This window comes from Brassica napus, unplaced genomic scaffold, assembly GCF_020379485.1.
Source record: "Brassica napus cultivar Da-Ae unplaced genomic scaffold, Da-Ae ScsIHWf_1723;HRSCAF=2352, whole genome shotgun sequence".
Lineage (NCBI taxonomy): Eukaryota > Viridiplantae > Streptophyta > Magnoliopsida > Brassicales > Brassicaceae > Brassica > Brassica napus.
The window spans coordinates 32,046-96,395 of record NW_026015141.1 but is presented as its reverse complement, the minus strand read 5'-3'; the positions used below and the strand labels follow the sequence as shown (position 1 = coordinate 96,395).

Genomic DNA, 64,350 nt, shown 5'->3' with positions numbered 1-64,350 from the left:
GTGAGCTTTTTTTGCCTTCGATAACTGTGATGCAATATCCCATGCACGTAGGGAATTAGTTATCTGTCTCTCTCTGGAACGATTAAAGATAAATCACGATATTTGTTCACATCAAGCATTGGCAACAATGCTATTTCCTTGGTTCCTTTAAAACAACCTGATTGATTCAACAGTGTTGTTGTATCTATGTTGTACCTTTCTCCCGGAATTGACATCCTTGCCCATTTGGGCGCATGAACACTCTCATCTAATACTCAGGCGGCTTGAGGCAACGTTCTCCGAAATCATTGTAGCTTTTTCTGAACTCGACCTCTGTGTACATACACAATTTTTTTTCTAAACTTTCTTCTGTCACCCCTTTCTTGTTAACTTTGCTGCATGCTCCGGCAACATTATTAGACAAGTGAAAAATGCAATATCCATGGATCGCCCATTGGGTACACCTCGTGCACCTTCTTGATGATGCATTGGTTCTATCAGTACCAAAAACAAGCTGAGGATCATCTGGTATCAAAGTTTTCAGTATAGTCAAAAACCACTCCCAGCTCGCATTTTTCTCACCATCTACTACCTACGCAAAAAAGCGAGGGGATCATGATGATGATCTGGATCCTTAGCAGTGGCAATGAGAAGCACTCCTCCATACCACACCACCCTTCAGGTGAGTTCCATCCATTATTATCACTTTCCTCATTGCTTGAAACCTTCGATGCAAGCTTTAAGCGCAAAGAACATATACTTTAAACTGCTTCTTCTCATCCACTACTAATCTTGTGATGGTACCAGGATTCATTCTTTCTACATGTACAAGTAAGATGGAAGTCTAGCAAAACTCTCCTGAGGGTTACCACGCAAATCACTGACAGCTTTTGTTTCCCTCTCAAAGCTGTAGAATATGAAACCGTGACACCTAGTTTTTTCTTCACCAACTTTATGAGAGACTTTGGATCTGGAGTCTTGTATTGGCCTGGATAATCTTCATGCACCACTCCTGCGACCAAGCTTGGTGTTCCTCTTTTCCCCCTCTTGGTTACACTTCCCTCTCCCCGAGTACACGTATGCATCTTTCTATACGTTCTGACACTGAAAAAGGCTGAGTTTTTCAGCCTTGCAGCTCGTAAATACCATCTGCATCCAACCCCCGACATTTCAATACATAAACAGTACGATTCGTCTTGATATATCAACCACCTCAAAACAATTCGAATGCACTCCTCTCGCGTCCACTAAATTCCTCAGCTCTTCCTTAGTCGCAAATTCTTGATACAAACTCATATCAATACCATCATCCCACTCAGCATTGACAATTGTGTCTACAGATGGTGTAACAGCCGGCAACTCCTCCCTATCATTCATTCATCACCTCTCATTGCAATCCTCTCATGCTTGCTCATACCTATCTGATTGTCTTGGAGGAACAATTGCTAACTCCTCATGATTATACCCATCTGATTGGTTTTTGAGACACGAACTCCTCAATCCTCAACTCCAGCCATACCATCATTAGCTCTGGCATCAATCTGAATTTCCTCGTTCATAGAAAACTGCTCGTTACTCTGATTTTCTGAGATATTTTCGGAAAACTCCACATGCAAAACACTACGCCGGTTTTTCCTATCCACCTCCATTAAATATCCTAAACACATCTTCATCATCCAAATATAACAAGCCTCTTATTATCCACGACCAGGGGATAGTAGCTCAGTTGAAGCTTCGTCGCAGCTACATCGATATTCATTTTCTTGCCTATTCTATCAACCAAGCGAGAATAGGTTATCTCCTCATATTTTCCTCTCATTACTAATGTATAAATTTTTTGTCTCCACCATGATCAAATGTATCACCACAGCTCCAGTACCATCCATAGTTCCTGAAAAGAGTTAAAACCAACATTACAGCTTACAAGTTATATCAGTTATACGAGTTCTAAAGTCGCTAAAATACGGGTTATACTAGTATTACCAGTTATACTGGTTTACATGTAACAGTCGTTTATAAGTTATACTAGTTTATACTAGTATTTGACTTGTCAAAGGACTACTAAGAGTTATACAAGTTTTACCCATAGTCTTATTCAGTGTTACTTAGAGTTGTACCAGGTTTACTAGTTGTACTAGTGTTATTCTTAACGAGTTTTACCAGGTTTACCAGGTGTACTCAACGTCTGTTGTACCAGTGTAACCAATGTAAAAAATGATTTAATCTCAATATCATGATTCATACTATAAAGAACGTTATCTTAAACCATGGAACCTGACTCATAATGGTAACATAACATATTATGGGACTAAAACTAAACAGAAAACAAATAAAAAAGAAGAGAAGAGTGAGAGAAGGAGAGGGAGAGAGTATACACTTACCAAGCGATTTCAAGACCAAGGACGAGGCACATTTCTGTTTCAAGGACGAGAAAAGCTGTAGAAGAACCCTAAGAAACAAATTAAAGGTTTGTGGATAAAAACTTGAAGAGAGAACTTTGGTTGGTGATTGAAATGAATTTTCGTGGGTGGTTGAGTAATGAAGAGATGAAGATGTGAGGGAGTTAATATGGATTTTGGGTGGGACCCAGGCAGAGAAAGAGAAAGGAAGAAGAAAATTGGACGACCGAGATTAGAGTTTCCATTATTTGATCCAATGGTTCACATGCCACTTTCATTAATGGCAAATTGGTATTTACCAGCCCTTGGTCATGATAGATCACAATTGGCTATGTAGACTTCTTTTTGTCTTTTTGGTCTGTTAAGATCATTGTCCTTCTTTGTCTTCCCCTTCGTATGTAACCAACGAAACCTACGAACTAAAATCACGATCTCCCTCTATCTCCCATCACTAATCAAACTCGACAACAATCATCTTGAATCTCATATATTTCTTCTTAATTTCGTGTCACTCTTTGAGAAACTATGTCTCCAAAGAAGAAAACAAGGAAGAAACCCAACCCAGTTCTTCTTCTTCTCCATTTTTTTCACCATAACAAAATCAAAAAATTTCTTCAATCATCCACTAATTTTTTTTTTTCTTTTTTTTTTATCCAAATCGATCAATCCACAGTTTATTTAATCAATTTTATATCTATCTAGAATCAAATTTCATCTTTCCATATGATATTCAAGATAATGAAGAACGAAAAGTATTACTAGTACAACTAGTAACCTCAAACTAGTACAACTAGTATAACTCAACTAGTACAACTAGTACAACTCGAATTAATACAACTAGTACATATTGAGTATCTCCTATACATATTTGAGAAATGATTTTCTTATGTGTCATCACCATATTTATTCTCACTAAAAAAAGATGACATGACTTTGAGAAAATTATAAAATGGCATCGCTTAATTATGAGATGTATAATTTTCTTTATTGATTGTTTTCACATATGAAAATGCTAGAAAAGAGAATGATGTAGAACCAATAAGACATATTGGTCTAATCTCTTCTGCTTGCATGTCAAATATATGAATAGTATATTTTTAATAATATTTGATTTGAAATTGTTACGTTTATAAGTTATACTAGTTGTACGATTTTTGAAAAAAAATCATCTTCATCTTTTTAGTCTCGAGGCACAAAAGCTGGATGCGGAGCCAGAAAATTCTTCAACCATTGCTCTAAAGACGCGAATCACCGGAAAGAAGAAACAGATTGGGTTTGATGTATGATTTTTTTTTGCAAGTAATTGTTTTAGTGATGTATTAATACAATTGTTATCTACAATTGTAAAATTTTAGTTTGTTTATCAAGATAATAATAGCTATTAGAAGAAAACAAAATTGCAAAAAATAATACAAATAATCAGTAAAGGTATTAATTAAGAATTAACTACCAAAATAAATCATTTTAATCAATTTTTTTTTAAATTACATTTAATTAGAAAAGATATAAATCAGCAATTCTAAATGATACATATTTTTGAATAAATTCTTAAAATTGATACTAATTTTGTGTAAAATGAAATGATGCAAATAATTATATATTTACATCAATTATTAAATAAATTGATGTAAATTATTTGCATCACCAATTATTTTAGTAAAACCGATACAACTAAAGCAACATAATACATATAGTTCAACCACAGTGTTTTAAACATGATACATATTTAAAATTTGATGCACAATACAAGATGAAATAACATAGTTGTACTAGTATTTGCGTTGTACCGGTTTGTACAGAGTTGTACTAGTTTGTCAGTTGTACCGGTTTGTACATAGTTGTATTTTGGCATTGAAATCGAAAAAACTAGTTGTACCACATAAAATTTAAACTTACCTCAGTTGTACCACTTCTTTATGTGTACATGCCTTTGCCCCAATAAAATAAAATCATCAATTTTGTTAAAATACATTTCATGTATGTTTTTCCCAAAATTATGTGGACAAAGAAGTTAACAAACCTTAAAAGTCTAAGGTAGATCATGCAAACTTATGAGATAGTGTGAAAACTTCAAAAAAAAAAATATATCACAAATAAAAGGAACCTATCTAAATACTTACCAATTTAGCCAGCTAATTGTTTTTTTCTTATGGAATATCGGATGGAATATTTCAATTTTAGAATCTGAATAGTTGTACTAGTTATATCAGTATCACTACTCTGGTAAATAAGACATAGTTGGACTAGTTATACCAGTATCACTTGTATTGTTTGATACATATGCAAAAGTTGTATCAGTTGTACCATAAACAAAAACGATTTATTCTATAATATCATGTTTCATACTTTAACAACATTATATTAAATCTTAGAATCTTACTCAAACGTTAATATACATATTATGTGACTAAACTGAAACATAAAAATTAGAAAAATAAAAAAAGACAGAGAAGAGTGAGAGAAAAAGAGAGGGAGAGAGTATACACTTACCAAACGATTTTAGAACCAACGACGACGCACATGTGCTGTTTCAGGGCATCATAAGCTGTAGAAAGACCTTAAGAAACATATGTAAAGGTTTGTGGATGAAAAGTTGAAGAAGAGATCTTTGGTTGGTGAATGTAATGAATTTCGTGGTGGTTGAATATGGTTGAGGGTGAAATGAAGAAGAAGAAGAAGAAGAGTGATTAAAGTTTATGTGGGACCCAGCCGAGAGAGAAGAAGCTAGATGATGAAATCCAATGGCTAAGATTAAAACATACTCATATGATCTAATGGCTAAGGAATAAGATTCATTAATGGCATTGTTAAATATTTCATCTTTAAAAATCCGACGGTTCACATTATAACGTGAATGATTTTGATCTAATGGTTGATATTGAGCTTTCATTAAGGGTAAATCATAATTTACACTCACTTGTCCCATAAGAGATTAGTTTTGGTGGTTGTAGATTTTTTTTTGGTCCTTTGTCACATAAGAGATTAAAGTCCAGTAAAGAGGCAGTGGTGAAATATCTATTTTTTATGGTAAGTTTAAATTTCTCTTGCTGGTTAGCCAAAAGAGGTCAGTAGTGAATTATCTAGTAATGTTTTCAAAGGGGTTTTTGGATTTAAAATACACAAAAGAGACGAAAAGCAGAAAAATAAGATGAGAGCCCAACAAACTAATAAAAACTAAAAGCTCAATCAAACCCATGTGTCTATATTTTTATAAAAATGGCCCAATAAGCAGAATAATCAAAGAAGAAATGTCAAAAACCGGCAAATAAACCAGAAACCAGAACATTCTGAGTTCTTTGACGTCTTTGTTTGTACTTTTTTTTTTTCCATCTATTATTATTTTATTAATGGGTCAAGCCCAAACAACCCAAGAAACATTAAACATAAAACTAAAAGCCCAGAACAAAAGGCAAACTTAACATGGACCTTAAGCCCAAACCACAGACCATGCGGTGCCTCACAATCCCACCCACGCGTCCAGAAATTCGCGAGGCCACCCACGTGTCGAAACTCACCCATGAACGAGACACGCGTCATCCAAACACCACATCGTAACCCAATCTACGAGGCTCACATCGGAGGAGACAAAAAATGGACACGTGTTTCACCGGATAACACCGGAACCAGAACCACCGCGCCCACCTTCGTCGCCTACACTCTTTGTAATGGAGAGATCGATCGAGACTGTCCCGAGATCTCATCCAGAGCCAGTTAAACCACCACCGACGGCTTTAAAGCCACAACCATGTCTTTTTTCTTCACCGTTCTTTTTCCAAAAATATAAACGCCGGATGAAACCGGCACGGAGCCAGCCGTCGACACCAAAGGATAAGAGACGACGTCGGAGTCAGAAGCCGGCAAACGACACTGAAGGAGCCATCGTTTCCGGAAGGAAAAACCGATCACAGAACCAAACTCATCTCATCTCTAATCTTTGGATTTATGATTTGAAAGGAGATTGAGATCGAGAGAGTTTTCCTCTCTCTAACAGAAGAGAGAGAGTGTTTCGGTTCCCCGTTAATTTCAAATTCTTTGTTTGTACTCTTAAAGACTCAAACAGCTCTTTAACGTCGTAAATAAATCAAAAGTTTTTAAGAAAGGTGCAGATCGAAGACACGGCGATTTGACGGTAAAAAAGCGTTCAACGCGTTTAGACTGATCCCATCTCAGATCACTTCGTTTTTAATCTGTCTTTTAGTATATTTTTATGTAGTCTACGTTTTGATTGCATAAAACCAAACGGCTCTTTCACGTCATTTAAATAATAAAAAATGTTTTTTTACAGAAAAGTACAGATGAAGACACTGCAAATTGACGATTTAAAAACGTTCCACGCGGCAAGACTTATCCATCCCCGAGGTCACAATCAACTACGTCGGCGTCCACCCAAAATCTCCGTGGATAGCTGAATAAAAGCATATCTAACGTACGAGATCCTCTTTCAAATCGCATCGTAGCAGATCATTTACATCAAATTTATTACATTATATAATTCGAAACCATAAAAGATCTATTTATCCATCTTCATCTTGCTTTCTTTCCTTAAATCATCTAAATCTTCACGTTACTTCTTTATCTGCATTTCAACTTAACCATGGCTTCGATTGTCTGCAGTTCCGCTCCTTTCACGATCCGAGCATCTTCCGGATCCGGATCCATGAAAAACCCGGATCCAAACCGCAGAAACCTGTTTCTTGGTGGGCTCCTCTCTTCGGCATACCCTCCGAGCCGGATTACCTCAACATCGAAACCTCCTCCTCCGTGGCTCCGGAATCGAACGGGTCGGGTCAGGATCCGGGTCAAAAGCTTCGTCGTCGCGGGTGTCTCACGGAGGAGAAAGCTAAGGAGTTGAGGAAGAAAATCGCAGAAGCTTCCACGTTCCACGAAGTTATGTATCATTCAGCGATTGCGTCTCGGCTCGCTTCTGATATCTCGGGTCGGATCAAGGAGTAAAACGAATCCGGGTCGCTGTTTTTCGGATCTGGAGATCAATTTGTCGAATCCAAATGTGTTCCTCTTTTAGTTGTCGTGTTTTTTGTAGGTTTCTAGCGGACCATCTTCTGTCGGTGCTTGTTTTTCATTAGAACCGTTGGATTGGGTATTGTCTTTTGTGTTGTGTTGTATTGTCTTGTTCTTAAGAACCGTTGGATGTTTGGTTAATTAATTAGTTACCGTTAAACGGCGTTAACCTATGTTCAATTTTCTTTTAACTGTAACAAACCGTTTGATCTCTCTCACTTGTAATTAGCTCTTTCAAAAGCCATCACTAAAACTAAATCTAAGTGATGATCTTGAAGCAATAGTCTAAACTTCATTGCCAGAACACGGGAGTTAAACGGTAGGTCGATCGCACGTGCAAAAGTTCAAATTAAAGTATGATAAATGTAATGTATCTCTCGTTGCAATCACCAAGTTGATCACCATTAACAATGAACTTCATCATCTAGATATTGACACCCTTGGGTGTTCTTTTACCAGAGATTCCATGTCTTGGGCATTTATAAGAGCATGACATTAATGGTCTCTTTTTGGAGTTTCTTGTTTCTCCACCTTGTCTCAAGATTCTTTTATCTTGACGTCATGTAGAGTAATGAAGATCCTTTCAAGCGAAAGCGTAAGGAAGCGCAGAAACAATATTTTTTTAAATATTAGGAAACGGGTACGTGTTGGAAGCGTATATCCATATATAAATAAATAAAAATATATATATGTAAATTTTTTAGAAAATTAGGACTAAAAATTATATGATTTAAATTTGAAATAAAACATTTATTCATTTATAATAATTTTGAAATGATTTTATATTAAAACTGTAAAAATACACATAAATTATGTTTACAAAAAGTATTATATTAATTATTTTTAATCTTCATAAATAATTGACACAATATGTTTCAATATGTGCTGTATCTTTAATAAAAAAATCTCAATGCATAAAGATAATTTATAGTATTATTTTTGATATTTGTATATTTATAACTCAATATTCATTACTATTAATTTGTTTTATTTTATATAGATTAAAACTATGGTTTTATATTTTATTGATATACATTGTATTTGTTTTTTTAAACGGAAGCGTGATTCCAAAACGGAATCATAAGCTTCCAACAAGTTTTTAAAAAGAATATTTTAGATACGTTTTGGAAGCGAGATTCCGCAAGCTTCCACAAGGTTCCGATTCTGATTCCGATTCCGAAGCGGGAAGCGGACGTCCGATGAAGCTGTTGGAACTATTTTTTTGAACATTATGAATAATGTATTCATATGTCAAAAAAGAAGTTTTATTTGAATGAGAAATGGAGGTCTAATGTGTGTGATTTGAGAAACTTATATAAAGTAGCAATACACACATTGGATATTTGAACTTGGATTTGGGTTTTTTCATTTGTTAGTTGGACTTCATGTTCATTGACTTAATCTTATAAACCAAATATATGTTGATCTTTTATATTGATAAAATATAAAAAAGAAATCCATTTTAAAGTATATTATTTTGTTTGAATTGGTCAAAACAATAATAATTTTATTCTTTAATTTCTTGGTCAAAATGTGGAATAAATTCACATAATAATGACAAGAATTAAAAACTTCATTAGTGCACCATGGAGGTTTCATTTTTGTGTTGAAAAATGAAACTTGTGCTTCTCATTATTTTCTATATAAAGGCTTGTGAGCCATTTAGAAAATAAACACATTCATACAATCAAGAAACTTTTCTCCCACTCAGAATAGTTATGCTAGTATTTTTTTTTATTTTGAGTCTGAGAGTACATCACAGAAATAAGTTCGATAGATTCTGTTTTTCGGTGATGGTAAACAGAAACAATGCTGCAGTTGTATCTTGGGAATCTGAGCGCCATAAAACCGTCACACTACGGGGCGTTTAAAGATTTAAGGAAAGAGATTAACTATCTCGACTCTACAATTATTCTTTATTTTTATATTTTGGTATTGAAATTTTAGTTTATGTTCTTATTATTCTTTACAAATATCAGTTGTCCTATGATAGTAAAATAAGGTTCCTACACTCTTAAATCTTTAAATATTGTTTATGCTTTTGCACTAACAATACTGATATTTGTTGAAAGTTTTTTCTAAGAACAGGTTATATGAAATCATGAATTAAATCATTCTTGGAACCGGGAAATGCAAGATGATGGAAATCATTTTTTCATCAGAATTATCGTTTATTTATTATTATAGTTTTCAGTCAATTGTTTCTTTTGTTGAGCAGGTGTTAATCATTCTAACAATCAAACTGGAAAACAAATGCAGGATTTGTTGAGCTATTTTATTGCAGTTTTTAATAGAATAAAAAAAACTGTTGATTTAATTTTGATTTTGGTTTGACATGTTCAAAGCACTGATTTGGTTTCCATTGTTTTAACTCTTAAAACGTTTTCTGGAAGAAGAAAAATGCATACATTTTTTTAAAATTACTACCTCATAAAGGTGTTTAAATAAAACGTTACTAGTCACAGTGTGTGTAGCTTTGACTTCTTTGATTTAATTATCAAGATTAACGTTTTTTGTTTCATTGTTACAGTTTTTCTCCTTAAGGTGTAATTAATTATTAAATACATGTGTGACCAATGAGAAAATAAAAGAAATTCAAGTTTCAAGTATGGATGGAACAACATTTTGATCTTTAAGAGATCAAGTTGTATAGATGGAAATGGTTGTGAGTCGACGCCCCAAATTAAGTTTGGGAGAGGTCTGCCACATATAAATCATTTGCCATAGAAAATAAAAATGTTTGTTGATATTGATCAAAAACATTTATATTTCATCAATGCTTAAATGCAAGTTACAAGAAGATTGACCATGCAAAAACATGAGAATTTTTAGACCAATGTGACTGAAACTGACATGTGTATTGTCGTTTCTAAAGTCAATATGGTTGAGAATAATCATATAAAATTGTGTGGTTTGATGGCAAAAATAATATCTTGTAATGATATGTATATTTGCTAAAAAGGTGTTTGGAAAAGATCCAAAACATACAAGTTAGATTTATTAACTTGAGAGAACTATGAAAATAGTTCTATGTAAAATGTGAATTTCTAAGAATGAAACACATTTTTCAAGAAAATTGTAATAATTTTTGAAATTGTTTTTAATTCATTTAAATCTAAAGGAGTTGTAGATTAATTTTCTAAACTCTTAAGAGATGTTAAATGTAATTATGTATATTTTGACTTATCTCAAGAAATGTGGGGGAAGCTTTGCTTACCATATAAAGTTATTGGCAAGAGGCCAAATAAACTTAGTGATAGTTATCACAATATAATTTTTTTTAAAAGAAAAAAAAACTAGTGTCATTCACTGAGTTTTGTGTATAATGGTTAATTGTATCTTTAAAAAAGATGACGAAAAAAATCATTAGACAATTGATCTCGACTAATCTCAAGTGATTATGTTCATTATGATGACAACCTAGGATCCTTATACTAAAGGTGTGTCATGAGATCAAGTTGTTATATCATCTAAAGGAATGGGTAGCCTGTGAATTAAGATGAGGTTTGGCGGTAACTCTACCTAACTGACTGGAGATCCCAAGAAATAGGTTCAAGGAGACAACTAAGTCAAACTAAATCTGCCCAAAGCACTGTAAGACTTCGGTCTATACCCAGTTCCTATGATGATTAAACAGTGCTACATGTAAGGAATATAGGATAAGCATTAGCTTTTAATGATTTGTGTCCATTGTTTTGAGATATGAATGGAGTAGTACATGATACTCCTCTAAACAAAACTAATGGCAAATCACCTGGTGAGTGTGAAATGGGGCCGTTTCTAGGAGAATGAAGGAAAGGCTATATCTCCAAGTTCACTCATGATTAACCAAGACTGTTCACGGCCAAAATGAACACAATAGAGAACCTAGTTCTGTGAGAGAATGAAGCTGTGTTATGGCTATTGTCTAGGTTTACACCAAAGCCCGGGAGGTTCAAGACATCATGGCCACCTCCTGGCCGAGTAAATCCGATAGCTATTAACAATGACTGGTTCAAGGCTGAAAAATTGCTACCAACTCATCATGCAGTGGATTTTTCGTTTGTACTCTCAAAAGTCCTTAGTTAGGTCTTGTCGAGTCTTGTCTAGGAAGTTGAGTCTTGTCTAGTATCTAGAGTCATTTCTATTCATGTGGGGGATTGTTGGAACTATTTTTTGAACATTATGAATAATGTATTCATATGTTAAAAATAAAGTTTTATTTGAATGAGAAATGGAGGTCCAATGTGTGTGATTTGAGAAACTTATACAAAGTAGCAAATACACTCATTGAATATTTGAACTTGGATTTGAGTTTTGATATGTTAGTTGGACTTCATGTTCATTAACTTAAATCAAATATATGTTGATCTTTTATATTGATAAAATATAAAAAAGAAATCCATTTTAAAGTATATTATTTTGTTTGAATTGGTCAAACAATAATCATTTTACTCTTTAATTTCTTGGTCAAAATGTGAAATAAATTCACATAATAATGACAAGAATTAAAAACTTCATTAGTGCACCATGGAGGTTTCATTTTTGTGTTGAAAAATAAAACTTGTGCTTCTCATTATTTTCTATATAAAGGCTTGTGAGCCATTTAGAAAAACACACATTCATACAACCAAGAAACATTTTCTCCCACTCAGAATAGTTATGCTAGTTTTTTTTTTATATTTTGAGTCTGAGAGTACATCACAGAAATAGGTTCGATAGATTCTGTTTTTTCGGTGATGGTAAACAGAAGCAATTAAATAGGTTCGATAGATTCTGTTTTTTCGGTGATGGTAAACAGAAATAATGCTGCAGTTGTATCTTGGGAATCTGAGCGCCATAAAACCGTCACACTACGGGGCGTTTAAAGATTTAAGGAAAGAGATTAACTATCTCGACTCTGCAATTCTTCTTTATTTTTATATTTTGGTATTGAAATTTTAGTTTATGTTCTTATTATTCTTTACAAATATCAGTTGTCCTATGGTAGTAAAATAAGGTTTCTACAGAAGTTTCCGTGCAACGTAGTTTATAAGAGCATGACATTAATGGTCTCTTTTTGGAGTTTCTTGTTTATCCACCTTGTCTCAAGATTCTTTTATCTTGACGTCATGTAGAGTAATGAAGATCCTTTGATTACGGAGAAGCTCATCTCAGGTCAGGCTGTCCTGTTCTTGAAGATCTGACTGTGTATAGGGATTTTGATGATAATGCACCAGTATTTTGATGTTAATGCACCACTTCTACGTGTGAGATCTCAGATTCTTAAAATGATTTATATTGGTTTATAAGTCAGATTAATGTAAAGTTTGTTACTTTTAATCTCAGTCTCATCTGCCAAGTTAGTAGTAATGTCAGGAAGATATTTGGGCATTGGGATGTTTAATCTGTAGAAATTTTGTCAAAGGACTTTTCTTTCTTCTTCTCTTTAATCCAATGAGCTTATTTGAAGTATTCTATTAGCTACTTATGACTTTATTCATCCATGTAATGAACTCTTTTATGTTTTATGTACTAGTTTTTGATCACCCTTCTGTTTATGTTCTCTTCATAATCAAGTCTCACATTGAAATGCGTGGATTGCTCAAGGACATTAATGTTTTACATTTTTGAGAGTGTGTGTGTGGTTTATGTTGTGCACTGTTTCGTAAAGTCAATCGGATGTAAATTTTTTAAAGGTAAAACTCTTCTTAACTAAAGCCAGATAAAAATGAATTCTTTTTGAGAAGGGGATACATGTAAATCTAAAAAATATAGGGTGACTAATGTAAGACTTGCAAAAATATAGGTAGTAATTTAAAATAATCATGTGTACAAGTTCTTCTCTCCCCCAAATCCCTAAAAACAAGTAAAGCATCTCCCTACTACTTCTCTCTTCTTCTTCTTCTGTCTGTAAAATTGTCGGGAAGCAGCATTCAACTATAGCTGCAGATTTCTCTTTTTCAATTGCAAATTCGATCGAAGTCAATTAGATTCGGGATTTTTCTCCCAATATATTTGTAGAAAACTAGAAAAAAAGTTTGACCCTTTTGATTTTTCTTTTAAGCGTAGTTCGTGTTTGAATCGCTTGAATTAGAAAAACCCTATTCTTCAATCTGAAAGGATTTGAAAGTTCTTCTTAGGGCTTGGTTTGGTTTTGTTTCTTCCACTGTCGTGTGTTGGATTATATTATAAAATGGATAAGAAGAAGGTTGCCGTTCCACTTGTCTGCCATGGCCATTCAAGACCTGTTGTTGATTTGTTCTACAGTCCCATTACCCCTGATGGTTTCTTCCTCATCAGTGCCAGTAAAGGTAACTTCTTTAGATCTTGTTCATCACAGTTGGAATAGTTTATGAGATTCCGACTGAAACCTACAACTATAAAGTGTGTCTCTTTAATTACAAGAACTGGTTTAGATGCTCTGTTTGGTGGAGTTTAAGAATGGATTAGCTTTGTGGGTTCGATCTACTGAACAAATCCTATTCTATGCACTATCTGCCTACCTATTGTGATGTTAACATGATAATATACCGATTGAAACCGACAAGTATAAATTGCGACTCTTTTTTATTACAAGAACTGCTTCAGATGTTCTGTTTGGTGGGTTTTATAAATAGATTAGCAGCTTTAAATAACTCATATTAGTTTGCATTTTATGTATGAATATCTGAGAACAATCATGTCTTTATGTGCGCTTAGATTCACATCCAATGTTGAGAAACGGGGAGACTGGAGATTGGATTGGTACCTTTGAAGGTCATAAAGGTGCAGTGTGGAGTTCTTGCCTCGACAACAATGCTCTACGTGCTGCTTCTGCATCTGCTGATTTTTCAGCGTACGTTTTTTTGTATTTGTTTTGGGTTCCATTAATCATGTTGTTTTCTGATGTATGTACCAACTTGGCCTAGAGCTTAATTATCTGGTTGTGGTACTTATTCGTTCAGGAAACTTTGGGATGCGTTAACGGGTGATGTGCTTCATTCTTTTGAGCACAAGCATATCGTTCGAGCCTGTGCCTTCTCAGAGGTTCGTTTCAAGTACTATATGCAATTTTGAGTTTTTCTTAATAGACATAAGCTTTTGAATGACCTGTTGTTTGTAAATATGGTATGAAAACAGCTTTAATCTAGCATTTAATGTACGTAACTTCAAATTGAACGCTTTGAGGATTTGGTTACCTACTAGATTGGACTATGCCTAAACCTTGTTGTTTGTGGATTGGTTCTGTATTGTTCATAATAATTGAATGCTATGCGTCCACTACTAGGATACCAAATTGCTGATTACTGGAGGATTTGAGAAGATACTCCGTGTTTTTGACTTGAACCGGTTGGATGCAGCGCCTACCGAAGTCGATAAATCTCCTGGATCTATCAGAACTCTCACATGGCTTCACAGTGACCAAACAATATTGAGTTCTTGCACTGATATTGGTGGCGTGAGGTATGAAGTATATGGAAATAAGAAAGCCACAGCTAAATACACAAGGCATGATTTGATTAACTTTGGTGTTATGCAGGTTATGGGATGTTAGGAGTGGGAAGATTGTGCAGACACTGGAGACTAAGTCTCCTGTCACGAGTGCTGAAGTGAGCCAAGATGGACGGTACATTACTACTGCCGATGGGTCAAGTGTTAAATTCTGGGACGCTAACCAGTAAGCTTCTCATTCCATGAAGATAATTATGTATATACATATTTTTAATCACCTTTTGTAACAATCCCTCCATCTTTGTCTGTCTCTAGTTTTGGACTAGTGAAGAGTTATGACATGCCATGCAATGTCGAGTCTGCATCGCTGGAGCCTAAGTCTGGTGAGAAGTTTGTAGCTGGTGGTGAGGATATGTGGGTGCGAGTGTTTGATTTCTACTCCGGCGAGGAGATTGGTGAGTGACTCTCATAACATTTTACACGATCATATTAGAAAGCTAGTTATAGGATTGTCTTAAAGCATGGTTCTCTGCCATATTTGTTAATAAGTGACACAGAGATAGAGATTCATTGATTGAATAAGCAAAGTAGCTTTGATAAGGAGGATTTTTGGTTTTTGATTGTTCCTTCCTTGCATCTTTTGTCTGGCACTTAGGGTGCAACAAGGGGCATCATGGGCCGGTACACTGCGTGAGGTTTTCACCAACGGGTGAGTCCTACGCCTCGGGATCAGAAGACGGAACCATCAGGATCTGGCAAACGACACCAAATCATAGCGTGGATGAAGTTGCTAAGAAGATTGAAGGCTTTCACATCAACAAAGAAGGAAAAACCGCAGATAAACTTTCTGATGCTTAGCAGGAGAGAAAGTCTTTGTCGTAGTTCTCTTGATTTGCTATGTATTGTGTGTTTGTGTTTCCTGACTGGACTATACACAAGAAAAAGAAAAAAAAAGACACGAGGACCTTTCTTTATCTTTTAGTTTTCTGGCGACCTTTTTCGTTATTTATATAAAACATTGGGACTACTTGTGCAATTTATGATATAACGTTACTTATGATTGGGCTTGGGCCTAGGCTTTTAAGATGTAATTAAGGTCGGCGTGGAGGGGCAAAATCGTCAACGGGTCTATCATAAACCGTCATTCTCGATCTATTTCGTTTATCGACTCGCGAGCTTCTTCGTCTCTCCCTCTTCTGGTGCGATCTATCTCTATCTCTCTATCTCTCTATCTGCGCGCGGGTGTGAGACTTTTGGCGGGAAAATGTCGGGGAAAGGAGCGAAAGGATTGATAATGGGGAAACCTAGCGGTAGCGAGAAGGACAAGGACAAGAAGAAACAACCCATCACCCGTTCTGCTCGAGCTGGTCTTCAGGTAAACTCCTCGATTCTTATAAGTGGCGGATCGATTAGATTATTAGCTAGATTTTGATTAGCTGATTGATATGGACCACTTCGATCTCTTGATTTGCTTTGTGTTTTGTTCGCATCGCCATAGGACTAGTCTTTGTCGTTGTACTCGAGTGTATTTCAACAACAATTAAAAAATAATAAAAAAGAGCTAACTTTTGTGTCGTTGACCATCTTTTGGTGTTGAAGCTTGTTAGGTTTCTCATTGGTGGGTTCTAGCAATGCAGATTTGAGTTTTATTTTTTCATATGGATTAGTCGTGGCTATGTTATTTGAGGGTACTTTAAGGTCGTAACAGCAACAACAACAACAACGCTAATTTGATAACGTTCTTTGCGTGAGGTTTACTCATTACTGGGTTCTTCAAACTGTATAGACTCTTTCTAATGATCTTGTTCCACTGTTGTGGCTAATTTTGTGCAGTTTATGGTTGATATTGACCGTCTTGATCCCTTGATTTGCACTGTGTTTCGCTCTCGTTGCCATAGGTTTTTGCGTTGTCTTTCCTCTTGTTAGCAGCTCTTAGCTCTCTTGTGTCTTTGTTGTGCTACTTGAGAGTTTTTTTTTTATGGTGTTAAGGCTTGTGAAGTGTCTCATTGATAGGTTTTATCTATGGATTTGATTTTTTCATCTAGGACTTCTCATGGTTATGCTACTTGAGAGTAGTCTAAGGTTCGTGACATCAACAAAACCGCTAATTTTGATTCATCAATGTGTGTTTTCTTGAACCTTCTTTTGTGAGGTTTTCTCATTAGTGGTTTCCTTTAAACTGTTTGATGTTGTGGCTTTCAGATTATTAAGACGCTACCATACTTTCTAATGATCTTGTTGCATTGTTGTGGCTAATTTGTTCCTTTTTGCGCAGTTCCCTGTAGGAAGGGTGCATCGACTGTTGAAGACTAGGTCCACTGCTCACGGAAGGGTTGGAGCAACTGCAGCTGTTTACACTGCAGCGATATTGGAGTATCTGACCGCAGAAGTTTTGGAGCTGGCTGGTAACGCGAGCAAGGACCTCAAGGTGAAACGTATCTCCCCCAGGCACTTGCAGCTTGCGATTCGCGGAGATGAAGAGCTAGATACTCTCATCAAAGGAACTATAGCTGGTGGTGGTGTCATCCCTCACATCCACAAGTCTCTCATCAACAAATCCGCCAAGGAATAGATTCTTACCACTCTTTGTTTCTCTGTTTCCTAAGTATTTCGAGAGAGAGTCTGTGTTTCATAAAGAAGACGCTAGAGTGCTCTTTTGTAGGAGTCGTTTGTTATTGTTCCATCAGCGTACTGTGTTAGAGACGCTTGTTGATTTATCTATCTTTATGCATATGTATTCGATGATTATCTAAACCCCATTTCTGACTTACCTTCTGGTTTGTTCTTACCAAAGTTGCATATCATCGTTGTTGAAGCTTGAAAAAGCAAATCTGTGGTTAGAGAGAGTGGAAACTAAGCTAAGAGGATGTGAGTACTTACTGAACTGGTGAGTTTAGAAGCCAGAACTTGTGAGGATTTCAAAGGAAAACAAGAGCATCCTCAGCACCAGGAAGATCTCCCATGGATCTTAACAGACTTGATGTGACTTGTGGTGAACGGATAATCTCATCCGATAATATGACAGGTTTGTATATATTTGTTTAATACAAAAATAATTAAATATTTTATTGACAGTTTGATGTAAGCACAATTTTTTTTTATATTAAAACTATCTCGTGGCGGATTGAGCGCATCAGCTGAAATTTCAGAAATGGTATGGCCTATCGAAGATAGTTCAGGCTGTTTCTTGCGGACGGCTTCTCCTGGCAAATTCTGCCTGCTCTTGTTGTTGGTTTTGTGGGTTTTCATGATTACTGTCTTCTCTTAAATTCTTGAAACTCTTTTTCGCGAGTTCTTGTGTTGCTGTACCTGCAAGAATCACACTATTTAAGAAAAAAACGGCATTATAAATCAAAGAGAGAAAACTTAAAAGATAAGTGTCAATAGTACACAGTGTCTACTGAATTGTATTTCATTTCATTGTACATATTAAAAATACATCCCCGAAATAAGAGAACATGGAGAGAAGCAAGATTTATCAGAGAATGGCACTTATTCAAACACTAATTTGACATGTACTCAAACTGGGAGACAAATTTAAATTTAAATAGACCAATAGTTACTTCAAGTTAAACACAAGTTCTGAAACAGACTAAACATAACATGCACACAAACTAAAAATTAATATTAAATTAATATTTAACACAAATCAATACTATTAAATCAGGATCATGACCAATTGATTGAAGTTTAGTCCAACAATAACTATCTTTATATATATATATATATATATATTTTATAACCATTTCTTTGATTCCAAATTAATTGGAACCCACTTCTTCCTATCAGACTACAAAACTGTCTTACAACCTTTTAATATTAGAATCAAGTTTTGCATTTTACTCAACTTTCTAACAACTGCACCTGAATAATCATATTATATTCACTATTCATATTATATATTTATAAAATATTAATTCCAATTTGAATAACAAAATCAAATTATATAAGTAAATTTAACAAAAAGTAATTCTCTCAAATAGTCATTTTTAAGTTTTTGTCATAAAAATATTCTTCAAGAAAGAAAATGATCAAATAGCTCTTTTTGTTTTGAAATTTTAATATCTATATTTTATTTTTAAAAGTTTGAAACTCTATCCCCAAAATCACACCCTTTAACTCTAAACCCTAAGTCTAGATTAGTTAACCCTAGAACCGGTCCTAAAATTTGAATGGCCGGATGCAAGAGAAAAAAATGTGGCCACTTTTTAAAGGAAAAAAAAAAAACAGAAAGAAAAAATAGAAACTAGAAATGCGGCCACTGGTTGTCAAACCCGTGTTCTGATGTAAATGTGGACATGAGTTTACCACTAGACTAAAGAAAATATATGAAATATGTGGCCGAATTTAATTACTAAATACACGGCCGCAAGCGGGTGCTTCGTGCAAGGGTCGGTACTGGTTAATCCTAGGGTAAAAATGCATTTTTAATAAAACATATTTTGTTCTCAATTGGTGAATATGATTTCGGAACCAGAAGAATGACCAGCTTTTGCAGATTATTTGGAAGATTACAAGACCCTGACGGAGAGTTTCACACGATCAGAAATAATCCATGTTCCACGAACGCTTAACACTATGGCGGATAGTCTAGCCCGTAAAGCTAGGATGCAACCGTCTTATGTTGTTCATATGGATGCATATCACCCAGTTTGATTTACAGAGTCAATATGAGTCTGTAAAAGTCGATGACAAAAAAAAAAATTTGGTCATTTTTTCATTGACGGCTATTTTTGTGACAGAAACTTTAAAAGAGCTATCCTAGGGAATTTCTCTTTTAACAAATTGTATCAAAAAGTTTTAAAGCATAAAAATTATTTTAATACAAAATGGGTTATAAGATAAATATTTTATTTTAATATCCCCCTATATATTAAAAGAGAAGTCACTTAAGTGAGATCTGGTGACGTGTCGTTCATAGGTGAAGTTTCAAAAAAATTGTTATAATTTGATTGGTCGATTGTTTTTAATTTTTATTTATTTAAATTAGTTCTAAAAATTTAAGGTAAGTCTAAAAATATTTAACATCACTTGCCATATAATCTTAAGAATATTACAAATAACAATTTATGGCAACTAATTCTCGAAATTATAGAAAGATTAATAATGTTTTATTTAATACTTTTAATATTTATAAACTATAAAATATAATGAACGAATTTTTATATAAGATAATTATAATAGTTTTATACTCTACTTGATGAATTGTATTCGAATATAATTATATAATAACTATTTTAAATATTACAAAATCCAAAAATGTTTATTAATATGATTTTTAAATTATTTATCGTTGTTTACAGAATAAATTTATCAGAATTTTAAAATTATTTATATAATGTTATAAATTATTTGTAAAAATATAAATTCTACTATATATTGATTGAAAAGTCACATAAGTGATTTTTTATTATGTGTTGATCATAAATGAACTCTTCAAATTGTTAGAATTTGATTGACCGATGATTTTTAATTTTATTTATTATAATTATATCTAAAAAGAAAGGATAATTCAATTACCACTTTCCAAATAATCTACATAATATTAGAAATAATTATTTATGGTAACTAATTGTTGAAACTATAAAAGAGTAATAATGTGATCAATTTTTTATATATTTATAAATTACATAAAATTTTAACAGTTTCTCTTTTGCAGTTTCTCTTTTGTGAGATATATCTACCCACACATCTCTTTTGCAGTTTCTCTTCCGTGAGATATATCAGTTTCTCTTTTGCAGTTTTGCACAATCAACATGTGGAATCTAATGGGACAGTGCTTTCAATAGACTGGAAAAATGTTGGTGCTAAGAAAATCGAGAGCACTCTTCATGATGATTTGGCGCTCAAGACATGAGAAATATGATATTATATGATGTGTGAGTTTTACCTTAATCTAGACATAACTCGAAGCCTTGGTCTTAAGGTCTGGTTTCTCTACTTTATGGACTTAAGGTACTTTGTATTTTCCATAACTCATATTGTTTATACGAAACACTGAAATTTTTAATCTAAACGTTCTAATGTATTCTTTCATATGAACATAGTATACATATCAATATATAACATCAAATCTTTCATATTAACCACATACATGTAACATAAGTATTATATAGTTGTAAACATGTAATTATCAATTTAATATTAATGCTAATGTCCGCACATGCGTGCGGGCGGTCCACCTAGTATTATATTAAAACAACATCAAGACCTATTGATATAATTGTGGTACAATTATTTTAATACAATTATTAAAACTTCTTATTAATCATATAAGAAACATTATACAAAGAAAAACAAAAATATTAATAAAACACACAAATATAAAAATTAAATTTCTAAAAAATAAAAAATAAAAAATATACCCACCCTTTTAAGAGCGGATCAAAATCTAGTGTTTAATTAATATTCCATATATATATACTCACTTGTAGGCACCAACCAAATTTCCGGAAAACAACCCAAAACGATGTCGTCTGAGGCAGAGACAGAGGCAGACTCATACTAAATATGTGTGGGGTCAAAAAGAATTAACTGTGACACTGCTGGGTTTTGAACCTTGGTTATGAGGGGCCAGTCACTATATTTTACCAACTCTGGTACTGAATTTTTAACAATTTCTTATAAGAAAACAACTTATTATCATATTTTTGTGGTGTCAAGTGACTCCACTAGCTATAATGTGGGTCCACCCCTGGATGGAGATCCCAGTGAGTTCATCTCTGACAAAGAACTTCTGGGAGACATTCTGGAAGAAGAGTACTACACTTCGCAAGTTGTACGTAACAGAAAATCCTACTTCGAAACACCCAAGGACAAGCTCTTCACTCAGAGTTTTCTTCCCTTAGAAGGTGAAATCAAAGGCACTGTGTACTGTTACAGGGGCGGACGAACATGTACGTCTAAGGGCAGTGCGGTGCCACAGTATGAAAAAAGAAACTTTCGCTTATGGCAGCAAAATATTTTTTAAATTGAGGATCATCTATTATTATTTATTAATTTACGCTTCGGACAACCAAAAATGCTCGCACGGCTCTGTCTAAGGGGTCACGTGCCCCCTACTAATTTTTGTTTTTTCTTGTATAATCTATGTAAATTTTACTGAAATGTTCTTATTTGGGTGAATAATTATGAAAAGTGCCCCCAGTTAAACAAAGGTTTGGTTGTTTTTAATAGTGTGCCTCCGATTGAAATTGTTTTTGGATCCGCCCCTGGGTGTACATGTCTCACGGCTACGGTTCCAACACAAGCTGGATGTTTCAGAAGATCTGCATGAGCTTCTCCACTTGGGGTTATGCTGTTTTCACCGCCAATCTTCTCGGTCACGGCCGCTCCGACGGAATCCGCTGCTACATGGGTTCGTTTCTTTCATTTTTTGTTTTTGTAGCATTATGCAAAACAGGGTATTGGGTTTTGGTTCGGTTTTGATATGCTTTGGTTCCCTATATAGGAATATTAGGACAGTTATGAATTCAGTCCAGTTTCAGTTCAATTATTTTCGTTTTTGGGTGGTTTAAGATAACAAACTTGAAAATCAACTAATATTTGAGAAATTTTTGAAACAAATTAGGTATAAGTTCGGTTCTAGCTTTCAAATATTTTTGGATACTTTCTGTAAAAATGTCAGATAATTCAGGTTTTTTTTTATTAAATATCTTTAGTTACACATATAAAATAACGAAGAATTTTAGATAATTTTAAATATTTTAAACAAAAATATTAAGATAATTTATTCTTTCGGATAATTTAAATAATATTTTCTGGTATTTTTGTTCTCTAGGATAGTTCGCTTTATAAATAATAATAATTTAGAGTGTTTATTAATTTAAAAATTATATATTTATTTTTAGTATATAAACTAAGATATAAGAACCATTCAGATATTTGTAAACATCAGTTAAACTGTTACAATTTTCGGGTTGATTTTTGGTTTTTTGTTTAAACGCCCAAGGCTAGTCAAAACAGAGAGATTACTTGAGATTCATGTCTCGCTGTAAATTAGGGTTTTAGGAGGAAGAACTGAATGTATTTCTTTGTTTTCTTCCTCAGGTGATATGAAGAAAGTTCCAGCAACATCATTGTCTTTCTTTAAGCATGCTCGTTGCAGTGATCCGTTCCGTATATGCATCTCCCTGCTTTTCTCTTTGGTGAGTCCATGGGGGTCTTGCTATACTTCTCATGTACTTTCAGTCTGACCCTGATACTTGGACCGTTTTGATATTCTCGGCTCCTCTATTTGTTATCCCGGAGGATATGAAACCGAGCAAGCCTCACCTTTTGGCTGATACTTGGACTGCAATGCTGGATAATAAAATGGTTGGCAAGGCAATCCATCACCCAGAAAAGCTCAAAATCATTGCATCTAACCCGCAAAGGTAACAAAACAAAATTTGGTTGAGTCAACCAAGCCGATTGTGCAAAGTCTAATACAACATTCTAATTAGCCTCCAAATTTTAAAGAGCTAATATGCATAATATTATGGCCTAACAATTTAATTTTATTAAAGTTACTTTAAAATTGTTTTTGGCCCCTTAAATTTATCGGACGACCATGTTAATAATATAATCAGGGTATCATATGGTCTCTCTTACAAGTTGGAAATCAGTGCTCTTTAAACCAATATTTTGAAGAAAAAGTCTGGATGTTGTTGCTTTACAGATACACCGGGAAGCCTAGAGTGAGAACAATGAGGGAGATACTAAGGAAGACCCAATACGTGCAAGATAATTTTGGGAGAGTGATTATTCCGCTAATGACGGTGCACGGGACATATGATGGAGTAACATGCCCTTCATCGTCAACGCTACTATACGAAAAGGCATCGCGCACTGATAAAACATTGAAGCTTTATGATGGGATGTACCATTCCCTGATTCAAGGAGAGCCTGAAGAGAACGCTGCGACCGTGTTGAAGGATATGAGAGAGTGGATCGATGAAAGGGTAAAGAGATATTGATCTAAGTAAAGCCGCTTGAAACCTACATTTGTGAAGAGAAGTGTACATTGATATCATGATCTATACTTATGTTTGTTTGTATTTCGTCCAAGAACATGACTTTGTGAACACGTTGGCTAACTGCAGATGTATTATCATTAAAAAATGTCTTTGGTCACGACAAGTAAAAAGCTACAAACCTTGTAACTGAACGTCCCAAAGACAGTGATGAAACTAATACATGTGTAAAGGATCAGTTTTGGCATTTCCTTTGGAATTTTTCAGTTTGAGTCATGATGAGATGACGAAAAAGCCTTTGGAGTTTTGCCGTTTTCCATCATCGCTCATCAACAGCATACTCATAAACTTCTATGCAACCAAGAAAAAGCCGTGACGCCAAGTCGACTCTCAAAGCGTATTGTGGAATCTAAAAAGCATCTATACAAACAAAGATTGATGATCAATGCGATAATATTTTACAAATCTGAATCCGTTGATCAAAATGATAATGTTTAAAAAATTGGAATGTTATCTGATTAGTTCTCTACGTACAAAGTTTCATTTAGTATAATCAGTTCAGATTTTTATAAATTTATTTGAACCAATCAAACTGTTCTCTAAGTATATTACAACAATAAGAGTGCGAAATTACGGTTTTTCTACATTACAAGGATTTTTAAAAAAAGTGTCGCCAGGGACCATAGATATATAGTGAGACCTAAAATGACGATAAATGTTATTTAAGAATCAAGTGGTCTTCAAAACCTTACATAAGAACACATAGAGAGAGAGACATCTAAAACAGGACAAGTTTCTAAAAGGAGAAACAATGTTTAGCTTGGAAACCACTCTTGCTCTTCATCTGCCGGTCATCGATTTCGCAAGTCCAAACCTAAATCCAAGAACTATTGAATGGGACTCGGTGAGAGGCGATGTTCGAAGAGCACTAGAAGAGTATGGATGCTTCGAGGCCTCATTCTATAACTTCCCAGTCAAACATCGAAAGGATTTTTCTAAGGAGGTTTTCCAGCTACTCTTAGAGACCAAACAGAGAGTTGTGTCAAAGAGAAAATAGAGAGGATGTGTGTGTCAGATTCCAACGTTACTTCTGTTGGAAGTCATGGGCGTTGACTTTGCAGACAAAAATGAAGATAAAGTCAACGAGTTTACTCATAAGCTTTGGCCCCAAGGAAACGAAAGTTTCATGCACTTCTGAATGGTCGGGTTCTTATGGGTAATGAGGATGGGAACGAACACAAGATTCTCTGCTGGGTTGTTCTCTTTATTTTGATAGATATTACACCGTCTATGCCGCTTTCAAAGGAGAGCAACACGCCGTTTCTCAAACCATAACGTCTTTTGAAAATAAAAAAATAAATCCGACCTGCCGGAATCGAACCAGCGACCTAAAGATTTGCTGTCACAGACTACAGTCTTCCGCTCTACCAACTGAGCTAAGGTCGGCTGTTAAATTTTCAATTCACCCATTTAGTTATATTGTTTACATATCTTGTTCGGTATTGATTACCGTTTACCAATTAAGTTTATGAAGACTCATTGATTACCAACCATGTTTGATTAATGATTTTATATATAAAAATAAAAATACTTATGTGTTTTTCTCCAGTTATATATAGTGTTTTAAGAACTGAACATTTTATGGGCATAATATAAGTGATCTGCTTCTATCATCATTCAAAAGCTAAGGGAGAAGAAATTTCTATTACTTTCAGGTTTGATGAGTGAGTATTTTTGTGACGTAGATAAAAGCATTTTGATGACATAAATAGCTTAATTAATTCTTTTAATTTTTTGCATATACCACAAATCATGATGTAATAATTCACCATTTTTCGAAGAAAGCAACATTTTCATTGCATCCAAAATCGTTATCCACGTTAGTGTGAGCCACACATGACTCTACACTCGTCTAGATACGGCTCTGATACCTAATTGGCCTTTCACGCATGTTTCTTCGGCCCGAGTCTTATTTAGTGTACGGATGATGTATTAATTTTTTAAGGCTCCAAAGGATGGTATTTTTAACGTCTACAACAAACATTCACACTGGTTTTTATTTCTTTAGTACCTACTGTAGATAGGTTTTCAAAAAACGTACGTATAAAAAAAATGAAAAGATTAGATGGTATTAGTAAGTCTATAACAAACATTTTCGGTAGTATAAAGAGATAATGTTTTTATATATATTGAGCTTACAAAAGCATAGCAATTACGTACTAGACCCTTATAACAAAAAGAAAAAGAAAAAGAAAAAGCAACTACGTACATGCAGCAACACATACAAAAGAATTACAAAGAATAATGGAGATTATAAATCCTCGTCAAAAAAATTTGATGTCTCTTCTATATATCAACTATCGATTTCTTAGGATATATATGCATGAATGAAATCAATTAAATTTATCAATCATAGGAAACTAAAAAAAAAAGAAGAATATATTCTTGAGTGAAGCATTTGATTTGGAGTTGATTAAAGTTCCGCCAACGCCTAAACATCTTCATCGTTAGCCTCTAACTCCACCAACCTCTCAACGATAACATCCGACGCAATTGTAACAACCTCCGATAAATTCCTATAATGTGCCAAAAAGAAGAAGAATAAAATGTGAGTTTAATCAGAAGTTTTTATATAACATTCGTTTATATAAAGATGTTAATCTCAAAAATTACCCTTTACAGGAATCGAACGTAAGCCCAACGGTATCTTTAGCTTCTTGAAGAGCCCATCTAAACCGTTGTATTTCATTGTCAGAACATGTCACCTTTTCGATCATAACATCGAGTTGTGAAGGGTTGATGTCGAAAAATATCGGTATGATCCTTTTCTTGGACTCCATTATAAGAGCAAGCTCGTGCAAACAGAAATAAGAATCGCAATAGTTTGGAGAAAACACGGTTACGGCGACTTTAGAAGTGAGAATGGCGCGGTTTATATGATCAAAAAGCTTATCTCCAGGCTTCATATTCTTGCTATCCAAGAATGGACGTAAGTTACGGGCATTGAGATTGTCGTAAAGCAACGTTGCGATGTTTCTCTTTGTGTCGGATCCTCTGTGGTTGATGAACACATCATGCAAAGCTTTTGGTTTGGTTGATGATGAAGAAGGGAGAAGATCGAGGAATGATGTGTTGTTTAGTTGAATGGACGATTTGGATTTCTTCATGAAGTCAAAAACCCTAGAGATCATGATTTTCTTATGTGTGATGAAATAAGACAAGATCGTTGGGATGATGAATAGGAGTTTTGTAGTGTGTGTTGGTAGATGTAGTTATGTATTTATATATATGAGGTTGGAAGTATAACTGTCGTGATATAATGGGCTTGAATACGAGAAGACAAGAAGAGAAGTGGTGGATTTTGAACAGCACAAGAGGAATGTTTACTAGACGTTGTCCGCGTCAGGAAATTGTTTTGACTAGTATACTATAAACAAGCTTAAACCTACGCAATTGCGCGCGGGATGAATGTTATATATAAAACTAATTTTTATCTATTATTATTTATTTGTATTTATTTACATATTATGTATATAATTAAATTAAAGTAAATACATAAATCAAAACAATACATTTTGTTTATTTACGATATTTTTTAGTAAATAAATCAAAACAATCATTTTATTTATTTTATATGGTATATAACTAAACTTCAATGATATGGACATAGATATACAGTATATTTTAATAAAAATATTTATTATTGAGAATTCATACTCATATGATAAACACAAAATTTCTAATGTGCGATATTTAATGCAAAATTTGAAATTAAAATATTAAGGTTTCAATAATTTTTCAATACAAATTTAGAAATTATCGTATTTAAGTATTATTCTATGTTATATAGTTTAATTTTAAACTAATATTATTATATAATATGAATGTCTAGTAAATGAGACTTCATATTCATACAATTTATGATCATTTGTATCTTGTCATTACCAAAAAAGTTAAACCATTGATCACAAAATTTTAGTGTGAGACATTTAACGTTTTTAATAATTTATAGTCGTTTTAAAAATTCAAAATATAACATATAAATTTTTTTAATTCTTATTATATGGTTAATGTAGTTGTTTAATATATTTTACTAATATTAAATTAAACAAAAAAAGCTAAGATACAAAAATTATTATCAAATATTTGTTATTTATAATCATTAATTGTCATATATATATTATTATATTAGGCAATTCCGTAACTTTTATTTGAGGAAAGTGCGAGAATATTATTTTGTACACTATTTATCAATTTAATAGTTAATTTAATAAAAAGTATAATATAAATTAAGATGGACCAAACTATTTCTTTAAAAATTCTGAATTTCATTCTCATGATGACACGTGGCTACAAAATAATATTGTAATATTTTTCAATTAATATATAAGAGATCAGTTTTGACAGGAAATATATCATAAAATATGTATAATTTATAATTTCCCATGAGCGAATAATATATCATCATCATCAGTGTACAAAAATTATGTTACATGACCCGTTATTCTCAATAAGACTTTGCCATATAAAGTTTAAATAGTTAGAGTTGTAGTTAAGTAAACTTCTTATCTTTTGATAAAAGAAATCTTATTTATTTTTCAAATTAAACCTTTAATTAATCAATTAATTATTAAGTTCTAAATAAGTTGTTTACATTGTTTAACTATTGAGTTAATTATATTTTTTCATCTCAACAAAAATCCCTACTTATCACACAAAAAAAAAGAATGAAGAACAAGAAATGTTGGGTAGCTATTGTAGTCGTTGAAAGAGGGCTGACCATTTCCCGTCAAAGAAGGTACCAATGTGGTTGAAATTTCTTTTCCTCTTCTACGAGTTAAAAGAGGAAGATCCACATGACCATTTTTGTTAATTTGTTGCTGTCCTTACTGTACACCAAATAGTGTCATACAATATGTCTACTTTTGGAGTGGATACAAATTGAGTTTGGATCTATTAAGGCAAGTGGAGTCCCCTTCAATATATCTTATATATTAAAACATAAGTCATTATTTTTTTCATGTGTGATATTTTATTTTGGTCCATCTATTAAAAATTCATTACATTCAATTTCTTACCTTAAACCCCACAGCTCTACTATTAAACAGCAAACAATCATTTATATATTTTATATATTTTATTCTATGTCAAATAAATTAAGATCATTATCCCAGTTTATATGACTATAATCATACATGAATAGAAATATGTTTCCTAACGTCAACTTTTACTATGTGCTCTATGTCATATTTCATGTTTATATTTGTCCTTCTCATGGTGAACAAATTTTTTTTTTGTCCTTTTCCTGTGTTTACACATATGCTTTAAACAAACTTCTATGAACATAAATAACTTCTGTTCATATTTGCACCATGTACATGTATTGGGATATTAGTATTGAACATGTTTCTTCCATAAATTGCAGTAATATTTACACGATGATGTATATTGTTCATCAATTTCTTCCAAAAAATCATATTGCTCGATTCATATTTTCTGTCCATGGATGTAAATGCAGAAGAAAGTTTAACAACTAATAAAATTATAATGGTTAATGACTTGAACATGAACATTTCTATCGTTTTTAATTATACTTTTACTTTATAAATCAAACACAGTAAGCATTTGGAGAAGATGATGATGGTACAGTTCAATTAAAATCGGATATAAAATAATTCATAAATTTGCATAATTTTATTCAGTTAAATATAACATATTTATTAGAATCATAATTTATTTTTCACAAAATATGGGTTTGTATATTTAACTAAAACGATTTTTAACCTACGTTTAAAATCGTAAAGTTAAAATCCAAGAATATCGTGATTGTAACTATATTTGAAAAAAAATATTATCAAAATTAAATAAAATAATTCAGATATTACGAAAATATGGTTTCAAGAAAATCTTTCAAAGAAATATTGTTCACAAAAATATAGATATATTTAGTTAACTAAAATATTTTTTCCAACATTTAAAAGTCGGATAATTGTAAACCAATCATATCATGATTATATCCATATTTGAAAAACTATTATATTAATTTCGTTGAATATTATTCTAGGCATTGATCCGCACAACCGGGTTATTATTTTCATTTTTACAGACAAACTTATGTATTTTACATGATTAACTGCATATAATTTTAATATTTACCATATTACTAATTGATTTTTTAAAACACAACAATTTTATAGTTCATATGCACTAATTTAATTTATTTGTTTTTATTTTCAGTAATAGCATATTTTAAATCATGATACACAATTCTAAATTGAAAAATGTTATCGGTCAAGGATCAAAATTCTAATTGAAAAGTATTATATTAAATTATTATCACAAAATTTAATATAAAATTTTATCTGAGTTTAGTTATAATTAATAAAATTATTAGATATTTTAAAAGTTTATATTAGTTAAAATGAAATATAAATTAAATTTTTAAATAAACATGAAATTAACAAAATATTTCGAAGTTTTGTTTAAGTGAAAAATAAAATATACCTTTATTTTACAAAAGTATGAAATTTATTAAATATTTAAAAGGTTTATTTAATGAAAAAAATGAAATATATATTTATATTGTAAAAAAAGATATGAAAAGAATTTATCTGGATACAATTTGAGAGAAAATATAGGAAAATCTATTTGATTTGTTTATTTTAGAATAATTCAAATTATACAAAAAATAATTTAAACTACTTTCTAAAAGAAGATTCAAATAAAAAAATCACACATGAATTAAGTTATGTGAATTTGAAATAATTAATTGAACAAAACAAACAAGCTATACAATTTAGGCATTTGAAAAACAATATAGATAATTAAATATACATATAAATAAAAATAAAATAAACACCCGCACGGTCGTGCGGGTCAAGCTCTAGTTTAGGTTATGAATGGAGACTTGGTCGTGGTGCGTATTTGTAATAACGAAAGACAAAATTCAGAAAGTCACCATTCACACAAATACTCTAAAACCGGACGTATTTTACTTAAAAAACACAATTGCCAAAAACAAAAATAATTTATTTTTTGTTTATTCACCACTTACCAATAACGCAATTAGTGTTGGAGAAAAATATATCGACATCATTTCCACCAGCCTCCATGCAGGACCCAGAGTCTCGGATCTCCGATAAGAAAACGCTACAGGTCTCCGCTAGAAGGAACTCCGAGTTCGGTCCCTGGAACCGAGCTCCCTTCTAAGAAATGGAAAACTTCCGATAAGGAGAACCTTCCATATTTCCAGATATGTAAGAGTTTAAAACCTAATGGAACCGATTCCTAGACGACTATATAAGAGCTACTAAAATCCTAAAGCAAAGGATCGACTTCTCCAAGGCTTAGAGACTAGAACTAGACGGCTAGAATTAGGGTTTTTACTCAATACCTTATAATCTTGCTTATTCTATCTAATAAAAGTCTATTCAAGCTTATTTTTTCATTATTCTCTCAAATCCCTACGAAATACATACAAACTCACCCGGTTTACCATCATATCCATCGTTCTGTGGTACTTTAAAAGAGCCTACACAAAAATTCTCTAACACTTAGTATTGTAATTTCACTCTCTATCTAGCGGAACGTATCTATCTATATTATTAAAGTTAAAATACTTTTTAGACACAACTACTCTTTCATATTAATAATTATAACTTATGTCACTGAAACAATAACTATTAGAAATTTTCAAAAAAAAAAAAACAAGAACTATTAGGTTAAAACCCGCGCCGTGTGCAGCGTGAACATGATATATAAATTTTTTTTTTGTATTATATGTTTTTACATATTATGAAATAATAAATATATATTGAATAATTAAAAGTCATTAACTATTACTGTTGCATATGTGTGTCTTAAATCTACGTGCACCAGTAAAAGCCCAACACTCGTGGATCAGACTGAGTGCCGGCGTCGTAGGCGCAAGGAAGATAAAGTCGCTATCAAGATTGACATCTAGGGGGTGCGGGGGCCCCCGCGGTACGGTATATCTTTTAGGTTTAAGAAAATTTAACTTTTCTAGATAAGTATGTATTCATAAAAGATAACGGAAATCTGGTTTTTGGGGCTGCTATAAATTTGGGTCTAAGGGTTTGTAAGAATATTATTCACACAATAATAAGAAACCCTAAACGGATATTTGCCTCAATAAGTTTTGTTCTCTATTGTCTTCTAGCTTAATTCTTGGCTGTTCACAACAACTGGTATCAGAGCTTTAGGTTACGAAAACACTAAAGAATGACCGGAGGAAGTTCTCTGAAGTTCGATATTCCAGGATTCGATGGGAAGGGGAACTTTGGTCAATGGCAACGGCGAGTTAAGGATTTTCTTACGCAGGAAGGGATGAAGAAGGCTTTGTTGGAGTCGAAACCGGAAGCGTTGGATCAGGATGATTGGGAAGAGATGCAGGATAAGGCCGTCTCAACGATTCGACTTTGCTTGTCGGATGACATAACACATCAGGTGATGGACCTCACAACTTGTAAGGAGATGTAGGATAAGTTGGAAAATATGTATATGCCGAAATCGTTATCTAGCCAACTATACCTCAAGCAGAGGTTGTTTGGTTTGAAGATGTCTGAGAACGGAGATCTGGTCGCAGCACACGTCAACAACTTCAATCAAATCATCGGGGATCTGGTGCGTGTGGATGTGAAGGTTTGGGTGTACTTCATGAAGCAGGAATCTGAGGTGTTCGAAAACTTCAAGATTTGGAAAGCTGAAGTTGAAAATCAAACGGAGAGAGAGGTGAAGTACTTGAGATCGAATAATGGCACAAAGTATACTGATGGAAAGTTTCAGAAGTTCTGTGAGGAGCATGGTATTCAGAGGCACTTTACAGTGCGAAAAACACCTCAGCAAAACGGTGTAAGTGAAAGAATGAATCGTTCGATTGCAGAGAAAGAAAGGTGTTTGAGGTTGAATGCAGGGTTATCAAAACAGTTATGGGCGGAAGCAGTAAACATGGCAGTCTATCTCATCAATAGATCGCCAAGAAGTTCCTTAGAAGAGAAGGTCGCATAAGAGGTATGGACTGGGATATTTATTGATTTATCAAACTTGAGGATATTTGGATGTCCAGCTTACATGCTAGTTTCAGGAGATGGAAGATCAAAGCTGGGTTCGAAATCCAAGAAGTGCATCTTTCTAGGCTTTGAGAAAGGTGTTAAAGGGTTCAAGTTATGGGATCCTGAGGCGATGAAGAGGATGTTTAGTCGAGATGTGGTCTTTGACGAGCAGTATATTGTGCAGAAGGCGATATCAGACCGAGTGCCTATGACCATTGAGACTATCATGGATTCTGAAGCTACTCAGGACGAGTTTGGTGGGGATAAACCAGATGAAGTTAGTGATGAGCGGCTTGTGGAAGTATTGCAGAAAGAGGCTCAACGTGGAATAGAGGAGAGTTTGGCTTCTAGGAGACCTAAACGTACAACAAAGGCTAGTGAGATTCGGGTTTGAAAACATGGTCAATTATGCTCTTTTGGTCGAGATGGATGATCCTACCAGCTATCGAGAAGCTATTAATAGCGATGAGAGGGAGGAATGGATTGGATCTATGACGGAAGAAGCGGAAAGTCTGGATAAAAACAAAACTTGGGATCTTGTGGAGTTACCTGAAGGGAAGAGAGCAATTGGTTGCAAGTGGATATATAAGAAGAAAGAAGGGATGTCTGTGAAAGAACATAAGAAGTTCAAGTCTAGAGTGGTGGCAAAAGGATACTCGCAAAAGAAAGGTATTGACTACGATGAGATATTCTCGCCTGTAGTACGACACACTTCTATACGAGCTGTGTAGGGTTTGGTAGCTGTTTGGGATTTGCATCTTGAGCAGATGGATGTGAAAACGGCCTTCCTTTATAGAGAGTTGGAGGAAGAAATATATATGGAGCAACCTGAAGGTTTGGTTAAGCCTAGAGAAGAGCATCTGGTGTGTAAATTGAAGAAGTCTCTTTACGATTTGAAGCAGGTTCCAAGGCAGTGATACAAATGGTTTGATTCATATATGTTGAAGATTGGCTATCAAAGATGCGAGTATGATTGCTGTGTTTATGTCAAATCCCTTGACGACCATTCTCCCATATTCCTGCTGTTATATGTTGACGATATGCTCATTGCTGCAAACGATATGGAGAACATAAATCGTTTGAAGGGGTTACTGAGACAAGAGTTTGAGATGAAGGATCTTGGTGCAATAAAGAAGATTCTTGGAATGGAGATTGATATTACGTGTATACGCACACCAAATAACCTAATGTGCACACTACCACAATCGAATGGTATGTCGATGTAGCACTTTAAGATCGAATCCACAGAGACCAAATCTTACACTTTATCTTTATGGGATCAGAATCAAGCTAAAACAATATGGGGGTTTTAAAGTTTGTGGTGACGTAAAAAGCAAGTAACAGATTGGTTTTAAGTTTCAGATTAATGAGAAACTAACCTAGGGTTTAACGGGCGCTTACAATCATGAGGCAAACAATTATTTAAGTTTGATTAATGGACTAGTCTAGAACTAGGAACACAATACTAGATCAACCCACTGTCGTGGTGTTTCACCTTTCAACGATCAGCCTCAATACCTAAGCTCTCGCTTGGATCAAGGCGTGATGATGAACATTAAGATCAAGTCCAATCGGTTCACAAAACACCCTAATATCTACTTTCGCTGATTAGGGATGCTATGCTCATTCATAACAGATCTAGCAACCTATTACACGGTTAATGAATAGGTTAAACCTAGGATCTAACAATAAATGGCCAGTTTACTGCAAGCAATAAGAGCAGTTATGAATGAAGACAATCAATGGATACTTATCTATGTTTAGCTCACGATCTAACACCCTAACACCCTAGGCTAGCTAGATCGACTACTCAGTCATAACAAGAGAGAACACAGAAATCAATTATGAATAAGACTTCATGTAAATAAAAGAGATAGAAAGAGGGTTCAGGATAATCTTCTCTATGGTGAGAGAGATGGAGCCTTCTCCCTTTACAATCAAAAAGCACAAAAGTCTCTAATGGTTTTCTTCTGTCTACAATAGCGTAGAATGATAAAGAGAAACAGAAAATATGATATATCAAAGCCACAGGCGGCTGGGAGAGAAAATAGGGATAATTAGGGCAAATCCCGTAATGATTGTAGTTTCCTTAAAAATCTCTGCCGCTGGAATACTCACTCGGAACAATCACTCGGGTTGCTCCGCTATCCGGAACAGTCATCAAGACTGTTCTGCGTGAAAACCACCAAATTGCATTGTTTTCTGCCTCTTTTGTTCCAGCTGGTCCATCTCCCATCCAATGCAACTCCAGACCTGTAATGACTCCAAAAGGACTAGGAAGACTCGATAAAGACTTGAAAACCAATTTAAAAGCATATATACAAGATGTATAAAACACCATATATCAATTCCCCCAGACTTAGATCCTTGTTTGTCCTCAAACAATGTCAAGTATCAAGAACAGGGAGAAAGGTTTGAAAGTGTGGGAACTCTCCTATTCTCAGCAACCATACTTTAACCACGAATCTCTGAACCATACAAGCAGTAAAACTAGGACAACACACCCTTACCGGAACCCCACTGACTGCTGTTCAAAAATCGGCTCCATACTCTTCATCTCAAACCTGAAAAAGCAACACTATCGAGACAGAACTCCCTACATTCATTTAAGAGTAGCGTGAGCTTCTCATCACATGCATCATTCAGGGTAGACGGTCTAGGTGTGGAACAGGCTATTTAATGGTGGAGTTAAGAGTGTTTAGGGGCTACCATTTCATTGAAGAGGATGCAGGATATCACACAAAATGGCAAGAGAGGATAGATCCATTGATGTCCACAGCCTCTACTCGTTTTTGCTCTATCTGGTGCGACTGTTCTGATGACGGAACATGCAACTGATTGTTCTGCTTTCCACTTTCCTCTACACACTCTTCAATACTTGGTACCAACTTCTTGCTCGACCTTTCCAGTGGCTCCATGTTTCTTTTCTTTCTTCCCCTTCTCCATCACATTAATCTCATTTTTTTTTGAAGACTGATATGATGATGTGACGAAGAAGGAGGTAATACATGATCGTTCTGAGTGCCACTGGTGGTTCTGATTTCGCGACCATTCTGGTTCTCCACCCCTGCTCTTGCGCAGTTCATTGGTTATGGAGCGGTTGCTCCCTTAATCTGTTTTTTCTCCTTTCTGACATAATTTCTGCAGCAGTAAGGAGTAGGAGGCTGCGTTGATCCTTTCCTCTCCGACCTTTTTGCACATATCTGCACATATGACACTGAAAAACAAATGCATGAAGGTGGAATAAAGGCTAAGGTGCAGGGTGGGAACTAGCTAAAGATGAGCTAGCCACTCAGGATCAGCAAGATGGATAAAAAGGATAAGAAGTCCTGAGTGTGTTCTCGTTTCCCTGATCTAATGCCCATAACAAGAAGAATTTCAGTTAAGATTAGGTTCAAGTAAGGTGGAGTTAAGTCTACCCAGTGTAACCTGATCGGCTGAGAACTTCTGGAGAATCAAGTGAGATATGTCAGGGTGTTCCAGGTCCACATGTGTGTCTTTCGCCACTGCTAAGGTCACTGAATAAGATAACTAAAGCACGAGGTGGTTAGTGATCAACACGGAATAAGGTCCTAATTCCCACAAATTTTTGACTGACTCAATAAAAACTGACTCAAATTGACCCAAAAGAAAAAACACAAAAGAAAGAAACGAGTTAGTAAACGACGAAAACCCTCCCCCAGACTTACTTCACAACGTCCCTGGTGTGAAAATAAATCAGAGAGAAGGTGAAATCAAGAATAAACATTTTTTTTGTTCGAGATACTTACCTGGTGCTAGCCTAACAGAGCAAGATGCGGTTGCTCCAGTAAAGGATGCTCTGGAATGAGAGCAGCCAGCTGCTTGCTCCAGTCAAGGGTCTCATATTTTTTGATTTATGACCTGAGACTCAACAAACTAAAAACAAAAATAAGTAAAAAGAAAATCCTAATGTTAATGACACTCACCAGTGGGTTGCCTCCCACCAAGCGCTTGGTTTAAGTCTCTAGCTTGACTTGGTGACTGGGATCAGTCGGTTGAGCAGGAGGGCCTGTTCCAAAACAAGCTCCACAATCAGACATGTTCAGCTTCAAAACTCTGCTCAGCAACCCTTTCACAGCAGCGTCCCCTTTCTCCTTCAGCTCATGTGTGAGAATGGCTCTGACTTTAGAGAACGGTTTGGAGGTACCCTTGCACTTTACCTCATACTCAATGGAGTTCTCATCACACTTGAGAGGTATCAAAGTCATTGTAGGATCTCCCTTGACCCTTTTCTTCTGGACTTTCTGTTTCACCCTTGAATTCCCTCTGAATTTAGTAGGATCAGTGCTAGGATCTTCATCAGAAAACAGCCTGCTCTCACCCTTATCACCATGCTCCTTCTCTGGAACAACCTTCAGCTTTTCTACATCAAACACTGAGATGCAAGAGGCGTGTGATGAGGAAGATCTGGTGGGTACAGCCTTGTAGAAAACTTTCTTGTTGATGTTGGAGAAGCAGACTCTCTTGTTGGGCATATCGATGGTTGCTCCAACAGTAGCCATGAATGTCCTTCCAAATATCAAAGGCATCTCATGATCCTTGTTCATCTCAACAACTTGAAACTCAGCAGGAACAATGCATTCCCCTACTTGAACATGAAGGCTGCGGATGGTTCCATATGGGACTGCTCTGGAAGAGTTTGCAAAGGTCAGGGTCAGCTGAGAACGCTCAACATCAGCAATACCCAAATCGTCTACAATAGCCTTTGAGACGAGATTCACACAAGAACCAGAGTCACAAAGAGCATCCTTGAAGGTTGTTCCTGCGATGGAACATGGGAAAACAAACTTTCCAGGATCATCAACCTTAGGCAATACCTTCAGTGCTGGTGTAGACAGTGCTTTGGTATAGAGGACCTTGATCTCCTCTTGAGTCTCTCTACAGTTTTTAAAGAACTAGAGCAATGGACGAATCTGCAGAGCATCTTCGAATGCAAGTTCTTTAGGAAGCTTTCTCACCATCTTGTTAAAACAAATCAGCTGCTCTTCACTAATGGAATCCATCAGATGTCTAGGTGGAATAGGATAGGGAACCTTGGGAACATAGACTCGCACTGGTGGAGTTTCAGCAGGTTCGCTAGGAGCAGTAACTCCAGAGCTAGCAGACTGCTCTGCTCTCTCTTCTGCGCCTGGAGCAGTCTCAGCAAACGGCTGCTCTATTGCATTACAGTGCTCAGTCCTAGGATTTTTATCAGTTCTTCCAGGGAGCGTCTCTTGTTGTCTCTTGACACTCTCAACTGTTTGAGCAAGCTGAACATCGATCTTTCTTATATGGATCGCAAGATTGTCATACTTGTTATTCAGCTCAGTGAACATGTTGCCCATCCTGGTGTCTATTTCCGTGGTTACCTGATTCAACGCCTTGGCCTGAACCTGCTGACCTTGCAACAGCTGTTGCATCATCATACCCAGACCCTTCAGCTCATCTGGTTGACTGTTCCCGTTAGCTGGAACAGCTTGCTGATTGCTCTGCGGTTGTCGCTTGTTCTGGTTCTGAATATGCCCGGCCGTAGCTTGCTCCATGTTGAAGACGTGCCCTTGGTTGTTTTTCAGTAGCTGATCAACCTTGGCAGTCAGCTCATCTATTTTCTGGGTGTCAGAACTGTTCCCTTTCTTGGAGCAATCACTCTCCTCTTTCTTATTAGCTGAGCTAGCAGCCATGTTCTCAATCAGCTTAAACGCTCCATCAGTGGTTTGAGTCATGAAGTCTCCATTGCTCGCAGAGTTTAGAGCACCTTGGTATTTCCAGTCCACTCCATCATAGAAAATGTCCAGGAGGTAATCATCATCAAATCCATGGTGAGGACATTCTCTGCGATAGTCATTGAAGCGCTCCCATGCGTCGCAGAAAGGCTCATCAGTGAGCTGTCTGAAGGAGGTGATCTTGTTCCTCAATGCAGCTGTTCTCGCCTTAGAGTAGAAATGGCTGAGGAACGCTGATCGGACCTGTTCCCATGAAGTGAGAGAGCCGGTAGGGAGAGAGTTCAACCACCGTGCAGATTTTCCATCAAGAGAGAATGGGAATAACATGCACGTGATGTAGTCTGGTGGAACACCATTCACGCAAGTGAAACTGCAGACTTTTTCGAAGCTCTCAATATGCTCCATTGGAATTTCTGTAGAGAGACCAGAGAACACTTTTTTCTGTACTAGACCGATCAAAGCAGGCTTGATCTCGAAGTCCTGTCTGGTGCAGAGTGGAGGAACAATGGCAGAGCGCATAGTAGGGATGTTACGCGGAAGGTTTCTCTGCCCGATTAGAACAGTCTGCGCCTGTTGTTCCTGCTGCGCGAGAGCAGCCTGTTCAGCAGCATCCTGCTGAGCTTGGATGGTCTGCTGCATTTGTTGCATCTGCTGCTGCATGAGTGCCATAGCCGCAGCGAGATCATCCTGATTGGCGTGATCACCCATAGTGGTGTCAGTTTGCCTTGGCTGTTGACGATTTGTTCTTTCTAACCTTGCTAGCTCCTGGTTGGTAAATGTAACTAACTCTCCTTGTGCGTTTCTCCGAGTATGTCTACTGGTCATGCACCTGGAACATTAGCTGCAACAAAAAGGATAAGGCAAGTTAGAGGTCTTAGACTAAATAAATAACCGAAAAATAAAGGTAAAAAGATGGTCCCCGGCAACGGCGCCAATTTGATATTACGTGTATACGCACACCAAATAACCTAATGTGCACACTACCACAATCGAATGGTATGTCGATGTAGCACTTTAGGATCGAATCCGCAGAGACCAAATCTTACACTTTATCTTTATGGGATCAGAATCAAGCTAAAACAATATGGAGGTTTTAAAGTTTGTGGTAACGTAAAAAGCAAGTAACAGATTGGTTTTAAGTTTCAGATTAATGAGAAACTAACCTAGGGTTTAACGGGCGCTTACAATCATGAGCCAAACAATTATTTAAGTTTGATTAATGGACTAGTCTAGAACTAGGAACACAATACTAGATCAACCCACTGTCGTGGTGTTTCACCTTTCAACGATCAGCCTCAATACCTAAGCTCTCGCTTGGATCAAGGCGTGATGATGAACATTAAGATCAAGTCCAATCGGTTCACAAAACAGTACCCTAATATCTACTTTCGCTGATTAGGGATGGTATGCTCATTCATAACAGATCTTGCAATCTATTACACGATTAATGAATAGGTTACACCTAGGATCTAACAATAACTGACCAGTTTAATGCAAGCAATAAGAGCAGTTATGAATGAAGACAATCAATGGATACTTATCTATGTTTAGCTCACGATCTAACACCCTAACGCCCTAGGCTAGCTAGATCGACTACTCAGTCATAACAAGAGAGAACACAGAAATCAATTCTGAATAAGACTTCATGTAAATAAAAGAGATAGAAAGAGGGTTCAGGATAATCTTCTCTATGGTGAGAGAGATGGAGCCTTCTCCCTTTACAATCCAAAAGCACAAAAGTCTCCAATGGTTTTCTTCTGTCTAGAATAGCGTAGAATGATAAAGAGAAACATAAAATATGATATATCAAAGCCACAAGCGGCTGGGAGAGAAAATAGGGATAATTAGGGCAAATCCCGTAATGACTGTAGTTTCCTTAAAAATCTCTGCCGCTGGAACACTCACTCGGAACAATCACTCGGGTTGCTCCGCTATCCGGAACAGTCATCAAGACTGTTCTGCGTGAAAACCACCAAATTGCATTGTTTTCTGCCTCTTTTGTTCCAGCTGATCCATCTCCCATCCAATGCAACTCCAGACCTGTAATCTCCAAAAGGACTAGGAAGACTCGATAAAGACTTGAAAACCAATTTTAAAGCATATATACAAGATGTATAAAACACCATATATCAGAGATTCGCAAGAATAAAAGCTTTAAGAGATTATGGCTTTCCCAGAAGAGTTACATCGAAAAGGTGTTAGAACGTTTTGACATGTCGAAGTCAAAATCAGTCTCTACACCATTAGTGAAGCACTTCATACTTTCAGCATAGCAAAGTGCAAAGTCTGCTGAAGAGCTCAAGGATATGGCAGAGGTTCCTTATGCTAGCGCAATTGGTTGTTTGATGTATGCAATGGTGTGTACAAAGCCGGATCTAGCACAAGCAGTTAGTCAAGTTAGTAAGTACATGTCGAATCCTGGAAAAAAACATTGGAATTCTGTGATGTGGATCCTAAGGTACTTGCGAGGGACAAGTGACTATGGATTTATGTTTGGAGGAGAAGTGCAGCATTCAGCTATTGGGTTCGTGGATTCAGATTATGGTGGAGACCTTGATAATAGCAGGTCGACTACATGATATGTATTTACCATTGCAGGAGCACCTATATGCTGAAGATCAGTACAACAACCTATTGTAGCGATGTCGACCACTGAAGCTGAATACATGGCACTTGGGGAAGCAGTATGGGTACAAGGTCTTGTGTCTGAATTGGGTGTTGATCAAGAAGGTGTTCAGCTACACTGTGATAGTCAAAGTACATTATGTTTGGCTAAAAATCAAGTGTATCATGGGAGGACGAAGCACATTCGTATAAGGTTTCACAAGATAAGGAAGTTGGCAGCTTCTGGAGAAGTCTTATTGGAAAAGGTGCATACATCAGAGAATCCTGTTGACATGTTGACCAAGCCTGGTACAACGGAGAAGTTCAAGCATTGCTTGGATCTGTACCGTGTTTGCCAATGTTGAGAAGCAAAGGAGGTTCCCCTCAGAAGATAGACGGGATAGAGAGTTTTTAGAGATTTTTCGTCAAGGTGGTGTTTGTTGCATCTGTGTGTCTTAAATCTCTGTGGGTCGGATCGAATGCGGGTGTCGTAGGCGCAAGGAAGATAAATCGCTATCAAGGTTGACATCTAGGGGGTGCCTTTTAGGTTTAGAAAATTTTACTTTTTCTAGATAAGTATGTATTCCTAAAGGATAAAGGAAATCAGGTTTTTGGGGCAGCTATAAATATGGGTCTAAGGGTTTGTAAGATTATTATTCACACAATAATAAAAAACCCTAAACGGATTTTGCCTCATTATGTTTTGTTCTTTATTGTATTCTAGCTTAATTCGTGGCTGTTACATATATAATTAATTTGGTGCAAACATATAAATCAATTTTATTAATCCAAACAATATATTTTTTTTCTATTTGATATGATGTGTAATTACATTTAAATGATATTAACATACATACTATATTTTTAATATTAATGTCTATTAAATGAAATTTTTTTTGATCATTTGTATCTTGAATAGGAAAAACGTAATTATACTGATAACAAAATTTTATTGTGGGAATAGTAGTTTTAGTAATTTATATATATTTTTTTAAATTAAGTTGTTAATGTTCGTCCAAAGCTTTTATCAAAAAACAATTTCAAAGTAACTTTTAAAGCTAAAATGTTTATATATTGTATATGGGTTATAGTTTAATTTAAACTGATATATATATATATATTTCAATAGCACATTTGTGAATACTTGCAAAAAAGTAAGAGGACCTAAAAAAAAACTTATGTTTTAATAGTATAGACTTTACATTGACTTATAGCTTCAATTTTTATAGAAAAAATGATTGCTGACTACATGAAGTATGGACCATCACATGGCTAACCATGCAAACTAAACAAATGTGTACTTAGCTATACAAAGTATATATTTTTGCATGGCAACATCCCTCAACTTTATGATGTTATGTAGTTAGCATCACAAGTTTAATTTCATTCATCCAAAAAATGATGTGTATGTCAGAGACCGTTTAAATCTCTCGATTCATCAATTAAAATGTGACGTATCTAAGGGTAATTTACCTAAATTAGATTTTGGCCCATGTTTTAAAGCGTAAGAATCTAATTTACAACTTTTAATAAAAATCTAACTTTTAATTAAAATTATGTAATTTGTTTGATTAATTGTGTGATATATACTTATTTGATAAAAAAATATTATAAAACTTCATTGATGTCAATTTATTGACTCTAACATTTTATTTGTTTAATACAAAATTATTAAGTTAATGAATTATTTTTTATATTTTTTCATAAACAAAAATTCCATTCATTTAAACTTAGTAAAACTTTCATATTAGATTCTTATTCTTTGATTATTTTTATTCTTAAAAGTATGTAATTTATAATTATATACGCAAGATTATGTTTGGTTTAAGTTGACATCATATAATTTTTAAGCAAATAAAATATTAGAATCAGTAAATTGACAGCAAATAAGTTTTATAATTAAAAAAAATTATCAAAGAAGTATATATATATACAATTAATCAAACGAACTTATTTTTTTATTAAAAGTTCATAACAAAACAGATTAAAATAATTAAAAATAAACAAAAAAAGATTAATAAAAATAAAAATAATACAATTATATAGTTTTAAAATACACTAAAATTTAAATGTTAAAACACTAAAATAAAAATGTTAAAACACTACTTATTAAAAGTTTATAACAAAACAGATTAATATAAATAAAACTAATACAATTATATAGTTTTAAAAATACACTAAAATAAAAATGTTAAAACACTACTTATCAAAAAAATGTTAAAACATATTGATTTTGTAAATTAGATTTTGTGAAAAATATTCTTACGCTGTTAAAATGTGGGTCAAAATCTAATTTTAGTTAAATTATAGTCGGATCGGTCATATTTTAATTGTTGAAACAAGATATTTAAACGATCTCTAACATAATAACATCCGCATCAGTTTTTGGATGAATAAAATTAAACTCGTGATGTTAACTACATAACATCATAAAGTTGAAGGATGTTGTCATGCATAACATATATTTCGTGTGGCTAGGTATACATTAATTTAGTTCGAATGGTTAGCCATATGATGGTCAATATTTCAGGTAGTTAGCGATCATTTTTCTATTTTTATATAATACAGGTTTTGAGAATAAGTAATAAAAAGTCAGAAGAAAAAGTAATAACTTCAAAGACACATGACAGTCAAACACAAATAAAGAGACTCGAGCCAAGTCCAAAGAGTTACAGGTATTGCTCGACGAGTGATTTCAATCTCTTCGCTGAAAGAGGTCCAATGGAAGAAGCTATATTTTCTCCATCTTTGAAGATAATGGTGGTCGGAAGATCCCGTACACTGTATTGATCTGCGATGAATTGATCCTTGATAACATCGACTATGTAGAACTTGAAGCTCCCTCTATATTCTGAGTCCAGTTAGTCTAATATGAGGCTCATCTCACCACATGATCCGCACCACGTAGCTGTGAACATAAACATCACCGTGACTTTGGACTCCAACACGAGTGAATCCCAGTCGTCTAGGGGACTAATAACACAATGGATGCAAACAAACAGAGAGTTAACACATTAAATCCAGATACTTATATATATATACCTTTGAGATTAACTGAATCAAGCAACTCATTAGACACATACGTCTTGATCAAGGCATCTGACTCTGAGCACATCCCAACACTATTAAACCCTAAATATACAAAGCACATTACCGTTACTACCAAAACCCTAGTTTTCTCCATTACTCATCCTCTCCTCTTTCTGTAAGGGTGACTTGTGCTCTTGCCGGTTTACAAAAGCCCAGCATCTTTGGATCTCAGATCTCTCTCACACAAAGGAGACAGCTATTTCGAGGCATTTAGCACGTTTTCCTAATTAAGTCATTGGCTATATAAATATCACCATGTTCTCACAGTCCTTAGTCCTTAATCCTTATCTTTTCTTGGATGTACCAAACACAAGCTTCCACATTTCTTTCCTATTATTTAAATCTACCAGTAGTATTACATTAGCTTATAAAAGATATGTGTAAGTTTACTCGTTGAATTACAGAGTAAAAAACAGGGAAGAACCATATCATAAAACAAGGAAAAGAGTTCATGTGAAAGCAAGATGTGTATTTTTGAGGACTATGAGAGGTTTCTTTCACGCATTAAAGATTCAATCTTTTCAACATCTTCAGGTGTATCAACTCCATGGGCTTCATGGTCCACCTTTATAACCTGTGTGACAACCAAACATCAGTGCCTTGAGTTACAAGTCTCTCTGAGCATAGAGTCCATTCTTTGGGATGATACATCATCTGTTTTACCTTCATTTTGTAGCCATTCTCAAGAACTTTGAGCTGCTCTAGATCCTCTTCTACCTGCAATGGCGTTGGTTGAAGCTCCGAATATACATTCAGAAACTTGGAATCAAAGCTCTGAGATAAAGATATAGAGATTTAGATCATAATACATATAGAATATGAGAAACTGGCTGCTCACTCAGTACCTGAATACCAAGATGAAGCATATACGGGAACTCTGGATTCACTCCACCACTCCTAAGACCGCAGAAAACGTAAGTGATTACTAGTTACATAGCGTATGATAAATACACAACCACAGGAACACTATAAAGGTAACAACACACAGAAGACAAAAACATAAGAGACTACTTGTTCATTTACTTGTTAAAAGGAATCAAGCCTCTTGAGAAATAGATAGCATAGCCACGGTTGTCCACAACACATTTGACTCGGTTAGGATCAAGCCCGTCTTCTGGTTTCAACGATGTCACCGCTGTGCTAAACACTGCATCAGGTGAAACCTGAAGTGCTTTGACAACACCGTCAATAATCTCAGGCTCAATGAGTGGTTCATCGCCTTGAATGTTAACAACCACATCATACTCCTTCTCCAGCTTCTCTAGAGCTTCGTTGCACCGCTCAGTACCTAGGGAATCACCAGATGATGATACATAGCTTAAGCCAAAGAAAACAAACAGGGGACTGAAGAAAATGGTGTGTGCAGACCGTTTCTGCAAGACTCTGATGTCATGATGACATCAGCACCGAATCCACGACAGCAATCCGCGATCCTTTCGTCATCGGTGGCCACGACTGATCATAGAAGAGATGTTAGATCCATAAAGTAGACATCTTTTTAAGAGATGTGAGCTACATTACCAACGTGATCAAGCGTAGAGGCTAACTTAGACCTCTCCCAAGTTCTCTGTTTTGAGAAAAAAATATGGAAACACTTATAGATTGAGAAGGTAACAAAACTCGTAAAGGTGGTTACTTTAGATATAGGCAGAGATACTGGATACAGGAGGAACCTGGATCATGGGTTTGCCGAGGATTTGCACGAGGGGCTTTCCCTCGAATCGAGAGGAAGCGTAACGGGCGGGGATGATTCCCACGACCCGGCTCCGGAATTTCCTGGATCGACCCAGATACGCACGTGCGCCTATCGCCGCAGCAATCGCCATTCCGACCAAGATCCCGTGAACAATCCATGTCTTCTGAGAAGACGAAGATGAAGAACAGAGTGTCATTAGCGTCTTTCACTTTGCTCCGGTGAGGCTTGTCAGTGAAGGGAGAGTGAGTTCGTTTGCTTCTAATCTCTTAAAAAAAAGGACCGGTTTGATTGGACTCTTTTTTTTTGTCAACGGTTTGATTGGACTCAATTTGCTAAATAACATGATTCTAATCCAGAAAACAAAGGTAAATAAAAATCTTATTATATAAAACTTAGTTTTTCAAAATTGCTAATTAGCATGATCGCGACACATGACAATTATATATTTAAGATTGTGACATATGTTATTCTATCTTTTAATTAAAAATATATATACTAAGTTATTAACAAAAACAAATTTTATTAAAAAATAATTATAAATATTATTTAATAGTAATTTTCCTTTCTTATAAAATCCTAACCAAAAGATAATTGCAAAAAGATTATTTGATAATATTTTTTCTTTCTAACATTGTGACATGTGTTTAAATATATATAATGATAAAATATATATATATATATATATATAATAAGATAATAAAAACGATTTTAAAAAAAAAACTACTTATAATTTTTTTTTTTGAATTGAAAGTTTACTTTTACAATTTATTTCATAGTAAAAACAATTTTGTAGTAATTATTTTAGAAATTTTTCTTTTTTAAAATCCTAAAAATTTGAAAACAATTTATTTAGTATAATTTTTCTTTTCTAAAATTTTAATGAAAATATAATTATAAAAGATTATATTGAGTTTGATTCTACAAAATTGCTAATTAACCGATTGGGATTGAGATTGTAAGAGCATCCACATCAATGAACCTCCTCTTGGGGTTCATCTTTTCAGTTTTTTATTATTAAAATTTTTTTCTTTTTTTTTGGCTTTTAAAAAAAAATAAAAGTAAAAAAAACCAGACCAATCGCGGGCCGCCATGACACGTGGAGTCCGTGCTACAGTGATGAACTTTAGGAGAGAGGGGTTCAGCCAAAAGAGTTTTAGGAGAGAGGGGTTCATGGGATTGAATTATTTTTTTTTTTTTTTCTTGATTTCTGTGTGAACTCTCCCATAAACCTTCAATTGGGGTGCTCTAAGGAAGCATAAATAACACAATCCTCCTCCTTCCTTAGGATAATACAGATCCTCCTTCTTCCTTAGGCACAACCGTGGGATACATGGAACTGAGCAGATGATATCCATAGTCAACAAGACCGTCAAGAACAGGATTTCCTCTCTTAAATACAAGGCTGATCATAAACTTAGTGGCCTTATGTGTAGATGGTTTGAAGTTTATGCTTAGAAGTAGAATAGAATTATAGTAGTATACATGCAAAAGAACCTCATTTTCTAGCATATTCTTTGTAAATGTTTCCTTTTGATTGATCAATAAATTTGAAATTTCATCAAAAATTTTTTTTTATTAATTAACATGATTGTGATACGTGTGAGTTATATATTTAAAACTGTAATATGTGTTAAACTAACTCATAATCAAAAATATATACTGAAATAATGAAAATAATTTTTCTTAAAAATTAATTATAAAGAGTCACGATTTCTCTACTCCGTCCGTGTTAGATGAGAGGTAGCGTCCAATATTCGAGAGAAGTTCTTTGATGTTACCACCAAATAACCAACAACAACAAAACAATAAATATAAAGACTCAACCTGTTGACAGAAATCAAAAATTAAAATCTAAAAGTAATCAATCAGATACTGAATGCTAATAACACATACGACTGGAAAAAAAAAATCATCAACTTAAAATGATGAGAGAGAATTACTTCTCAGTTTCTAAAATAACAAATCATAAGAAGATGAGTTCCTTCTTCTGCTTGGAGATGATTAATGAAACAAAATACTTGGACTTGGCTCACCTCGATGATATGCTTCTCTTACAGTTTGATTTGTTACTGCCCTCTGCGTTAGGTGGTGGTTTCAGTTTATCTTCAAGCTCCTTCACACCTAACTTAACCAACTCTTCCACAACTGTCTTCATAAAGGTAGCCACTTCGGTCCTAAACTTCATGGAACCATTCTCGCTACTTTCTTCAATGTCTTGAACACCGCCTTTAACTATAGAACCAACAGGAGCTCCATCTATATAAGCATTGCTCGCTTTCACTATATCGTGAGCCCGCTCAAAGTAATGGCTGCGAACAAACTCTTCAAAGTGCTGCACATTCACCACACGCACAGTTTTAATAATAAAAATCCAAGAAAACACACAGTTTTTGACTAGATTATTTTACCTTGGGTGGTTTTCTCATGCTGTAAACCATTGTCCTCAACGATAAAACGTATACGTTCTCACTGTAAAATTTGGAATGAGCCTCGCCTGATGGAGTCCCCTTGGTCCGCTCATAGGCAGGTTCGTTAAAGTAAGGCTTTTGATTCAAGATGAGTGCTTGGATTGAGACGAGAAGCTGTAACATTGTGGACTCCTGTGGGAGCCATTTCTCCCTAGCGTTACCATTCCAGGTACCGAGAAGACTCAAGCATACTTTACCACAGTTGTATAGATTTGGGTTGATTCTAAGCCCACCAGAATGGTAATGAACCATCTGTTACCAACAAAATCACAAGTCATCAGAAGTAAAAAAAAAAAAAGAACACATTGAGAAAGTAGTTGTTGAGGACATTACTGGTGGCACTGAAGGATAGGTGTCAGGGAAGTGAATATCGAAAAAGAAAAGACCCTCATGGTAAGGAGTCCCCTCAGCTCCAACAATTACAGCTCTCAAAAGATCCATTCTTGATTCACAGGCTCTCACAGATATTGTTTCTGTTTGCAACCAAAAAAAAAAGTGAATAATGTAGCAAGCATTGATCTGCATAAAGTATATACACTAAATAACCTGGCAAATCATTCTCAAGAATCTTCCAGTCTGCTTGAATCTTTTTCACCCAAGTCCTTGAGTGCTGATAAGATAAAAAAAAAAGGAGAGAGAGAGGCAGCTAAATATCAAAAGTAAAGAATTAATAAAACATTAATCCTATAGAATGTTAACCATCACCTGCTTTGAAGCGTTCCCCTGAGAAGCATAGTGATGTTTTGAGAAATTATCAACAGTGTCAAATCTTTTAAAGTCCCTCAGAAAATTAGCCTGAGCTGAAGAAACAACAACCTCCACAGCAGCTCTAGGACGAGAAGAGCTAGCGGAACTGCTTCTTCTAGATCTCTTGCTGCTAGAACTCGGAAACCCCCAAGGTTGAGTAGTAGACATCACCACTTCTTCATCAGCCAAATGATCATACAAGGAGCCGTCTTGTATAGCCTTCCCTTTGTTCTTCTTATCGACAAGGTTAGCATTGCGAAACTCATAGTGTTCCACATCGATCACTTCAGGAATTCCAGCCTACAACAAGATCAAACCACCAAACTTTAAACGAAAACCCACATAAACCCTAAAACAGAAACGAAACCCTAAACCTGAGCAAACAAAACACGAGTAACCAAAAGTTACCCACATAAACCCTAAAACGAAAACGAAACCCTAAAGACACAAGGGATCATCACGTCGTCAGTTAAACCGATTTAACTTCCGGGAAACTTATAAAAGGAGAGAAAAGATGGAACCTTTCTAGGTTTACGAGTTCTCGAACCAGAAGGGAACAGAGGAGGAGCGATCTCCACCACGTCAGGCTCCATTGACGAAAGATTGATTCTTTCTTCTGTTTCACAACTAGACAGAGAAGCCTCTCGCGATTGTATAATCTTTGTTGGGTCTCTTCACATTCCCTCAGTATATATACTACACACCACACCCTAACAGAGTAAAGATTTCTCATTTCTCTTTAAAAGAAAAATCTTTACAAAATTTAACCTTTTTAATTATTAATTTCCATTTTGAGTTTATTGTTTAAAGTCAAATAAGACTTCAATTATGGTCTCTGCTCATGGACCCCATCTAAAAACCACACAGTTTCTTTTCACAATTTGCATACGTGGACAGAAGCCATTGATATTTGGTCGTTGGGTATGCGAAGTTGCGAACTAGTTTTATAATAAACTAGATTCGTTTTCCGCGCTACGCGCGGATTAGATGATTCAAATTTGTTAATTTACATAAAAAATCACTACATTTACAATATTACTAATTATTTATAAAACATTTTAAAACACAATAATTTTATAGTTCATTTGCAATAATTTATTTTATTTGTTTTAAATTTTTAGTGAAATCATATTTTAAATCATGTGATATACAATATTCTAAATTGAAAAATTTTACAGGTGAAAGATCAATTTTTTTTAAAAAAGTATTATATTATATTAAATTGAATCACAGATTAATACAAAATTATACAAGTCTTTAGTTGTAATTAGAAAAGAGAAATTCCCTATGATAAACCTAAAAAAGTTTTTATAACAAATATAGACCTCAAATATCAAAATGACCAAAAAGTTTTATTAAGGGGTGTATTTTTGGGTTTAGGATTTATAATTTAGGGTTTATGATTTAGGGTTTAGAGTTAAGTGGTGGAGTTTTGGGGGGTATGATTTCAAATTTTAAAAACTAAAAAATATTAAAATTTTCAAAATAAAAAGGTCTATTTGAGAGAATTGCCCATAACAAAATTAGTTAGATATTTTAAAATTTTGTTTTAGTTAAAATGAAATATAAATTCAATTTTAAAATAAATACGACATTAACTAAATATTTAAAAGTTTTGTTTAAAATAAAAATGAAATATAAATTTATTTTTAAATAAATTTGAAATTACTTAAATATTCAAAATATTTATTTTAATGAAAAAATGAAATATTTATGTTTTAATGAAAAAATGAAAAAAAAGATATGAAAATGTTTTATTCAGATAGAATTTCAGAGTAAATATAGTAAAGCATGTATATAGTAAATCATTATTAAGCACAGTTGCTTCCTGCCTTGTGCACCCAACTTTGACCTGGTACATACACAGATCATGACAAGTTAGTTAATTAACTATAAATATCCAAATTTTGTATTACATGCTTCTGCTGCCAGAATTATCAATCTAGGAAAAGAAAAGATTCCTGAAGTCAAGATCACGTCCAACATGAGTTTGTAATAAAGATAGCAATATCGTTGCGTTAACATCCCATAAAAAGTCAGCAACTGGAGTTACGTTTTCAGTGTATTATATGACCAATCCCATATGTATATAATATACTAATGATCAAGCATGCATTCTCCAAATTTTTTGAAAAGGAAGTGGCATAAAATAATTTAAAAAGGAAGATATGTATACTTTGTTATATGAAATCACCAGTTACACTTACTGATTTGGTTTTTCAAAAAGTAGTCAGAGTTTCCCATCTATATCATGCACTATTATTGGCATATTTTGCCTCGTGCTATTGAATTCAAGAATGTTCAAGACTTTGTACAACCTGCAACAAAAAGCCATTTCAGGACTCGAGTTAAAGATTAGATTAAATTTTGATGGCATACATCAAAAAAGAGATGGATAATTTTGTCAATTTGGTTGATGTGTTGAACTCTAGATCTGGCCTCGTTGACATAGCTGGTTCTGCCAATTCGAAATGTAATATTCGGCACAAAATAACATTGAAAACTTGACCCTTCTGTTTGAAGAAATATATAGGAAATTCACCTTTGATTGATCAAAGTTCTGAGCTGGGAAGCCTAGAAACTGGGAAAGGGAAGCTTCACATCAAACAAAGGATTTCCCTCGATCAGCTTCTGCAACTCAGTATACATTATATTCCTGACTGATTTTGTATCAACATATTTTAACAATTTCTCGTTTTCCTTGTGGAGATATCAAACACACACACACACACACTCTTAAACACCAAAGTGTATGCTTTCCAGAAAATTCAGTTATATAAAGTGAACAGAAAATTTACCTAAAATTCTCTAGAGTCAGAAGCTGAGTGATCTCTTTGTAAAGTTAGTTGAAAGCCGCAAAAACTTTCAGGTCGGTGGCTAATATTTGAGCAGATTTGCTTTGTCATTTCTGCAAAAAATCATACAACATAATTAATCAAGAAAGAGCATAGACAAACCATACATTCGAGCAATAATTTTTTAAAAAAAACAAATCATAACCAATCTGGAGCTTCAATATACTTATGCTTCCTAATCTCAAAGAAATTTTTCATAACAGTATCAATTATCATGACTAAATTTAAAAGCTTAATTTCGTCGATGTATAATATCGAATCAAATCAGATCAGATTTAGAACATTAAACTTAACATAAGCTTACCAAGAGTTTATGAAGAGATTCAATACGAAAGTTCTCGAACGAAAAAACATCTTTCATCTTCTGCTACGTCGTCTCTTCGGCAGTGGCGATTCAGTTGCAGGGATCTAAATGGCCGATCTAGACAGAAATTTGCGTACTCTGATCATAATACAAACTCTAACTCTTCTTCAACACGCCTCGACTGGATTTTGTGCAGTTGAGTTGGAGTTTGTCCAGCCATGGCTGCGGTAGGTATTTTCATATAGCTTTGGAGAATACTTGAGCTTCGTAAGTGGCCAAAGGATTATATAGATGGAGATGGGAAAGTTGAACAAAGTCGTCAGGTTGGGGTTTTTGATATGATTAAGGTGTTAATGGCTCTGAACAGTGGAGAAAGTGTATCTATCTAGCCGGAATTTTGAAAGATGGTGGTATGAATTATTTAATGGTGTAGTGTAATTTTCCTTAACTATTTTAAGCGTATAAGAATTGTGGAGGTTAGGGTTAACGAAGAGGGATGAATATGATATACTATTGGCTGGAATGATACATTGAATTGGTGTGAAGGTTTTGTGAGGCCCAGCAATTTGTCATTAAAAAACTCATAATGACATGACTAAATGATTGGTTCTAAATATTTTATCATATGTGGCATGCCTAAGAAGGCTTGAAATTAGTTGCTTTTATATAGTGGGATTTAGGGTATCTAAAATTGAGTTTTGGAAAAAGAGGCTAACGATTTTTTTTTTTTAAGTTAACATCATTGTTCACGTTGAACTTTTTAAAGTTGAAATTAGCCCAATCAACTTAAACTTCAAGTTTTTTAGAGCTGAGAAATTTTTGCTGTTCGTTTGACTAATCTTATCTTATTATATAAAGTTTGGTTCATCGAAATTGCTAATTAACATGGTTGTGATATGTGTCAATTAATTTATTAAGATTATGACATGTATTAATTTATCTCATAATTAAAAATATATATACAAAGATATTTATAAAAAACGAATTTTATTAAAAAGTAATAATAAATATTATTTAATAATAATTTTCCTTTTTTAAAATCTAATCAAAAGATAATAGCAATAGATTATTTGATAATATTTTAAGATTGTGACATGTGTTTAAATATATATTGATTAAAAATACATATAATAAGATAACAAATTTTTTTTTTTGAAAAAACAACTTTTAAAAATTATTTAATAGTAACAACAAATTTTAAAAATATTTACTAGTAATTTTATTAGATATTTTCCTTTTTTAAAATCCTAAAAAAATAGATTTGAAAACAATTTATTTAATATAATTTTACTATTCTAAATTTAAATGAAAATATAATTATACAAGATTATATTGAGTTTGGTTCTTCAAAATTGCTAATTAATATTATTGTGACACATGTCAGTTATATATTTTAAAATGTGATATGTGTTAAACTATCTCATAATCAAAATTATATATACTAAAATAATAAAAATGATTTTTCTTGAAAATTAATTATAAATATTATTTAATAGTCTTATTATTATTATTTTTTTATAAAAAGTTTGATTCTTCAAACTTGCTAATTAACATGATTATGACAATGTCAGTTATATATTTAAAAATATGATATGTGTTAAACTATCTCATAATCAAATATATATATATATATATATATATATTAAAATAATGAAAACGATTTTTCTTAAAAAATAATTGTAAATATTATTTAATAGTCTTATTATTATTATTATTTATTATAATGTTTGTTTTAAAAGATACTAAAGATAGATAATTATAAACGATAAATATTAACTTTTAAGAGAAAAATGTTAAACAAAAACGAATTGTAAAATTCTACAAGTACAATAAATTATTTAATAAAAACATGAAGAAAAACTAACTTTTTAATAAATAATATTACTTTTTAAAAAGCCTAATTAAAAGAAAATTGTAAAATCACTCTTATTGTTTTTTTATAAGTAACTAACTTTCTTTTTTTTAATAGATAATTGTATGTTAAAAAATTATGACAAAAAATAGCTACAAATATTTCACATCTATATTTAAGCTTCTACATATTATTTTTACAAAAACACAATAGTATTTACATGAAAAATATTACCTTAGTATTTTCTTTTAATTCTTCATACAACTCAACCTTTCATTATACTTTTTAAATCTTATGATGCTAACATAATTTTTAGTTTTGATGTTGTTGTCGTACATGAGTATGTGTGAATATGATGAATATGTGTTTTATGTATAAGAAAAAATATATAAATAATAAACAGAATTTTTTCTAATAAAAATAAAATAGTTGTATAAAAATCTAAAAGAAAACTAATTATTAAATAATTAATGTCCTTTTTAAAAGTCTAAATAAAATAAAAATATAAAAATAATCTTATTTTTCTTATAATTAAACTTTACTTTTTATTAATTTTGTGTTAAAAAATATAAATCAAAATTAACTTCAAATATTTCACCTAATATGATTATGACATGTGTCAATTAAAAAAATAGATTGTGAATGTGTCAATAAAAACTGTCATTATGTAAAAATAACTTGTTATTTTCCTAAAATCCAAAATAAAAAAGATTTCTAAAAAAGAAATTTCTTTTCTAATCTTAATCAATTATTTCGGATAAAAGTTTCAGGCCTAATACTAACTCGAAATAATTATTTGATAGAAATTTTACTTTTCTAAATCCTAGACAAAATCTCCGAGGTGGCTCTTGGATCAGAAATCTATTTAGTCTCTCTTTAGCCTTTTGTTGTAAAAAAAAAATTCCTAGATAAAATATAATTGTAAAATATTATGTAATATTAATTTCGTTTTCTAAAATCCTAAAAAACAGTAAAATAATATTTGATAGTTGTTTTATATTTGTATAAAAATCCTAAATAAAGAAATTTGTATCATATTTTTAAGTCCTAACTAAAAGAAAATTGTCAAAAATTATTTGATAATATTTTTAAAAGAGTATTTGATGATGAAATAATACTAAAAATTATTTAATTAACAAAATTGTAAAATAGTATGATACTAAAAATTAGTATTGATACTAAATTTAATATTATTTTTAGTTTTTTAATTGTAAATAAAAAGGAGGTTTATAAAATAAATGTTTTCCTTTTTAAAAAAATCCTAACGAAACAAAAATTTAAAGACTTATTTAATAAAAAATTAAATTAATACATAAAAACATGTAGAATGTTGTATAAACATTAAATTGATAGTTGTATTTGACTTTCATTTTTTTTACTTTTCATTTAATTTCTTATTTGGTTGTGTTCAGTTTAAACATTTAGATATATTATTTTCTCTAATCCTAAGTACAAAGTTTATAACAATTAATCTATGCACCATGATATAAATTACAAATATTAACTTGAACTTATGTGTAAAAACTTGTTTTAATTATAAATAAATCTCAAACAACAAATGCAAAAAAAAAACAATCATAAAACTTTAATAAAATGATTTATTATTTTATGGTTTTTATTAAATTAAAACATCAAACAAAAACGGATTTGTTCTGAAAATAAAATAATTTGTTTACGGATATTTACGGATATAGTTTTTCTGAAAATAATATAATTTGTTTTTCCTTTCTTGATATTCACATAGAAGATTAATATATTCTTCAACAAAATGAAACAAAATTGACACAACTGATCAAAATTACAAAACAACAGTTTGTTCGAAGTGTTATCTTCCACTTTTATGTTCATATTTTCTTATAAAAAATAAAATAAACTGAAACTAGAGTTTTAAATGTATTATCAGCACAGTTATTCTACCAATTATAACTTCAGTACCAAACTTTGAAGAGTATAGTTTCAGTACCAAAAATTTGAAACTGTGTTCAATCCTTCACTTGTGAATATATTAAATTAATATCTAAGGTCATGCGCATTAGAGGTTTAAAAGAAATGTATAACACGTTTTACGAAGAAAACAAATATTAAAAAAAGCAAAAGCGATGAACTCGGTTTGTCTCGCCTCTCCTGCGTGATATCCTCTTTTCTCAAGTTCATCACTGTAACGCGGACTCTACGACACATGGCGGCCCGCGATTGGTCAATTTTTTTTAAAAAAAAAAAATCAAAAAAAAAGGAAAAAATTTAATAATAAAAAATTTAAGAAGATAAACCCCAAAGGGGGATTAACTGATGCTCTTGCTCTAATGGTTTCATAATACCAGGAAAAAATCAGTGAGCACCACTCGGAAGAAAAACAGAGCGCCAATGACTGAATAAAATCAAAAGCAACGAAAAGCTTCACTATGTATAGTTATGTCTCTCATAGACTTATCCTTCAGCTTTTTGGCACATAGATTGCATGATCAAATGCATAATCATTCCTACAATAACCAAATAGATATTGATTCTCCAAGAAACTACTTTAGAAAATGCAGAACACAAACAATATATGAGAGAACATATCTCTGACATCAAAAGAAGCAAAACCCAGAAACAAAATTTGAGAAGACGATAACAGAGTATGAACTACTAATAAAACCCAGATTCTTAATTATATAATTATATAATAAAATACCATTACATAATGCAGTCTCTGCTCCAAAGAGCAATACAATACCAAACACAAACTGATTTCAACACAAAGACTTTAAAACAAAGAGAAACACACTACAATAAACCCAATTAGATTCACGCACAAACTCCTTTCTACCAGAAGAAAGAGTAAAACTGCGTTATTGGGGCTGTTACGATAATCAATATAATAGCATTTTTAACTTCAGCTTAGGTACCCAAAAACACAAATATAATAACCCCCCCAAACCTTTTTTTTCAGACAAAGAACATAACGTTCTCAAGCTCCTTGTGCAACTTGAATATTGCTTTGTCCTCCAAAGTCAGAGCAGAAAGTGAATCGGCCGGTGGGGGAGGCGCTCCTCGTGGCTGCCTAATGTTCTTCTCCCGTGAACTCGCCTCGTGGTAAATTCTTCCTCTAAATGCGACCATGTCCGCATAGTAGACTGGAGGAACGAGAGACACAGGTTTGGTGCAGCGAGTGAAAGTGAAGCACATGTCGAAGATAAGCTTCTGCATCTGATCTGAAGTGAAGTCGAGTTCGTCCCAAAGGGCATAATAATGAGTGGGCTTGCTTGTCCCTATGCCTCCATGGTGACTGCAGAGGTAGAAATCGTACTCAAACGGGTGGATGACTTTGGTATCGACCACCGTACCTGAAGGAACATTTCCCTTGTCACTTCCGTCATTGGGTGTATCAGGGAAGAAACGGGTTTGATGACGTTTCTGCGCCACGATTACAGTAATCTTGGGGAAGTAGTTGTCCCTCTCAAAAGTAAGCTTCACATCAAGCAACTCACGATTAAGAACCATGTCGAACTGACCATCACTGACACCATCACGGAAGATAACAATCTTGTTAGGCCGTTTCCTTGTGACCTGATAATGAGCTTTAACAAGCTCAAAGCACGTGTCACCAAATCCTTGAATCTCCTCTTTCCGGCGAGGCTGTGCAATGACTCTAGCTGCGTAACGGTTAGCTTCAGGCCAGTTTAGAGTGCCCACAACAGCAACAATGGAGGGGCTCGTCGTGTCTCGAGCAGCAGGATGGTTGACGTCAGCACCAATGAACATGACCTCGTCCTCTCTTTTGAAGAAAGAGTAGCCACTATCCATCAGCTCAACATTACTTCCGCCAACTTTTGCATTGATCTTGAGGGCGAGATTTGCCAGATACTGGTCACCTCCTCTACTGGCGGAATTGGTCAAGAAACACTGAGTCACCAGACCAAGCTTGGTCTCGGCTATCCATTTGAGAGTCTTGTAGCCATCAACCCTCCCAGACATAGCACACAGAACAAGAGTTGGGCGAGCCCCACCATGGTTATGCTTAGCCTCGTCAATCACTTGTCGAAGCAAATCCTCGAGAGCATTAGCATTAGAAAGCAAATTCATTCTTGCTGATTTGAAAATGATGGGATCCCTCAGCTGCATCCCAAGTGTCTTACAACGATTAATAAGCAGGCCCACAAAGTTGTCAGCCATCCTGGAGTTGGTGTTCCTCTCAGAGGCAGTGAAGTCAAGAACAGCCCAATGCTTGACTACTGAACCCCTCGTGACTCCCTTCTTCATAAGGTTCCATTGATTGTTACGTCCCGGTTCCTCACGGACAGGTTTGCCTCTCTCTGCCAACTTCAACGCCGGAGCCTTGAGAACACGACCTACCACAGGTGTCATCTCTGTATCGACTTTCATCCCAAAGTTGCCAATAATCTCTCCACCGCTAGGACCATCATTGGACTCTATCATCTTGAGTATATTCCTCCGCCTTTGCTGTGGATTCACTAGTGACAGCGTTTTCAACCACAAGGCTGAATTTCTACCCAAGCGTTCCTTTGGGTAAACCTGTCCTTCAACCAAAATGCACAGCTCCATGGGCACCAAGTTTTGCCGTCCGTTTTTACCCAAATCCAAGCAGGGAATGTTCTTGTGAACAATGTCTTTTCCATACTTAATCCTGAAATACTCAACAATGGACGTCTTCCTCGGCGGCTCATTCCCCTTTTCATCGATTAGCTCGAATCCTTCGTCTTTAGTGTCTTTCCTACTCAGTCCTACAATGGTGAGTTTCTGTTTGTTCTTCCGGTGAGTGACAGTGACTTTCAACCCAGTCAATTCCATTTCCACATCGCGTCTGTTGAACTGACGCTGCAAATCAGACCAGTCAAAGTAATGTTTCAGATACTCGATGACAGACATGGACTTCCGGAACGCCAACACCGAGTAGTCCAAGCACAAGGATAAACCTTGCGCTGTCGGCTTCAGAGCGTGTCTGTATCCTTTGGCAGCAGCAAGACCGAAACCTAAGTCATCATCATCGCTCTTAGTCTCGCGGGTGAAGAAGCTTTTACCGACGGTTATCATAGACTTTGAAGGATGCTCCTTCATCACAACATCCATCCCTTGAAGTACATCACGAGGGTTGAGAGACGAGCCCCCTGTCATGTACTCTCTCAAGTCACGGAGCATGAGCTCATTCACCTGCTTGATGGTGAACGTATAGCTTCGAGCTCTCGTCTCTTCCGTCTCGGGAAAATCCACCTTATAAGAACCAGTAGGCAGTTGCGCTGCGCTGAAGATATTCTTCTGACCATCATAGGCGGTCATGGCGAGTGGAAACTCGCCGGGATTGTCGGTGAACAGCTTGTCCCTGACCATGGAAAGCTCGAACCTAGATATCTTCTTAGTGGAAATTTCTGGTTTGATGTCAACATCGTAATGCTTAATGACAGTTTCGGGATCAATGTGGACTCGGAAGTGGTTGACCAAGAGGTTTACACGACGCACAGCAACAACACCGCCTTTATCAGGACGTCTCATTGGTGTTTTCCTCTCGGTAGAAGCAACTTGAACCGAAGAAGAAGAAGAAGCTTCTTCCGGATTCGTCATTTCAAATTAAAAACATGAAACTGATTGTTAATCAAAAGAAACATTCATCAAAAGCTATTGACTAATTCAAATAGAAACGGTTAATGTAAATCACGTTCCAATCATTGCTACAGGAACCGTGTAAAAAAATTGCTATAAATTAGGTTTTATTCTGCATACCACGAGCCGTTTCAGAAACTGAGACGGTTGACGGAGAAGAAGGCGGGACAGCCGCCGCCGTATCTGAAGAAATCTGTGGCTTACGACCCCACGCGCCTCTGCCGACGCCTCCTGGTTGACTCACTTGAGCCTGTGGCGGTTGTTGGACCGCCTGTTGCTGCGACTGTGCCCCACGGCCACCGTGACCCGGCGGTGGTCCCCACTGACTCTGGCTTCGGACTTCCTCTTGATTCCGATCGTATCCACCACCACTTCCACCGGAACTCTGTCCACGATTTCCAAAATCGCCGCCGCGAGCTCCATAACCACGACCTCGATCTCCTCCGCCGCCAGCTCCATAGCCACGACCGCGATCTCCGCCGCTTCTGCCACGGCCATCACCTCCACGACCTCCACGGTAACGACCTCTCTCCATGTTGATTGGATATGATCGGGAAAAACTCGGAAAGATTTGATGAATAGAGGAAACTTTCTTATGTGATCGCTTTTAACTAACTGATTCCGAGAGAGAGAGAGAGAGAGGTCTTTTTATAATGGAACAAGGAAAAAGTGTTCAGTTCAAAAAAAAAAAAAAAAAAACAAGGAAAAAGTGTGTGTGACACAAGTTTAGCTTAGCTCGTAAGGAGTATGAGAATGACTTCTCAACGTTCCCGAATGTTCCTCGAACAAAACAAAAAAAGTAAACAATTATATTTTAATTTTCGTTTAATGTTATATTATTAAAATAATTAAACAATTATATTAATCATATAATAAAAAATTAATTTTTTTGTATATATTATATTTTTAAAGCACTAAATTACATAAATATTAAAAGTCTCGTATTAAAAATTTTGTGATTAATAGTTTGAATTTTTGTTATAATAAGATACAAATGATCATCAAAGCATATGAGTAAAAATTACATTTAATATATATTCAGATTAATATATATATATATATATATATAAATTAATAATGTTGGGACTACACCAAAACTATAGTTTTTTTATTAATTTATAGAGATATTAATTTATCGATATACTAATTGAACTAAAAACTCAATTTGGGTCTATAAAATTATATTATTTATAGAGATTTTTAGTGTATATTAATTTATAGAGTATTCATTTAAAGAGGTTATATTTTATATATATATATATATATATATATATATATATATGTAAACTATCTATATTTTAGTTTAAAATTTTGCATTGAACAAGTATTGAGAACTTAATATTATAATTTAAAATTTGCATTGAATTTTCAAGAAAAATTATTAATTAATAAAAATATTACAAGTACCACACTAAAAGTTTTGTTATTAATGGTTAAAAAAATTGTTCAAAAATACAAATGATTATAAAACCATATGATTAAGAAGTTTCATTTAATAGATATTCATACTAAAATGTACTATATATTTATGTTAATATTATTTAAATTTAATTAAACAAAATATAAAATAGAGAAAATAATTACTTAAATTCAGTTACCCAAAATTATTGTAAATAAACAAAATTGATTTCTTGTGTCAATTTAATTATATACATAACAGTTAATAGTTTTTCAATTAGCAATATATTTATTAATTTGTTTCATAATATGTAAAAACGTTACAAATAATAATACTTAAAAATAATGTTTATATAAAATGTCAGTGTTTTGAAACCCGACCCGGACCCGCGGTTGAACCGGTAAACCCGGTGACCCAGAAAAAATCCGGTTTGGGTTTTATGAAAAACCCAATATTTAAAAACCCGCAAAAACCCAGTAAAATCCAAAACCCGATACCGGTTGAACCACCGGTCGAACCAATAAACAACTTTTACTTCATTTTTAAGTTTTTAATTAAGTTTTTAGATTATGTTTTATATTCTAAGTTTCCAAGGTGCTGACAAAAAAAAAAGTTAAGTTTTCCTTTTTCAGTTTTATATTTGTGATTTTTAGATTTTGATGAAGATTTCAGTTTCACTATGCCACCTGAAGATAATGAAGTGAACGATGCTAGAGAGAACCAAAATTAGTTGATGTGATTTTATATTAGTTTATTTCCGTTATTAACATTTTATTACAATAATCTTTTACTTTTGGTTTATTTTGTATTTGAAGTTTAATTTATTATTCAATTAGACATTTAAATATTTATAAATTTTATGTCTTGATTTTTTAGATGTCGTAAATCTTACTTTGTTTCTAAAAATTTTAAATAATCTAAACTACTTTTTGAAATTTGTATGTCAAATGAAAATAAAAATATAAAAACTAAAGTTAAGTATTTTCTAAAAGTTTTTAAACATAAAATATATACATATCCAAACTATTATTTTATGTTTTAAAAAATAATTAGAAAATATTAAACTTTAGTTTCTATATTTTTATTTACATAGCTGATATATTATTATTATATAATAAAATTAATTTATTTATTAACTCGCGGTTCATCCGCGGTCGATCCAGTAACCCAACAACCCGGTAAATCATCCGGTTCAGTGTCCGGGTCGGGTTTAAAAACATTGTAAAATGTTCATTTCATGCAAAGCGCAGATTTTACACTAGTAATAGTATTAAATAACAGTTATTAATTTGTGGTTGTATACTTGAGCTAAGAAAAAATATTTTGTTCAAAAGGCCATTTATCAATTCCAATATAAAAGACATACTCCATTACGAGTATGATATTGAAGATTTTTTTGTTGTATTTGAAAAAAAAAAAAATTAATTTTAATTAATAAATATCTCTATTACTAAAAGGAAATATTGTGGATAAAGAGAATAACCACATCAATGTAGAAATTCTAGTCAATGAGGTGAACACTTAACCAATCCAATTTTTCAATCTCTCCTTCGTCTCTTCCGTTTCTTCTTTCTCTACGAGAAGATATATTTCACCTATTACAAACTATTTACTCTCTTTTTTGTCAAGCCAACTATTTACTCCTTATTAGTTTAATGACACACTATCGATTTTTCTAGCAACCCTCCATCTTCTATTCCTCGTTATATACAACCGAAAGATTCATAACATTTCATTTATTAGTGTTTCTTTTTAATATTCTACTAGGTTAAGACCTGCAGTAGACTATTATTATATTGTCAATACTACATAATATTTCATGAATATAATTTATTTGTTAATAATACTTAATAACTTGAAAACTGACAATAAGAGATGTTAAAAAAAAAATATAACTTACAATTATAACTTAAAAGTATACCGATAAAAAAAGATAATACTTTATCATTATAATATATGTAAACTATGTATAAAGTATGAACTGTTATGATTTATTAAATGATAAACCATAAAGCTGATAATAAATAGTTCAAATCTCTAATTCTTATAATTATAATAGCTAGATAGAGTATTAGAGAGAAACAAATATTAGACGAATGATCAAATCTCTCATTCTACGAACAAACTCAAAATGAGGTGAGTGAAATCTTGTCATGATATTTCATTGAAAGTTTTTTAAGAAAAAACCAAGACTAAAATATTTAATCTGAATGAAATAATATATATACACAGTGCTTCCGATATTAAAAATCTCATCGATTTGAAGAAGTGTATTTATAGAATTGTCAGGATCAAATAACCTATTAAAAACCACCTATTTAAAAAATAATTTGTCTACATAAAAGTACATACATTAGAGTAAACACATATATCAAAACCAATACATTTTGTTTGTTTACAATCATGCTTTTAGTAAATAAATCAAAAAATCATTTTATTTACTTTATATGATATATAATTAAACTTTAGTGATATTGACATAGATATATATAGTATATTTTGATATATTTTTTTTATTATTGACACATCATACTCATATGATTCTATTAACATTTGTATATTTACTGTAACAAAAATTTAAATCGTTAATCACAAAACTTTTTATGTGAGATTTATCAATACAAATTTCAAAATTAAAATATTAAGATCTCAATAATTTTTTATTGAAAATTTTGAAGTTCAAATATTTTTATATAGTGTATAATTTAATTTAAATGATATATAGATAATATGAATATCTATTAATGAGACTTCATATTCATATGATTTATGATCATTTATATCTTGCTTAACAAAAAAGTTAAACCATTGATTACAAAATTTTCTATGTGTGACTTTTACCATTATTAGTAATTTATAGGCGTTTAAAAAAATCAAAATATAACATATAAGAAAAAATCTGATTTTTTTTATTATATTCTTAATGTGATTGTTTAATTTCTTTTAATAATATAAAATTTTTAAAAAAGATTATACAAAAATTGGTATCAAATATGTATTAGTTATAATCATTAATTTTCATATATATGTTAATCATATTAGGTATTTTCGTAGCTTTTATTTAAGGAGAGAATTGAGAATATTCTTTTGTACATTTTTAATCAATTTGATAGTTAGTTTAGTAAAAAGTATAATATATATTTATATGAACCAAATTATTTTTCTAAAGATTATAAGTATCATCATAATGATGAAATGTG

General features: G+C 33.7%; 7 protein-coding genes, 2 non-coding genes and 1 pseudogene across 12 annotated transcripts; 5 read left to right on the top strand and 5 right to left on the bottom strand.

The window, feature by feature from the left end:
• Window positions 1-6,820: 6,820 nt before the first annotated feature.
• On the top strand, window positions 6,821-7,557 carry LOC125598496 (annotated as a pseudogene).
• Window positions 7,558-13,221: 5,664 nt separating this feature from the next.
• LOC106445725 (serine-threonine kinase receptor-associated protein-like) lies at window positions 13,222-15,816 on the top strand. Its single transcript, XM_013887341.3, has 7 exons — window positions 13,222-13,669; window positions 14,058-14,193; window positions 14,303-14,384; window positions 14,626-14,801; window positions 14,878-15,015; window positions 15,105-15,244; window positions 15,445-15,816. The coding sequence occupies exons 1-7, from the start codon at window positions 13,552-13,554 to the stop codon at window positions 15,645-15,647; spliced, it is 993 nt and encodes a 330-aa protein (XP_013742795.1). The 5' UTR covers window positions 13,222-13,551; the 3' UTR covers window positions 15,648-15,816.
• An 81-nt stretch (window positions 15,817-15,897) lies between these two features.
• LOC125598494 (probable histone H2A variant 3) lies at window positions 15,898-17,559 on the top strand. The gene is made up of 2 exons (XM_048772528.1): window positions 15,898-16,164; window positions 17,065-17,559. The coding sequence occupies exons 1-2, from the start codon at window positions 16,054-16,056 to the stop codon at window positions 17,359-17,361; spliced, it is 408 nt and encodes a 135-aa protein (XP_048628485.1). The 5' UTR covers window positions 15,898-16,053; the 3' UTR covers window positions 17,362-17,559.
• Window positions 17,560-22,010: 4,451 nt separating this feature from the next.
• Window positions 22,011-23,827, top strand: LOC106449394 (caffeoylshikimate esterase). Its single transcript, XM_048772538.1, is given in 5 exon segments — window positions 22,011-22,146; window positions 22,839-22,903; window positions 22,906-22,942; window positions 22,945-23,164; window positions 23,449-23,827. Coding segments are annotated over 5 exon segments (756 nt in total). The 3' UTR covers window positions 23,747-23,827.
• A 1,276-nt stretch (window positions 23,828-25,103) lies between these two features.
• On the bottom strand, window positions 25,104-25,189 carry TRNAY-GUA. The gene is given in 2 exon segments: window positions 25,104-25,139; window positions 25,153-25,189. It is a non-coding gene; the product is annotated as a tRNA-Tyr (tRNA).
• A 1,045-nt stretch (window positions 25,190-26,234) lies between these two features.
• Window positions 26,235-26,934, bottom strand: LOC106450380 (TIR-only protein-like). Its single transcript, XM_013892030.1, has 2 exons — window positions 26,417-26,934; window positions 26,235-26,319 (listed from the first exon to the last, which is right to left on the bottom strand). Exons 1-2 carry the CDS (start codon window positions 26,932-26,934, stop codon window positions 26,235-26,237), a joined length of 603 nt encoding a protein of 200 aa, XP_013747484.1.
• Window positions 26,935-38,625: 11,691 nt separating this feature from the next.
• Window positions 38,626-38,732, top strand: LOC125598499. Its single transcript, XR_007332461.1, has one exon. It is a non-coding gene; the product is annotated as a small nucleolar RNA R71 (small nucleolar RNA).
• Window positions 38,733-44,532: 5,800 nt separating this feature from the next.
• LOC125598497 (3-deoxy-manno-octulosonate cytidylyltransferase, mitochondrial-like) lies at window positions 44,533-46,226 on the bottom strand. 2 transcript variants are annotated; one of them, XM_048772535.1, is made up of 7 exons: window positions 45,905-46,226; window positions 45,753-45,798; window positions 45,600-45,686; window positions 45,255-45,519; window positions 45,077-45,128; window positions 44,895-44,948; window positions 44,533-44,805 (listed from the first exon to the last, which is right to left on the bottom strand). In XM_048772535.1, exons 1-7 carry the CDS (start codon window positions 46,121-46,123, stop codon window positions 44,713-44,715), a joined length of 816 nt encoding a protein of 271 aa, XP_048628492.1. In that variant the 5' UTR covers window positions 46,124-46,226; the 3' UTR covers window positions 44,533-44,712. The 2 variants fall into 2 exon arrangements, with proteins under 2 accessions (XP_048628492.1, XP_048628491.1); XM_048772534.1 differs by having other exon boundaries at window positions 44,895-45,005; window positions 45,905-46,224.
• A 1,486-nt stretch (window positions 46,227-47,712) lies between these two features.
• Window positions 47,713-49,896, bottom strand: LOC125598498 (probable ubiquitin-conjugating enzyme E2 26). The gene is made up of 6 exons (XM_048772536.1): window positions 49,664-49,896; window positions 49,101-49,442; window positions 48,942-49,005; window positions 48,729-48,868; window positions 48,336-48,647; window positions 47,713-48,259 (listed from the first exon to the last, which is right to left on the bottom strand). The coding sequence occupies exons 1-6, from the start codon at window positions 49,733-49,735 to the stop codon at window positions 47,957-47,959; spliced, it is 1,233 nt and encodes a 410-aa protein (XP_048628493.1). The 5' UTR covers window positions 49,736-49,896; the 3' UTR covers window positions 47,713-47,956.
• Window positions 49,897-56,796: 6,900 nt separating this feature from the next.
• Window positions 56,797-60,399, bottom strand: LOC125598495 (protein argonaute 2-like). 3 transcript variants are annotated; one of them, XM_048772529.1, is made up of 2 exons: window positions 59,872-60,399; window positions 56,797-59,696 (listed from the first exon to the last, which is right to left on the bottom strand). In XM_048772529.1, exons 1-2 carry the CDS (start codon window positions 60,284-60,286, stop codon window positions 57,082-57,084), a joined length of 3,030 nt encoding a protein of 1,009 aa, XP_048628486.1. In that variant the 5' UTR covers window positions 60,287-60,399; the 3' UTR covers window positions 56,797-57,081. The 3 variants fall into 3 exon arrangements, with proteins under 3 accessions (XP_048628486.1, XP_048628487.1, XP_048628488.1); XM_048772530.1 differs by having other exon boundaries at window positions 56,797-59,693; XM_048772531.1 differs by having other exon boundaries at window positions 56,797-59,732; window positions 59,872-60,327.
• Between the last annotated feature and the right edge of the window lie 3,951 nt (window positions 60,400-64,350).

Excerpts from the sequence above, each read along its gene's own strand:
- LOC106445725 (XM_013887341.3), top strand. The coding sequence starts at position 13,552 with ATGGATAAGAAGAAGGTTGCCGTTCCACTTGTCTGCCATGGCCATTCA. Across the intron at positions 14,385-14,625 it reads GAGCCTGTGCCTTCTCAGAG|GATACCAAATTGCTGATTAC; the intron begins GTTCGTTTCAAG and ends GTCCACTACTAG. Across the intron at positions 14,802-14,877 it reads ACTGATATTGGTGGCGTGAG|GTTATGGGATGTTAGGAGTG; the intron begins GTATGAAGTATA and ends GGTGTTATGCAG.
- LOC125598494 (XM_048772528.1), top strand. The coding sequence starts at position 16,054 with ATGTCGGGGAAAGGAGCGAAAGGATTGATAATGGGGAAACCTAGCGGT. Across the intron at positions 16,165-17,064 it reads CTGCTCGAGCTGGTCTTCAG|TTCCCTGTAGGAAGGGTGCA; the intron begins GTAAACTCCTCG and ends CTTTTTGCGCAG.
- LOC106450380 (XM_013892030.1), bottom strand. The coding sequence starts at position 26,934 with ATGATCTCTAGGGTTTTTGACTTCATGAAGAAATCCAAATCGTCCATT. Across the intron at positions 26,320-26,416 it reads ACGTTCGATTCCTGTAAAGG|GAATTTATCGGAGGTTGTTA; the intron begins GTAATTTTTGAG and ends GGCACATTATAG.
- LOC125598497 (XM_048772534.1), bottom strand. The coding sequence starts at position 46,123 with ATGACACTCTGTTCTTCATCTTCGTCTTCTCAGAAGACATGGATTGTT. Across the intron at positions 45,129-45,254 it reads GGCTTGATTCCTTTTAACAA|GAGTGGTGGAGTGAATCCAG; the intron begins GTAAATGAACAA and ends CTGCGGTCTTAG. Across the intron at positions 44,806-44,894 it reads AGAATGGCTACAAAATGAAG|GTTATAAAGGTGGACCATGA; the intron begins GTAAAACAGATG and ends GTTGTCACACAG.
- LOC125598498 (XM_048772536.1), bottom strand. The coding sequence starts at position 49,735 with ATGGAGCCTGACGTGGTGGAGATCGCTCCTCCTCTGTTCCCTTCTGGT. Across the intron at positions 49,006-49,100 it reads AGGGGAACGCTTCAAAGCAG|CACTCAAGGACTTGGGTGAA; the intron begins GTGATGGTTAAC and ends TTATCTTATCAG. Across the intron at positions 48,648-48,728 it reads CCTATCCTTCAGTGCCACCA|ATGGTTCATTACCATTCTGG; the intron begins GTAATGTCCTCA and ends TGTTGGTAACAG.
- LOC125598495 (XM_048772529.1), bottom strand. The coding sequence starts at position 60,286 with ATGGAGAGAGGTCGTTACCGTGGAGGTCGTGGAGGTGATGGCCGTGGC. Across the intron at positions 59,697-59,871 it reads AGTTTCTGAAACGGCTCGTG|AAGCTTCTTCTTCTTCTTCG; the intron begins GTATGCAGAATA and ends CGAATCCGGAAG.